This window comes from Protopterus annectens, chromosome 8.part0 (assembly GCF_019279795.1).
Source record: "Protopterus annectens isolate FY-2018-M chromosome 8.part0, PAN1.0, whole genome shotgun sequence".
Classification (NCBI taxonomy): domain Eukaryota; kingdom Metazoa; phylum Chordata; order Ceratodontiformes; family Protopteridae; genus Protopterus; species Protopterus annectens.
In genome coordinates this window covers 1,564,935,729-1,565,007,817 of record NC_056741.1, presented here as the reverse complement: position 1 = coordinate 1,565,007,817, position 72,089 = coordinate 1,564,935,729, and the positions used below count along the sequence as shown (strand labels likewise).

The following is a 72,089-nucleotide window of genomic DNA, read 5'->3' as shown; positions in this document are numbered from 1 at the left end:
GATGCAAAGAAATGCCTTGTGAAATAACAGAATGCATATATGCTCTGCAGGCATGGTATGGACATCCTGTTGCCATTTTAAGAATTACTCAAGTATCATTTTAGGTATGGAGTAAGCTGACATTTTTTTAAGGGAACTTATCTTTCGAACACTGCTACAGCATTAGCTGACTGTCTATCCTTGAAAAACTGCAAAAGGAGTACTTTATGGTAGCTGGAAAGCTCTGAACAGCTTTGCACCCAAACCTGGCTTTCTAGTCACCTCACCTCAAGCTAACTAAAGGTTTGGGTGCAAGGTGCCCTGAAAGCTTTGGAAGCTGTCTATCTGTTATATTTTTAGCAGGATATAACTCATGTAGCTAAGGCTACTACAGCAGCAATCAAATGATACTTTTTTTTTTTTAAATGATGAACATCTTATGGTTAATGTGACCTATGACACAGGTGGAATTATTGGTATGTATAGGTAAGATGACAAAAAAATGACCAAGCATTTGATGTTGATGATATAACTGATGATAAAACTTGTAAGGGTAATACGACCACTTGTCACAGCAAATGGCATGATATAATAAAATTAAGTACACAATAACCTTCCACACAGCCTGATGTTTGCTGTTGTACGGGTCTGAAGGTACTGACCCCTACTCTGAGTACACTACCTCAGATGATTTCTGTATCACCCTCATCTACACCAAAGTCAGCATTCTGATAGGGAGAAGGTATAGGAAATCATATTCTGCCTAGCTTTTTATCCTGGTACATCCCACCACATCACTGGCTCTTTTTTTCTGTACTATTCTAGGGTGGGACTCCTTCCTTCTACATCATTAATGTCAGATACTACTTTATTCTATGCCTTCTCTGCCTTGGCCCCTTTTTCCCGACATTTTCTGTGTATAGTCAGAACATCCCTAAGGATGTGATTCTCCTCAGAAATGAAGCTGTCGTTCCTGCATCTTTTCCTTGTTGTTGCATCATGTTATAACCTGCAATCACATATTGTGACAAAACTGACAAAATCACACCTGTCATCCTTGTATGATATTTTCAAAAACATGGACCATGCATGCCACTACATTATACAAATGCATATAAATGGTGATAGCCACTTGCACCATGATCACTGACTTGTGGTCTTCATTTTTGTTTCATACTGCCTGCCTTTCCTACAGGTCTATGTTCAGTCACTGAATGGACTAAACATCAAATGGCTGAACATTGAACCCAATTCAGCAAACGTCCATTCAGCGAACATTCAGTTCATCAAACCTGTGAGATGGGGAAAGTAACTAGTTGTCCAACACTTCCCCATCTCACACATGGCAGTGTTTCAAACCCCATTTCTCCACTGTAGTGTGGTCTCTGAGTTGGTATATATAGTAAGAGGGTGGGGGTGAAGCCTCCCACCTGGATGGGTTTGAAATACTGCTGTGTGAGACAGGGAAGTGTTGTACAACTAGTTAGTTTCCCTGCCTTACAGGTTTGATGTAGTGAACATTCACTGAATGGACATTTGCTGAATTGGGTTCAATGTTCAGCGGTCCGAGGTTTAGTTCAGTCAATGGCTGAACACAGACCCTTTCCTACAACTCTACTGCAAAAGCAATATGTATGTCTGTATGCATTAGCTGTGAGGGTGTGCTAATCAGTACATTATGTACTGTGTCATACATTTAATAAATTAATTAAATCAGCTGTCCTTTAGTATGTACCTCTCCTTTACTCTTTGAGAGAGACCACTGGCAGCAGTAAAATACTTGACATATTTAGACAACTCTGAAAGTGGCACCTTATACAGTCTCAAACATGCTACTTATAATCCATTAAAATGTGATGTCTTACCAGTAAAATATAGGCTTCTGAAGAGATCACAGTGAATTGTACTGGTAAGTGCCTTTCTTAGTCTGCATAAGTCACAGCCAATTTAAGAAGGTCATATGCAAATTAAACTCAGACATACTGAGTTCTATGAATTACATAATAGCTATGAATCACACAATAGCGCACATATGTATACCCTCTTCTAGGCATAAGCTCAAAAATGCTCATGACTGCCAAATATACTTCAGTCACACTTAAGCTTGCTATACTTTGTGCAATTTATGTATATATATTTCTAACATTGGTAAACCCAGATTTAACTCTGTCTGACTGTTGCTACTCGTCCTTCACAGTCCGTACCACAGGGTGCAAACAATATGATTTACTTAAAATAGGGTAAAAAAAAAAATCTCACAAAATATCACATTACAGTGTTTCTTGATATATTTTTTCAGAACTGGTTGCATTACCCCCTCCCCCCTTAAAAGTGCTACAGGAATCAAATTCTCAATGAATGGTACCCGTGAATGGTAAATGTTTGAAATCTTGGCACCCAGAACATTAAGTGTCAAAATATGAAGACCATATGGCCAAAAATCCAGACTTAAATATACAAAGTCAGACACTGCCATTTTTCGGAATATTCCTTTTTCTTACAGGTATGGCTGTCTTGAAATTATGCACAAGTTAAGGGAAGTGAGAGTTGGTTCCCCTGCAGTAAAAGAAGTTTGAAGGAAAACATCAATGTTCAATATTTGCTCATTTTCTTTGGTTTTTGGTCTTTTTTTTTATATTTCAGCACGTAATGTTTCGGGTGATGGTATTTCAACAGGAAGCCCCTTGATCACATATAAAACACAACTGTGATATCACATTCAAAGAATATTACTATTTCCTTAAAAAAAAAAAAAGAAGAAATTAAAACCTGCATGTGACAAACCTTTGTCCTGATATTACATTCCAGCAAGGATTCCATTTGTTTGTCAAGAGACTACATGTCCTATTAGTACACCAAACCCTTCCATATTATTTCAATACTCAGAAGCCCTATATGATTACATGGGTTGTGCATCATGATGTACCCCTCAGAGGTTGTGGTTCACATTCTAGTATCTCCTGCATCAGACTTCTACGTTTCATTCTTGTAAGAGCACTTCAGAAGAATAGAGCCTGTTAAAGTCTTGATCCCCAAGATGGTATGTCAAGGAGATCAAAATCCTACTCTACACACATCAGGAATCACACCTACAAAGTTGTAGCAGACCAACAGCAGCTCCGAACGAAAAAAAAAAGATATCTTGCAGGATATAGGGGGATCACATGTCATCCCTAACAGGGATGTCCCACGCTGGAAAGCAGGTGTGACGCAGGTACGACAACCTGCAGAGGTGGAAGAGGGATCAGCTGGTCAGGCTGGGTAGGGTTTCAGTGGTCCAAGAAAGAAGGCCAGAGTTCTACAGTAAATAGTGTGTGAGTGTGTGTGTGTGTGTGTGTGTGTGTGTGTGTGTGTGTGTGTGTGTGTGTGTGTGTGTGTGTGTGTGTGTGTGTGTGTGTATGCGCGTGTGCATGTGCGTGTGTCTGGTGTGTTTATGCCAGTACAATAATATATCTTTCGATGTATTTGAAATGAAATCACCTATTGTTGACTGGCATAATGTCAATGTCAAAACATCAAAAATGCCAACATCGACATGCCAGTACATATGTACTGAGAAACAGCTTCAGTACATATAAACTTTTTCTTTTAAAAAAAAAAATTATTTTTTTCCGGGGGGGTGCAAACCACTCAAAGACCCTCACAGCCCCTGCTTATTTTATATACTAACTCCAAGATTGTACAAACATAGGGTAAGAACAAATTTCCCAAACCCTGAAATTGTGCAATCATGCACATCAGTCGATCAGCAGCTTTTGACCTAACAAACAATCACCTATTTCAATAACTCCCACATATATACAGGTACACTGAATTAAACTGAAGCACCCAAATGTCAACAATCACAATATCACCCACAAAACGTCAACAACTCTTATGTTGATATGCTGAGCACTAAGCAACATCCTCAGCATGTGCAAAACTTAACTTTAAACAAAAACATTTTTTTTTTTTTTTTGTAAGGAGCTGCACCTTGCCGTCCCCTATTAATTATATAAGTATGTATATTAACACTGAGATCATACATTACCTGGGAAAGGAAAGGGCAAATTCCCTTACCCTGAGGACTGTCAATCTCACACACCGGTCAACCATCTATTCTGTAGAACAAAGTGTAGTGACATAAACAGATGTCAACATTTGGAGAGTTTTGATCATTATATCTGATATGTATGTATGTATATATGTATATATATATATATATATATATATATATATATATATATATATATATATATATATTTTTATATATATATTTGGATTCACTTCAGAAGCTCGAATTTACAAAATCTCGAACTGCAAATAACCGAAACCAAAAGATCGAGTTTCGTAAACTCGAACTTCTGCAGCGAAACCAAAAAAAAAAGAATGCGGAAGCGCAAGACGGGAGATTTCTCATTTCCTGTCAACACCACAAAAGAAATAAAACATTACGTACACACAGAGAGTACAAGAATCCTTGCCTCAGTGTGCACGCAATGTATTGAGGTAAGTAAACTCTTATTTTTAAACACTACACATATTTGATTTACTGAAATTTCGATCATATGGTCTCGACTATATGAAATTCGAGATTTCAGTAATTCGATTATGTGAAGTGTTCCCATATATTTATGTATACATATATCAATTTATATATATCTTACTAGATGTAAACTATCACACACACACACACACACACACACACACACAAAAACACACAGAGCATTGCATATCTCTTTATTTATGTTTATGTATGCAGGTATGTATATGTATACATACACAAATATGCACAAAGACCCACAGAAGTATTATATACATTATATACCTTTGTACGTATGTGTACATTTCTCTGTAATATGTATATCTGCATATCAGAAATACATTTTAATGCATTATTTTGGCAATGTTTCATGTCTGATGTAGAAAAGGTATTGTTGCCATGTCAGAATCATGCCTGAAATATTTCTTATGAAATGTTGTTTGGTGTGTTTCTTAATGATTGCAGTTCAGTCATATCATGATAGTAATTACTGTGTATTAACTGCTTCATAAATTTTACTGCTCGGTTCTTAGTAAGCTTATGGCCAAAAGAGTTGATCAAGAAGTTCAGCCACATAGAGTTTTGCCACATATTCCTGGTAAAAATTTGTGATCTCCCAATCCAGTCATGCAGACTGGTTTTTAAGTTGCTAAGAAAGTACTTTGCTTGACAGGTAAGGGCACCCTTTTCCAGAAATGGGATACATGTTGGGTTAAGTATCTGTCACTCTATCTGGTCGTGTTGATGTGACAGTGAAGGTCTCTAAAAAGCTTTACCACTTATTCTATTTAAGTGAAAAAGTTCAAGAGTGTTGCATCTTTCATATCAACTAAAGCTAAACACAGATTACCCCTCAGGAATCTGTACAAGAGTGAGTAGAGTGATAGAGTTTTTAGCCTGTCAGAGTACTGAGACCTGAGAACATTTTGGTGAGGAAACCTACAGGTCTCTCAAACTAGTTTAGGTGCATGGCAAAGGACATGCCAAAGGGTGCCTTAATCCTTATATTCAATGTTGGGCCTAATAAGGGATGAATAAAGCAGGAGTATAACTTCCTTGGACCTTGAGGAGATGCCATGAAAAATAAGCTGTGCAAGACAGAAAGATTTTCTAACAAACACACAGACAAGGTAGTCAGAGAAGAGCCTTTTATTAATATATGTACCCAAGTCCCTGATGACTGTGTCAAGTCTAAGTGGAATGTTATCTACATGATAAGCAGTAGCAATGCCATATTTCTCAAAAGAAACTATGCAACATTTCTTGGTATTAAGGGTAAGCCCATGATTAAAACAAAAAACACTGTTTGGTCCAGTCCTTGCTGGAGAATTTGAGTATGAAATGTGATTTTATTTGCAATCAGCAAACATAGTTAGCCAAAGTGCCTTGATATTGACTTTTATGTTACAGAAATAAATACTAAAGAGTAGGGAACCCAGGACACAATCTTGTTGAGACACCATTAGTGACATTCTTCTATCTAGAGAAAATACCCATGACTTTAGCAGTATGAGTTCTACCAGACAGTCAATTACTATTCCAGAGAACTATTTAAGGGTTAATATTGACTTTGGAGAGTTTGCCAATAATCCCACCATGGGGGATAGCATCAAAGGCCTTGGGAAGGTCTAGATAAGCAGTGTGGACTGTATGCCCTTTATCCATAACATCATTAACCCTTTCAAAGAACTCAACCAGGCTGAGAAGGCACCATCTGTCTTTTATAATGCTGAAATAATGTGTAGACCGTCATAGGAAAAGTTCAACCTGTATTGTAAAAAGTATTACAATTATATTTTAATACCATCTAAACACATATTGGTAATTTTTGGGGGGATTTCCAGATGTTTCCTCCACTTCAGAAATGGCTGAACAGACCAAGATACCTCACCCAGCCTGATTGAGGTGGTATAGAAATTGGATGTACTACATAATAATGAGTATGATTCCATTATTGCAAACTGCAAAACTTTAGGCCATCCAGAATAATATAAAAACATTAATTAATGAATTATTACACCATTGAACTAATGGCAAGAATCTCACACACACACACACACACACACACACACACACACACACACACACACCTAAATACTGTTGTGAATATTTTGCAGCTTAGACTGGACACTGGAAATTGTTAAGTTAGCGAACTCTGCAGAAATGGAGACTTCCTTCTTGAAACTATCTGCAGCTGTTGCTATGGCAACAGAAGTTTCTGAAGCAGATCAATACATCCAAGTTTTTTTTGTGATAGTACTCTCCGGTACAACTTACTGGCACCTCTGCCATGGTAGTGGTGTCTTCTCCTTTAAGGAGAGCCATGCATGCATTCCACTCCAACGAGGATGTAAATACGCACAGAATTTAAGCTTGCTGCTCCAAAAAGGTGAGTGTGTGTGTGTGTGTGTGTGTGTGTGTGTATGTGTGTGTGTGTGTGTAATTCAAACTAGTGATTCTGTTTGCTTCTGTATGAGAGAGAAAGTGTGTGCATGCATGTGTATGTATGTAAGTTAAACTAGATGCTCAATTTGTATGGGAGAGTGTGTGTGTGTGTGTGTGTGTGTTGCTGTATGAGACAGAAGGTGTGTTTGTGTTGCTGTGTGACAGAGAAGATGTGTGTATGCATATATAATTTAAACTAGCGGTTCCACTTGTTGCAGTGTGACAGTGAAAGTGTGTGTATGCAATTTAAAATAGCTGTTCTGTTTGTATGTGAGATAAAGTGTGTGTGTGTGTGTGTGTGTGTGTGTGTGTGTGTGTGTGTGTGTGTGTGTGTGTGTGTGTGTGTGTGTGTGTGTGTGTGTGTGTGTGTGTTGCTGTATGACAGAGAAGGTGTATGTGTGTGTGTGTGTGTGCGTGTGTGTGTGTGTGTGTGTGTGTGTGTGTTGCTGTGTGAGAGATTAGGGTATTTGTGCATACCTTTCAACCTCTTAAGTGCAAGAAATCTTTTCAAAGACTGACATAATGGGGGGACAAAAATAGGGACAGATTTTAAATATTGCTCATAAACATAGAGAGTTGTTAGAATAATAGCATTTGTGTTAAGATGCATTTTCTGAAGGATATGAAGTTTGAAACTCAAATGTATGTTTCAGATCTTCCCAGTGATTTGCCAGAAAAACATAACTTTGAAGAATAGTCCAGAAATATGAGACTAAAATCTGTACATTCTGAATAGATTACTTTTTGATATCTAAAGCACTAACGAATTTAGAACCAGTGGTGGTTATACATGCTCGTCATCTATCAGATCACTCAAAAATTTCGTTAAAATTTTCTAAAGATTTAAAAGACACAAGAAGGCATAGGGGTTATAATTGGTCACTCAACCCAAATCTTTTAAGTAAAAAAAAGATAGCAGATGGAATTATAAAATATTTGAAAGAATTTACAGATAGCTTGAAGCTCCAAAAACATACTCCTAACATTGAATGGGCGACAGCTAAAGCTCAAATTAGAGGATTTCTTATACAAAAAGCCTCATATTATAAGAAAATTCATAATAGTGATATTCAAAACTAGAAATAAGAATAAAACAACTTGATAATGAGCTGATTCAGAATTTTAACGCTCAAACTGAGGAGGAAATGTTGAAGCTTCAAAGGGATCTCTTTGCTTCATAATAATAAATTAACACTTCAAGAACATAGGTGTTTAGTGAAGTATGCTAATAATGTTCAAATACCATCAAAAGCACTGGCTATAAATCAATCAAAACAACTGGATATATTTAATTCAGTATAACGACACAATATATTCTAAAACTGAGCATATTGTTGATGTTTTTGGAAACATCTATACTAAGGTGTATCAGGGGCAAACTGGTAGGTCTCTACATAACCAGAATAAAAGTTTTCTGCAAAAAACTTTCCAGAATTAGAAGAGAGTCTGCAAAGTGACCTGATTAAACCTATTTCTAAAGAAGAAATAGTATATACAATTCAACATATGAAAGCACATAAGTCGCCAGGGCCTGATGGTATTACAGCTGAATTTTACAAAGAGTTTGCTGATAGTTTGGGAAAAGAATTGTCTCATGTATTTAATTATATAACTAAAAATAAAATTAGTGACCCCCACCTCAATCGTCAAAACAATTTTCATACATAAAACCAATTCAGATAGATAATTACAGACCAATAGCACTAATGAATGTGGATATGAAAATTTTAACATCAATTATAGCATCGAGACTAAAGAAGGTTTTGATATATCTAATTTCTAAGGAACAAGCTGGATTTATGGCAACTAGACAAACTAGCGATAACACACTTACACTGCATAATATGATGAAGTATGCTAAACAAAACAACTTTAATATCTATGCTTTTATAATAGATGCCCAGAAAGCATTTGATAGAGTAGACATAAATTTGTGTTACCCTATTTTAACTTGCCCCAAGAATTCATTCAGATACTACAAATATTATATAGTAATCCATACACTACGCTATACATCAATAGGACTTATTCTAACAGAATACAGATTAAAAATGGTAGGTTGTCCCATGTCCCCCTTATTGTTTAACCTATATCTAGAACCCCTATTTTTATATATCAAGCAAAATTTGTATCATAATGCACCAATAATTTATAGGAATAAAATATTAATGTCAGCATTATGATCTTATTATTTATTGTACAACCCCAATTTCGACAGTGAAAAGATATTAAAGCTCATAAACGAATTTTGTTTCTAATTATAAAATTAACTTACAGAAAACTAATATCTTCCCGTTAAGAACCCCAAACCTTTTTCATTAATGGCCCTGATGGGGAAGTTAATATGTAAAGAAAATATTAAATATTTGGGTATCAACTTCTCTGGACTTTTATAACAATAATGTTGTATGGGAACACATAATAGCTGATTGTGACAGATGGAAGAATTTAAAACAAAGTATCAATAGTGAAAATGAATATACTACTAATGTTATACATATTTAGGTCTGCCCAATTATCAATTTCAAAAACAGTTTTTAAACAAATGCATAAAGATCTAGCTAAATTTATCTGGAACCCAAAAAGAACTAGAATATCTTATGAGAAATTAATGACCCCTAAAACAAGAGGGGGACTTGAGCTACCAAACTTTGAAGCATATTATTTATTTGCTAATAAAATTTTAAGAATTGCTAATTATGATGTAATGAATACAAAATGGATGCCAACTTGGGTGGTCTTGAATCATAAGCATATTTTGGATAGGAAAATAAATCCTAAAGCATTGCCCTTTATGGACAAAATTAGTCTGATAAAATATGGGGTCATGGACCACATAATAACCTGTGTCTCATCTTTGCAAACTTTATTTCAGTCAGTAGATTTATTGCAATATATGATGGTTCTTCAACCTTTCCACAGGAATCCTAATTTTAAACTAAATAATCAGCTGATCGATCTCAGCAAATTTCCATTAATACTTAATCTGACTCTATTTGATGTTTTTAATAAACTTGACTTATCGGCTTTACAAATTAGACAGGAATGAATCTACCTAGAAGTTACATTGTTATAATGAGACAAGTTAAAGAACTTGCCTTGAGCTACTTTAGGAACTTTAAACCTGCAGCCAGATTTGTGGATAAGTGCTCTGAATTGTAGCTATCCAACAAGACACTAAATTTATAGCAACTGCATACAAATTAATTAAGGATTTGAAATTTCAGGACAAAATTTTGCTTTCAGAGTATTGGGTAAACAAAGTAACAGTAACAGACAATCATATATTAAAAGCAATTGATATAACTATCAGTTTCAAAACTGATGTACACGAATTGATGATTTGGAACAATGCATATTACACACATCTTAGATTACATAAATTTAACCCTAGGAATTCTCCAATTTGTCCATACTGTGCAGATCAAACAGCGGATCTTCTTCATATGTTCTGGAGTTGTAAATGCGATATAAACTTTGGAACTCTCTTAAAGTACAACTGCAAAAGATGGGTTATCAAAGTTCTACACTGTCATGGGAATTTATGATTCTACACATTCCTCCAAGAGAGCTTTCCAGATCGCAAACTATTATTTGTATGAATATTTTTTGCTGATGAAACTCTATATAGCCACAAATTGGCTAGAACCATAAGACATCATGGAATAATTTTTGGCTATAAAACATATACTAGCACATAAATTACTTCTGAAACAAACTAACAAAATATTAATAACCGAAAATATGGGAAAAGGTCTTCAATATTATATTAGCATGATACTGATTTTAGGAATATATTAAATATAGGAAGCATTTCATGTAGATATTGTATAAATGGTTTGTAGTAGTTATAGTGTATTATGTGTGTGATGTTTATTGTATTTTTGTAATGTTTTTGGAAAATATATTTCAATAAAAATGTATTATGGAAAAAAATAAAATCTGTACATTCTGCAAAAACATGGACAGCTGAGAGGTATGTGCGTGTGTGTGTGTGTGTGTGTGTGTGTGTGTGTGTGTGTGTGTGTGCATACTTCTCAACCTCTAAGTGCAAGAAATCTGGACAAAGCCTGACATAATGGGGGGACAGATTTCAAATATTGCTCTTACAAACTTAAAAAGTTGCTAGAATAATAGCATTTGTGTTACTATGCATTTTCTGAAGAATATGAAGTTTGAAACTCTAGTGCATGTCATTATTTAGTGACTGCAGTCCTCAGATCTTCCCAGTGATTTGCAGGAAAACCACAAATGTTATGATGAAAGTCCAAAAATATGAGGGAAAAGTGTGTGTGTGTGTGTGTGTGTGTGTGTGTGTGTGTGTGTGTGTGTGTGTATGTGTTTGTGTGTGTGTGTTTGTGTCGCTGTGTGATTGAGTAGAGGTTTGTGTGTTGCTGTGTGACAGGCATGGTAAGTAATGTTCTAGTTAGGGGGTGGGGCAGGTTAGTCAATTAACTTGATCAGGTTTGACCTTGCAACTTGGGTACAGGAGACAACAGCCTGAATCCTCTATACCAACTACCAGACTGCTTAAGGAATTGTGAGCTTCAGTGTAGACAAGAGTCTGAATCTTCTATATCAACTACTAGACTGCTGACAGAATTGCAAGTTTGAGTTTCAGCGCATTTTTCAAGAGATTGAGTTGCAGCCCATTTTCATGGAATTGTGAATTTCAAGGGAAGAGAAATTTACTGTTGCTCATGCTAAATCTGTTTTCAATGTTTAAGTAACTGTTTTGTTCAGCAAACTGCAGTCACTGTGATGAAGAAATTGAAGGCAGTGCTAGTAGCATGATTACTTGTTGGCTTGTCACTCATTCTCTTGCAATATTACCAGCTTATTAATTTTTTTAATGTAACAAAATATAGGTAATTAATTCTTCAAGGGCAACAGGCACTATATTTTGAGATGAAACACTGGAATGTAAAGTTGTTTGCTAGCAGCAACCTCTTCGTTTGTTACAGATCTCTAGTGTGGAATTATTTGGATGACTTACTTCTGTGGAGACTGTGCTTATTGAATGATATTGGTGGACTGCAATAACAGAAGTTTGAGTGGCCTTTTTTGGTTGAAATTTTCTGAAACTGGTAGTTTTGTCATTATTGGGTCATACATTTTATTTCATTGCTTACTGGAAAAAATGTTGAAAACTACAACTTTAAAACACATTCTACCAAGTGATGCTGTATTATACAAGGAATATAATTTAACACAATTAGGAAGATGAAATCAAAGAATACATGTATGTATGCATGGCCCTAAAAATGTGTGCAATGAGCCTATAGTTTGGGAACATCCCAACAGTAAACCTAATCCTCCAAGGTGGCCAGATGCATTTTCTTTGAATGTGGGTATTAATGCTATTTCAATGAATGTGATTTTCAATGGCAGAGAAGTTTACTGATCATGCTAAGTCTGTTTTCTTTCTGAGACTGTATTGCTTAGCAAATGGTCATCAGTGTTTGTGTTATTTTATTTCAATATCTGTAATCATTGTAGAAGTAAATAAGAAAGCAGTACGCACACTGATAGGTTTGAACTGTGTTTATGGTAACTGGAAATAAATAGCCAAGTAATGGAATACTAGAATGGCTGGATGGGGGGGGGGTGCGGGATATTATATCGTTTTTACTTCTTAGCCTAATTAACCTCTTATACCACTGATTACTCATAGTATATTTGCAAGGTTTGTACCTAAACATGGAGACTCTAAAATGGCCTTCACCTCAAAACCCTGTCAATCTTCCTACCTTTCACTTCCTAAGTTACTTCATTATTATTTCTATCTGTATTGTATGCATATGCAGAATGTCATAAATGGAGCATCTCTTGTGATTTATGACCAACGATTTCACAAACTACAAAAATTATGGAACTTTTATTCACTTTGTAAATTAGTTAATTACTCTGTGTGTAATCAAAGAGGGAAAGGAGAGAGGGCATGAGCACATCTCTTCATAACGAGCGCAAATGAACAATTATATTAACTCAAGGATAATGCAGGTAAATTTTAAGATTATTATCCACTACTGACTTTAATAATTTGCTATGAGGAGTGACTTCAATTGTTGTCTTATTACAAGAGAAAATTTTATTTATTTTTTCCGTGAAAGAGGATTTGGAGAAAAAGAATTATTTGGGGGGGGAGGTTGACCCAAACACAACGTATGTGTACTGCCACCTTTTTTTTTAAAAGCACTGAATACATCAATACCCAAACCCCAGCCTCCTCCACAAACACTGTGATGCCTATTAAAGTAAAGGCTTAGGAATGTTCAGCATTTATTAAAGTTACACACCAAAGTCTTCAGGAAGAGCATGTGTACACCATAACAGCTTTTCAAAGAAAGATACCATCTCAACTTTGCAACAATTTTGCAAAAAAAATGTCACCAAGTCCCAGTCACACATTTACATGGTAAATGAAAGTTATACACTTACCATAATGACAGATTTGTGTTGTCTGATTTTAATCCAGTTCAATTACAGGTTGTCAAATCCAAACTCAGCACCAATTCTGTAGCTCTTCGGTTACAGGGCTCTGACTCCTCCACTACCTATAATTCCTTGAGCTCCACCTCAATAACTCAGATCAAGTTTGCCCCTCTCATTATAAAGTATATCCATATCTAGACGAATACATGTGTATATCGATCATATAAACACTGTTCAAAACTAACCCTAGAATTTAGGAAAGAAAACATTGTAGGGTTATGGGAAACAGGTAGTAAGAACTGCTCACAGACAGGGTATGCTACAGACAACCCAGTCATCAGAAATCTTTGTGTGATAAATTTGATGGGGGCAAGTGGGAGGGTGATTGAACCAGATGAAAATCAGACATGGATCTGTCTTTATGGTAAATATATAACTTTTGTATTCAGTGTTGTCTGTTTTCATCCGATTCAACTATGTGACAGATTCACAAGCATATAAACTCAGGTTGTATCAAGGAAGGACATTCTTGAGGATGGTGGAACCAATGGAGGTACATGATATACACTGCATCCAGTTTATAATGAGATACAAAAGTATGAACTGTTGACCAAGAAGCTACTGCATAGGTATCATCAATAGATACTCTACTGGCAAAGGCTGTTTTAGTAGTCCCTGTCCTTGGGGAATGATCCTTAGGTTTAGATTGTAAAGACAATCCCTTTTTATAGTAAACAAAGGGAATGCATTCAGATAATCATCTAGACAAAGTCACTTTAGCCATGCGTTGCCCAGTTTAGGTAATGAGAACACCACAAACAACTGATCTGATTTTCCTGAATGGAATGGTCTCATGAAGACAAACTCTCAGCTGAAGATGAATGTCCAGCATATGAAGCATGCATTCACCCTTGTTTAAAAACATCAGAAAAAAGACTGGTAGGTTTATTGACTGATTTAGATTAGTTCTGGATGCCACCCTACGAAGAAAAGATGCATTAGTCCTTAAGGAAACTGTCTTTGTGAAAGACCAAATAGAGAGGTCTGCAAGGAAAGTGCTTGCATCTCTGAAATCCATTTGGCTGAAGTAACTGCCACCAGAAAAATTGTTTTCCAAGATAGGAATTTTAAATCAGCTGATGTTGCTGGCTCTTACAGAGGTAGAGTCGATGCTTGTACCATGATGGTAATATCCATGGAGGTACCAGGTCTCTGATAGGAGGCCATAGGAGAAAAGTTCCTTTCAAGAAGGCTTTATAGATTCTGAAGGAAGCTACAGAATTGTAATTCTGACATATGTGAAAACTTGAGATAGCCTCCATTTGTACTATGATAGTTGAATAACTAGAGCTGCTGTGGAAAAGTTCTGAAAGGAATTCTAAAATGGATGGAATGGGTGCAGACAAGTGGTCTAAACCCCTGGACATAGCCCAAATGGAGAATATCTTCCATTTGCTATGGTATATTTTTGTAGTGGTCCACTTTTGGATGCTGAAATGATATGAACAACCAAACTGGGAAGCCTGGCAATTCTGGCTGAGGTTAGAACTGGAGGAACCAAGTGGTTAAATTCATGGCTTTCTGGCCTGGAGGAGGTAGTCCACACAGATCCATGAGAAGACCTGAATAATGGGAAGACGCTACAGGAAGGGAAACCATGACTGCTGAGGCCAGAAGGGGGCAATGAGGATCACCTTGGGTTTGCACATTCTTGGTTTCTGTATGAACTTTTTTAATTTACGCAATGGTGGAAAGGCATAAATGAGGCTTGGTGAGACATGGCGGCTGACTGTGGACTATAACATCCCTCAGTCTCTGTCCCTGTGGTGGGATCAGGGCAAAGTAATTGCTGTATTAACTGTTTAGGCAGGATGCAAACAGGTTTCAGCAAGGTTGGCCCCAGTGACTATCACTGATGGATGACAGACCATTCATTAGGCATCAATATAGATCTATTGAACTTGTCTGGCAGTACGCTGGATGAGCCTTGGATATGCATTGCAATTAGGAAGCATAGAGAAGACATCACCCACTGCCAGACTCTCAGGCTTCTTGATACTAGGGATAGGAGCAGGTTCCTCTCTGTTTGTTGATGCACAAAACCACCAACACACTGCCTGTCTGTCTGTACTGATGCACTTGCTGTTGGAGGACTTCTCAAAAGGCATGCAATGCTAGAAAGACTGCTCTCATCTCCAGGACATTGATGTGAAGATTGACCTCTCTGTCTGATCATGACGGTCATCCATTTCAAATGCCCCCCACCCTAGAAGTGATGTGTTCATTTACTACTTCCACAGGGGGGGTTCGTAAGGAATGGACACCCTCTTATCACCGAATGAAACATTATCCACCAGGATATGTGATGTTTGCAAATTTGAGTGAGTCAAATCTTTTCATGAAATGGATAGTAAAATAGGGACCACTGTACCACTAAGGTCCTCTAAAGCACCTTCATGTAAAATATGGCAATGGAATCTTGAGGATTATGGAAGCCACTAGACCCAGTAGATGCATAATTAGTCCCGCTGGTAGGCAGGGGTAATGGAGAGCTTGAGTGGCAGTGAGACGTACAGAAAATACCCTGTATTTGGGAAGCTGGGTGAATTGCAAGCTTATGTCCAAGTGGCATCCAATAAATTCTATTTGTTGAGTAATTGTAAGATGAGTTCAGGTTGGATTAACCATGATTCCTAGGTCTTGCAACAGATGGAGAAACGGGTCCCAATTGTTCGCTAATATGTTGCTGGAAGTAGCAGTCAGGAGTCAATTATCGAGGTACAAGACAACATGGATCCCTAGCAGGTGAAGATGCACTGCTACTGCTGCCATCACTTTGGTGAACACCATGGGCGATGTGGTGAGACCGAATGGCAGGGCTCTGAATTATTTGAGGTTAGGGCTCTGAATTAAACATGATTGGCTCATGACCAGAAATGGAGAAATCTCCTTGAATGCTTTGCCATCTTCACATGATAGTGCAAGTCTTTGAGATCTATGGAGCACATCCAATCATCTGAGATCTATGGAGCACATCCAATGCTTCTATATCAGAACAGCGAACACTAAAAATAGCGAAAACTATTCTGTCTCACTATAAAGTTTGAAAGCCAAAAATTAAGAAGTTAAGGATCAGCGAATTTTTTCCAAAGGAAAAAATTTGCTGATCCAAAAAAAAAAAAATATATATATATATATATATATATATATATATATATATATATATATATATATATATATATATATATATATATATATATATATATATATATATATATATATATACAAACAAAACAAAGTGGGGGGGTTGCCCTCCCATATCCTCCCAACTTATATATACCAACTCCAAGATCGCACCACAGTGGAGAAAACAGCGAAGTCATAAGAACGGCTCCGTGATTTTATTCCCTGGGAAAAAAATCGCTGTTCCATGACTTAAATATTCTCAGCTTGCAAACTTTACAGTTCGACAGAAGAGTGTTCGCTATTTTCAGCGTTCACTCTTCTGATAGGGAACCCATCCAATTGTCCTTCCTCAGCACATGCAAATGGACTGGTGTGTGACCATCCATAATTTTGTCTGTTTAACATACTGATATAAATGGCTGAGAACCAGAATGAGTCTGAGGTCCCCTGTTTTCTTGGGTACTAAAAAGAACCTTGGGTAGACTCTAGATTATAGAATGGCTTCAGGACTGGTTGGATGACTCTTTTTTTGTAGCAGCTTGGAGATCTCTGCTGCTGATACTTCCCATTGACTAGTTGGAACATCAGGAATTTTATTCTTCTTGACAGGAGGAAAGGAAAATAGTATGCAGCAGCCTCTGGCAATCATGTTTAGCACCCAGGCTTGTGGGTGTAGAGCAAGTGCTGCTGACTGCCTCCACAGTGCAAAAGCCAGGCATCCCTTTAGGGACACTGAAAGAGCTTTTGTTGTTAGCTCTTCCTCTGCCACAAGGAAGTCAATTGCCAAGAATGTCTTGGTAAGTGCTCTGTGTTTCTTGGAACCACGTCTACTTCCCAGCCCACCGATTACTAGAATAGGATCTCTTGGGAGTGAAGAAGCAGAATCCCACTCCAGAGAGAATATTGCCACCCTGTTGACTTCTAGTCAGTGTCTCTTTCACTTTGTGTCCAAATAAGGTGGACCCATCAAAGGAAGAATTAATGAAATATGTCTTAAAGCTTTTTGCAAAGTCACACAGACACATCTAGGCATGCTGATGAATGGTAATGCTGGTGCCTGCTTCTCCCACTATGCCATCAGGCGTGTCAAAAAGCAGATGCATAGCTATGTTGGAAGTAGACTGGAGGGAAGAAAGCTGGGAGCCCACCATCTTCTGAACATATGCAGGCAGGATATCATAGACAGACTGGAAATCTCCTTCGTTAGGTCTCTCTGAAATCTGGTGACATGGACTAAATAATTCAGTGCTGTAAGGGCAAAGTTCACTGAAGCATATTTCCAGTTCCCAAAATGATCCATGACCTAGACATTTTGTTATGGAGATGGACCAAGGAAGTTTCTTCAGACAGTACCTTCCTTGTGGTTACAGCTACTGCTACTATCATCATGTTGGGAGGTTGGGAGGGTGTCCTAATGGTTAAGGTGTTTGCCTTACAAACACAAGGTGCAGGGTTTGAGTCTCACAAGGGATAATTGGCTAGGCTTAAAATGGCTCACAAGGGCAGTTAGCCTAGTATGAACCTATGTCTACCGCTGGACCTTTGCTCCAGTGCTTCCAGTCTGCTTGTGCTGCTAGAATCATATTGAGTTTCTTAGGTATGGGTTCCACCACATCAGGGACTTTCCCTGCCCATTGAGCCATTAAATCAATGAGTGGGTCAACAGGTGGTACTACCCAGAACATCGATGAGCCAGAATCAAAGGCTTCCAGGAGCATGGACTCATTTGGAGATCAGTTATCAGACAATGCCCCCCCCCCCGCTTCATCAGTTCAAGGATCTCACCAAAGGTGATGTCTTCAGAGGAGTATCTAAGTAAGCCTTCACCTTCATGCAAGTCTGTATCTTCTGTGATGGACTCTGGGGAAGAGTCTAAGTGCTTCCACTTGCACCTCTGTTTCTTGTGAACCAGTTCTGGGGAGGGGGTGGGTGGAAGGTTCAGAATTAGACTGGGAGCTATGTAGCAAGTAGAATGGAAAGCCTCCGGCTATCCCTGTCTAATATAAAGATGAGAAATAGAACTGATTTTAGCTGGGGTTCAGATGTAACCGAACTGGGAAGAATCCATCTTTTCTCTCAGCACTAAAAGGACCTGCTCAAAATGCTCGAATGCTGAGGACATTACTGTCTATGGTGGAAAACTCCTGACTTCTGCATCGAGCTGTCAAGAGTCAAGTTGCCGAGGGTAAGAGACAGCTCTGACAACTTCGGTGTCAACCTGTCCCCCTGGAACCACAGTGTAAAAGCTTTGCCTCCGAGTCTCTTATTGATCCAAACATATCAGAATCAAGGTCACTTGCACTACTGGCTCCAGCAAAAGCTCTCCAGGACAAATCAGATCTGAGAAAGCTGGCTCCAAGGGATGGCCCGAGACTGAATAAGAAAGAGGAGGAGGGTTAGATGGCGAAGCACTTGGTACATTCCCAGAAGATGGTACAGAGAGAACACTGAGCTGAACCTGTAATCTGAAGAACTTCATCATCATCATGTGATATCTTGTTTGGTCTGACTTTTTGATGACTGGGTCAACTACCCACCAAAGTTAGTCTTCCTTCTTGAAAGATCGGTGAGTGCAATCTGGGACTCACTGTGTCAGGAGAAAATTGCTACCAAGGAGGTCATAAACATACTTGAGGAACTGTCGGCTCCAAATGTTACAGTATCGCAGGATCCAAACCAGACAAGATAGTCAGATATAGTGACCACTTATGGGAATTCTCAGAGTCTGATTTCTCCTTTTCCTTTGACTTCTCTTTGTCTTCTCTCTCTTGACTTCTTTTTCTTTTTCCATCTCTGCCTGTTCTTGGAATTCTTAGCTTTGCATGCAGCAGAGGAGGGCACCCAAGAAGTGGATGACAAAGCAAACCCTGTCTGAAAGGAAAGGAGGCCTTTGACAATCAGTTTCTCCCTCCTGATTTGAAGAGCCCAGGAGCTATCCTGGGGAGAGAGTTTGTACCCACACTACATACATTTTTTAAAATCTTGTCCATCAGCCATGACTAGGACACTGTCAGGCTAGAACGCAAACACAGACAAAAAAACAAAACTTTTATCACAGCAATCCCACACTGCAGGATGTAGATATATAACTGTAAACAGCTGTCTACTATATATATATATATATATATATATATATATATATATATATATATATATATATATTTACATTTGTTAACGAATGGATGTAGGTCCATTTTCAGCGGAGGCCCGGTGAGAAAAGCTCCACAGTTAAAATAAACAGACAGTGGTTACATTGGATTACATAGTGATTAACAATTTAACATAGCAATTACTTACAACCTATTTACAGATGAAGAACACAGTACATCAGTAGACAACTAGAATCTTTATCTGTGAAGTACATAACAGACGTTAACAAATGTTACAATAAGAAGTTCCTGCTGTATAATAAGTACTAGGCTTATGAGCATCTGAGCTTGCTAGAATCAAGGTAGTTAGTGGAGTGGAAAGAAATGTAGTGGTTGGATGGGGTGGGTGATATTAGAGTGGGAGTTGCAAGGGCATAGCCAGCATGTTTTTAGGTGTGCTTTTAGTATAGTTTTGAAGTGGGTGCATGATGGTATGGAGGTGATTGTGGGTGGGAGGGAGTTCCATAATTTGGCTATGGTGCAAGAGAATAGTGCTTCACCAGTATAGAGTTATTGGCTTTAGTGATCTGCAAGTGATTTTTGCTGCTGGATCTTAGTGGTCTGGTGGTGCGATAGGGTTGGAGTAGATTCTGAAGGGATGGGACATTTAGAGGATGGTTTACTAGCTTGTGGGCGAGTGAGATTTGATACCATCGAAGGAGGTGAGGGAGTTCAAGCCAGCCCAGTTCAGCAAGTGAGAGACATTGGTGACTATGGTAGGATGCCCCTGTGGCGAATTTGGCGATTTTGTTGTAGCAGGTCTCTAGCTTGTTTAGATCACATTGCCTTAGGTTGGTATATATTGGAAAGGCATAAAGTAGGGTTGAGATAAGGTGGGAATTTGCTGTTGAAATCTTTGCTACTTTGGTGAGAAGTTGCTTATTTCTGTATAACGCTCCTAGTTTTTTGTGGACTTTTTTATGGTCATTTATATGTGAATGTCAGATTTTAGTTTATTGTCTATTTCCACTCCTAGTAATTTGGTGTGTTCAGTTGGGTATATAGTGGTGTTGCCTTTTGCTGTGATGTTAAAGTGAGAATTGTTATGAGTATGTTTGGTGGGTTGGAAGATGAGTAGTTTAGTTTTCTTTGGGTTAAGTATTAATTGGGCATCGGATAACCAAGTTTCAACAGAGGAAAAGGCTTCCTGTGTGACTTTTTGCAGGTTGGGTAGGGACTGGGCTGAGCAGATGATAGTTGAGTTATCTGCGTATTGTATGAGTGTGCCATGTTTGGTGGCAGAGGCTAGATTATTGGTGAAAAAAGAGAAGAGTAGGGGTCCAAGGATGGATCTTTGGGGAACCCCTATGGAGACAGGTAGTTGGGGAGATATGTAATTCTGCCATACAACGGATTGTTGGCGGTCAGACAGGTAACTCTGAAACCAGTTGGTGACTGACTGAGAGAAGGATAGGTTATTGAGGACAGATATAAGTTGTTTGTGTGGGACCATGTCAAATGCTTTAGATAGGTCTAGGAAAGTAGCAGAGGAGAGATAGCCATTGTTTTTATGCTGAAGGATAGTGTTAGTAAAGGAGAGTAAGGCAGTGGTGGGGCTATGGTTTGGTTGGAAACCATGCTGAGTATTGGAAAGGAGGTTGTTAGTAAGGAGGTGGTCTGAGACCTGAGAGTGTATGCATCTCTCTAGTATTTTGGAGAGTGGAGAGAGAATAGCTACGGGGCGGTAAATGGTTAGTTCTGTGGAGGGTCCGCCTTTGTGGAGGGGAATTATATGTGATACTTTCCACAGTGTGGGAATGTAACTTTCTGACAGAGATTGGTTAATCAAGATGGATACTGGGTAGGCCAGAGTATCAGCTGCGATTTGTAGGTATTCACTTGGGAGGTTGTCTGCTGCTAATTTGGTGGGCTTAAGTTTAGTTAAGAGTTTTTTTTTTATGTTGGAGGTAGGTACAGGAGAAAAAGAGAAGGCAGTGGGGAAATTACTATTTGAAGGTGTGGGTTTGGAGGGGAGGGGGGGTTGTGTTGTTTAGCTAGTGATAGTATGGTTTGTGTGAAGTGTGTGTTGAATGAGGTAGCAATATTTTCTGAGGAGTGAGGGATGTTAGGAGGACGGGTACTGACTTTACCTGGGTGAAGGATGGAGTTTATGGAGGACCAGAATTGTTTGGGGCTGTGTTGGGAGGAGTCTAGGGCAGACTGGTAGTATTGGAATTTGTCCTGTTTTATTAGCTTTTTGACTCTATTGCGTAGTTCTAGGAATTTCTGTCTAGTTGAGGGGGTTTTGGTTTTGCGCCAGTGCTCCAAGGCTTTATCCCTGTTTTTCATTTCTGACTTAGTGGTTTTCTGTAGCCACTGGGAGGGTTGTGCTTTGGTTCTGGAAAGTTTTATGCGGGCATGGTAATTAAGGATGCTCAGGAAGGTATTATTAAAAAATTCAACTGCGTCATCAAGACTGAGGTACTTTAGAGGATGCCAGTTACATTCTTTGAGGGATGAGATGAATGTGAGTGGGTTAAAGTATATTTTTTTACGTACTTGATGGTAGATGACAGGTTTAGCTTGGTATAGGTATTTTTTAAGTAGGAATGTTGGGGAGTGATCACTGAGGCTATCTGATATACAACATGTTATATATGACTGGGGGCTCTTACTGACTAGTATCCAATCCAGGATATATATATATATATATATATATATATATATATATATATATATATATATATATATATATATATATATATATATATATATATATATATATATATATGTGTGTGTGTGTGTGTGTGTATATATATATATATATATATATATATATATATATATATATATATATATATATATATATATATACACACACACACACACACACACGCACACATACCATGTGTGGTGTAACTATCTATCCAAGTGAAAAACACAGCACACTCTATAAAACTATCCTACTCTAACTTATCTAACACTAAACATACAATCCTAGGAACTCTAATAATGAAAAACCACAGCTCTAATAAATGCTAAGATGCTATAGAAAGAAAATGTTTCTCTCAATAAAGGAGAAGAAAGGGTAACAGTAAAATTATGTAGGAATTTGCTAAAAAGGATACTGATTTTGGAGCCCTCAATGATGCATCCAAATACTTCAAGTGGCAAATGAGATCTGAGGTACTATGGTGGAATTCAAGGAGTTATGGGTAAGGGAGGAGTCAGAGCAGAGCTCTTAGAATGAAAGAGCTTCAGAATTGGTGAAGAAGACAACCCATAGTTGAATCGCACAAAAAAACAGACAACATTGGATCATTTTGTTATCTCCTCAGGAAAAGACAGTGGACTGCTACAGAACATGAAGCATGTGTCGTGTGGAAATATTTCGACTTCACTTATAACAGAGTATAAGTAAACAGAAAGGAAGGAGATTGTTAAATGAAAAAAAAAAGCTATGTTTTTAGTTGAGTCTAGAACAGAACTTGCTGTTAAAAAAAGGATAATTAGTATAGCATATAAAATACTGCATGATAACTAGTACAAATCATTTAGATGAGATTAGAAAAGATAAGGAAGAGAGAATGAAAAGTTAATATACAAAGGAACAATGGGAAGACATCTGTACAGCTTCCAAGTCCAGAAGGTTAAAGATTTTTGCTTTGAAGTGTTTGCACAGGTAGTTTTATACCCTAATCAGACTTCAGAGAAGTTTTCTTCATCTAGACAGTAAATGCTAGTGGTGTGATGGGAAAGAGAGAGGCAGTTAGGAACCTTTTCTATTTTTTTATTTTTTGAATGAAACGGGGTTTTAAAAATTCAGTACAGAATACTTTGTCAGAAATATTGGTTGGGCAAATGGTTGTAACTAAGGAAATTATTCTTTTGAGCTGGGATATAGGATATGAATTGTCCAGATATAGTCAGGCCTTATTAAGTTTAATGCTGTTGCTTGCAAAACAAAACAACAGCTAGAGAATGGAATTCAAAATCTAAACCAGCTGTAACTGAAGTACTGAATATTTTAAATTAAACAGATGTACGGGGAGGGAAGTAAGATCTTCAGAAAAGGGAAGGAGCAAATTTAATAGAAATAAATGGAATTTGTGTGAACAATACCAGCAGAATATTTTTTGGAGGATACGTGAAAATTAAGAGGAGGCAGAAACTGAGCAATTTATATAACAGTGGGATGAATGCAAATTGATAAGTATACTACATGAACATAATAAATGTGGGCCATCTACAGATCCTGGAAACTATAGACCCATAAGTCCCACTAGTCTCATATGCAAAGCCAAGGAAAGAATTATCATGGAAATGATCAATAACGACATAGGAAAATTCCAGACACTGGACCCAATCTAATATGTTTTCATCAAGGGCAGATCGTGTCTACTCAGCCTGGTAGACTTCCTTGAGAAGGTTACCAAATCAATGGATGAGGGCAAAATGGCTCACACTGCCTACTTTGACCTGGCCAAGGCATACACAATACTCCACTCAGGCAATGTTGACAAAGGGAAGAGGTTAGGTACCCTTATGTCATCCTGTGGATAGCTAGTTGATGCACAGACAGGACCCAGGAAGTTAGAACTGGGGAATCCATCTCTACAAAGAGGCCAGTCACAAGTGGAGTCCTTTAGGGATTGGTCCTGGGACTGCCCCTTTTTTGGCATTTCCTGCAAGGCCAATGTCAGTGGCTTCTGGCTGACTAAATTTGCAGATAAATGCAAATTAGGAGCTGTCACTGTATCCCCCACAAACACAAATGTTCGCCAGGAAGGGCTGACATACACATATAACTGCCGTCAGTGCTATGGACTAAAACTAAATGCCAAGAAATGCATAACAGTATCCTTTGGAAAGTCCTCCACTCCTGGTAACTACTATATTGACAACACACCGCTAAGAGTTGACCTAGCAGTCAAGGATATGGGGACAGACAGACAGCAATCCAGCCTTTGACCATCACATGTCTACAGTAGTGAAGAAATCTCTCTATGTTGTGCAACTTATAAACAAAGATATGTCATCTAGGTCCAAGAACGTCATTGTTACACTGTATCCGGCATTCATCAGACCTATCCTTAAGTACAGTGCCCCCTTTGGAATGTACCTAACCAGGAATATCCAACAACTGGAACATCCACAGAGGTTCATCATTAAATGAATACAGAGCATAAGTAACATGTCCTATGTAGATCACCTCAAGGCCCTATCCCTGTATTCTGTCTCTTGTTGAAGGGAGATCAATGCCTGGCATACAAAGCATTGTAAGACCCCAATTTGATGGACCTCTTGCATATGTACAAAACATACAGCACCAACAGCACCAGAATTAATTACCCATTCTAAAGACTTAAACCTTGCCTGAGATATAAGTAGGATTGGCTGGACAGACAGGTATATATCCCAGAGACTATCCTTTCTCTGGAACAGGCTTCCCATCCATGAGAAGAAGAGTTCCTCCCTAACCCAATACAACTGTAATCCGGACAACTGGATGAGGAACAGAAATTTCCTCCCTGGTTTGGCACCTACTTCTGTAATGGACACAAGCAGCCTGCAAACGGTTCATTTCCCAGGCCCCTTCTTGTAAAAGTTTCATCTCCCAAGCCCCTGCTTACACTTATCAAGGGTACAGGAACTTTTCAGACATGCAGGATGCATAATTAGGCTTAAAAAGCCTCTTGTTTTCATTAGCCTATTAAACACCTATGAACCTATCAAATGTTAGTATGGTTTATTTTCTATTATTGTTTATATACCTATGGCAACCTTTAAAAAATTTCACCTTTAATAAAGACATTTAGAATGAAAAAGAAGCACGCCTCTTAGGTTCATAGGGTGTACTAGGCTAATGCCCCTGGAGCCTTTACAAGCCCAGCCCATAGAAGTGCCCTGGCATCGTGCCGTCCGACGTTAGTTCCCAGTGCCTCTATCAAGTAGAGCCGCTAGAGTGATCCCCGGGGGTCTACTTTCTGTTTCCCATCTACTCATCAAGATTTCTCTTGAAGAGGGCCAGTAAGGTGTTCTGCGAGACATGTATAGGAAGTCTGTTCCAGAGCATGGGCAGTCTCTGGTATATGAAACTGTCCCTCCAGCATGTTCTGTTGATTGTGGTAATGAGGTAGAGGTCTCTGAAGCGTGTGGTGCGGAGGGATTGGGATTTCTTTAGATGTAGCATTTCTAATAGAGCTGGGTCAGACATGGCTTTGTAAGTCAAGCAGAGATCACCTCTTAGCAGACGATATGAGACAGTGAATAGATGGAGTTTTTTGAGTCTGTCCATATAGGACATGTGTTTAAGACCTATGATCACCTTTGTGAGGTACTTTTGTGGCCTTTCCAGCTGGTGCATGTGTCTAGTGAGGTACATGTCAAATAGGGCATTATACTCAATGACTGGTCTAATGAAGGAAGAGTAGAGAGAGATGATGAACTCTTTCTTACTGGATGTAAAACCCTTGGTAATGAAATGTGCCACACAGAAGGACTTTCTGACCACAATGGCAATGTGGTGGTCGAAGGAGAAGTTGATGTCAGCCTGTGTCCCCAGATCTCTTATAATGCCTTCAGTGTTCAGTGGGCTCCCATCGATGTGGTAATTAGTGGGAACTGAATTTTTCTCAAAGTGGATGACGACGCATTTTTTGGCATTAAGCTTAAGGCCATGGTTTTGATAACAGTCACTGGTCTCAGTCAGGCCTTTTTGTAGGAAGTCTATATCACTTGGGGAGTTAATAATGGCTGCCAGCTTGCAGTCGTCTCCGAACTTGGCCAGCCAGAGTCCCTCCGTGTTGGACTGGACTTCTGAGAAGTAGATGCCAAAGAGGAGAGGACACAGGACCAACCCCTGTGGGACTCCACTCATGACTAGTTGGCAGTCTGACTTGGAGTCCACTACTTTCACACTGTGGGTTCTACCTGTGCACCAATTTACAACCCACCTGGTGATATACGGGTTGATGCCTAGTTTGGTGAGTTTATCAATAATTCCTGAGTGGGGGAATGGTATCAAAGGCCTTGGCCAGACTGAGGTAGACTGTATGAACTGCCTTGGCCTCATTCACAGCACTGGTGACTGACTCAAAGAAGTCAACCAGATTGAGCAAGCATGATCTACCTTTCACAAAACCAAACTGCGTGGGATCTAGAGTTTGGATATTCCCTATATCCTTGTTAATTATGTCCATGATGATGCACTGTATAGCCCTACATATCAGACTTGTCAGGTTAATGGGGCGATAATTACCAGGGTCTGTAGTCGCTCCCCCTTTATGGAGAGGAATGACTGTAGCAGTGTGCCATTCGGTAGGGACAAAGCCTGTGGTGAGGCTGTGACTGAACAGGGCACACAGATGTGGTGCCAGTTCGCTTTGTAGTTCAAGTAGAACACATTCAAGAATAATGCAGGGTCCCATGGAAGCTGTATTCTTGGCCTTGGACAATGCAGCTTTAACCTGTGCTGCAGTAATGCTGGCTGTCTGACATTCCTCCAGTATTGTGATTGGTCCTTTATGGGGGGGGGGAGAGGGGTAAAGTTGGCACTGAATCTGTCAGCCAGTATTGTTGGCAATATCTGTTGGCTCAATATAGGAGGTACCATTGTGCATTAACTCAGAACAAACCTGGTTATTGCAGTGGAGATTCATGATATAACTATAGAAGGCTTTGGAGTTGTTTTTAGTGTCTGCCGCAATTCTGCCTTCATAGCTGGATTTAGAAGTTTTGATGAGGGATCTCAACACTTTGTTAAAGCTAATAAGGGAGTTTTTCCAGTCCTGGGATTTCACCTTTTTCTGCAATAGTTTCTTCCTTCTGTTGTAGAGTTTATTAATGGCAGGGGACCACCAGATTGGCTTTCCTTTTTTAGAGGAGTACATCTTGTTTCTGTTGGGTAAGGCTAGTTCCATGCATTTATGTACGTGTTCGTACAGTGCACTGGTGTATGATTTGGCAATGATGCATCTATTTTCCATTGACATGGGTGCATTGAAGTTAGCTACTTCTGTTTTTAGGAGCCCAAAGTCAGCTTTGGGGAAGTTTTTCATGGTGGTTACCTTTGTGGTGGTGTGGGTGAGATGTGAATTTCCATGGTGATTAGTCTGTGGTCAGATCTAAACAGGGAGGAATTGACTATTGGTGTAGAGCAACAGTTGCCCATGTTAGTAATAACCAGGTCAAGGATGTTGCTTTCTGTAGTGGGGGTAAGAATGAACTGGTCCAGGGCACTAGAATCGATGAATTCCAGAAAGCGTTGGGCCAGTGTATTGGTGCATGAGTAGTTTTCCCAGTTGATGGAAAGGTAGTTCAAGTCACCTAGTTTGAGAGTGTTGGGTTGGACCCTAATAGTTTCCAGGGTGCTTAAGAACATGGAATAAGAGTCTTGGGACATGGTCGGGGACCTATAGCAGGCTATGACCTGAATTGTCGTCTTACTCAATGTTAGTTGTACCTGAAGTATCTCAGATGTGTTATTCTGGGCTATTAGTCTGCAGATGTGCATATCCTTTAAGAATATGGAGACACAACCACCTTTGTAGATTCGGTCCATGTTCTGGGGGCCGAAAGGTGTGGAATGAGTTATAGCCTGGTAGTGCACGGGTGCTTTCTGCTGCTTTAAACCAGGTCTCCATTACAGCACAAATGTCAATTTTCTCCATTATGCTTTGAGTGCTTCGAGCAAGTGCATCTTGAGATTTAGACTTGTAACGTTGAGCAGCATGACCCTCAGACTGCATTTATTTATAGCTGTTATGGTGGTAATTTGGTCTTTGGATCATTGCCTAAAAAAGGCACTACAGGAGTGGCAAGAGCCTTAGCCAGTATCTGGAAACCCAGGGGTGGCAGATGCAGGCCATCTCTGGCAAAGCATTAAAGTCAGTCGATCATGTCATCACAAGCAGACAGATACTGGATCCCCTTAGAATGACACCAGAAACTTAGCCAGTTGTTGAAATCAGTCATTTTCTGCTTGTACTGTGGTATCATTCTGGGCAACGGAAGGATGCTGCGCAGGGCTAGGGTCAAACCTGCCTGGGCCACATAATCCGAGAGCTCCTCCATGTCTCTTTTCATATAGTCCAGGGAGGTGCATCTCAGGTTATTCACACCCACAAGGACAGTGACAAAGTCATACTTGTACTTGTTGTGGAGTGACCTGAGTGTGTGTGTGTTGTGTCAGATTCTGGCACCTGATAGACAGCTGACTGTTACCTTCTCCTTATTCAACCTAGTGAGTGGACATCAGTGTGCCTCACTATCGAGTCACCTATGATTAGGGTATTGGTCAACCTGTCTTGCCTTAGGGGCTTAGGTTGAGGAGCACACTGTGTAGTTGAGCTATGTGTCTTGTGGTTTGTGCTATGTTGTAGTGGTCGAGTGCGTTTCTGGCTTGTAGGTCTCTGCTGTTTGGGTAGATTTCTACTGAGAGCCTCAGCGACAGTGGGTGTGTGGTTTGTGTTTTTATCTGACAGCTGTGATGGTGGGTGTTCTGGAGGGCTCAGCAACCATTTCTGATTCAGAGAGCCCTATCATGGTGCTGCAACACAAAGATGTGCAACACCATAGTGGCTGTCCATGCAGATATGCTAAATGCTAATTTAAGCCATTTACCCAATAGAGCAATTAACGTGGCCACTCACATTAACAAATATGGATAGAAGATAATGTTCATCCATTGCAAGAGAGTGAAGGACAAGGGAGTTTAGCGGGCAGGTAGTGTTGGGGATTGTGTGCCTGTTTGGGGCAACATGTATGACAATGTATATATGTGAGTGTATATTCCTAGAAGGTTGCAGTGAGGGGCTATGTTAGGAGATAGGATAGGTGTGTGTGTGTGTGTGTGTGTGTGTGTGTGTGTGTGTGTGTGTGTGTGTGTGTGTGTGTGTGTGTGTGTGTGTGTGTGTGTGTGTGTGTGTGTGTGTGTGTGTGTGTGTGTGTGTGTCTGTGTGCCTGGGGAGAAAAGAAAAGAGAAACTGGCCAGGAGATAATGTTCTCTGAAAGCATTCAGGAGTTTTTCCAGCTGGGGGAGCTATAAAGATAAGAGAAAAAAAAACAGCACTTAGTAGAAACACAGGCTGCACCATGCATAATAGCATGGTTAACCGTTCTTTTAGGTTAACTCAAGTCTGTATGTGTGGCTGTCAGTTTGGGATATTTGTTCCTATTAGGATGGTAAAACTTCAATATTTGAAGATGTACACAGTTTTGTGTGTTAGTATTAAATTAATAGGCTTTAGGGGGTATTCGGGATTTATTTTTTGTTTGAACGCTTTCAATAAAATAAAACATTGTAAGATGTTACATAGGCTCAAAAGGATATGACAACAAAGAACTACACAAAAGCTCAACCTGCCAAACACTGCATGAATGTAACACAAAAGCTGGAAATAGACATTTAACAAAAGCAATATGATACATAAAAGGTTGGAATATTATTTTTTTAATACAATGGTGCTTTCTATAATTTCTTTTAATGTCAATGGTCTCACAGATAAATACAAAAAATAAAGAATAGTGAACTATATTAAAAATGTAGAGTGCAAATAGTTGTTACGAGAGACACACTTGGAAAGAACTGAACATCTGAATTTGATAAAGAAAGGTTTTCAGGATGGTTATTCAGTGGAATATCTGGGCCAAAGGAAAACAGTAGTACTTATATTAATTGCAAGAAGAGCTCCAACAGTGATAGAAGAGGATAAAAAAGATAATGGTAGATTTGTAGTGCTAAGGGGCTATTGGCAAGGCAGGAGGATTACACTGGCATGTATTTGTATTCCACCTAAAACTGCTATAATGGAGCTTAAGAAAATTCTGGGAGAAATTGTAAGGCTGCCAGCCCAGCTATCTGGAATTTTGTAAATAATCATATGTCATTTGTGAATATTAATATGATCCATAGGCTTGTCTTACAAATGTAAGATAACTATATGTTATGTGGATATTAAATTACTTGTGCAGAAGTGTGTGTTGAACTATATGTTATGTACTGAGCTTCAAGAATGTAACCACAGTGTACCCTACTGGAAAAGAACACAAATGTATATAAACTATATTAAAAGTAGAAGTTGGAATATACAGAGTTAACTTGCAAAACTTCAAGAAAATAAGTTAAAACTGTTTTACGATGTGCTATAAATTTAGTTTCAAGGCAGCAAGGAGACATGTCTACAGCCAGAGGTTTCTTTCTATTGTCTTGAAACAGAAATAATTACTAGGTTTAAAATGTAAAAGTGTTTAACTGTTTTACAACTTCTAGTTCTAGGCAAACGTCTGAGAGATATGTACTTCTCACACAGAGATGCTAAAAATTCTGTTGGTATTTCCTAGCCTGGGAATTGAAGGCAGGTGGCAAATAGTGATGTCATCCACCTGACCCAGCAGTCATTTTTATATTAATTTGGGAACTCTCTCAGAGACTGTGTATTTGTCTTTGGACCTGGAAACATCCACCTTCAGCATTTCTGCCTTGTTAATAGTAATAGTAAGTAACTAGGGTAAAGTATCTTTTATATATAGACATGAATATAGTAAAAATTAGTTTAGATGTTTTCTGTGTTTATTTGAGACTGTCCTGCAATGTTATTTTAAAATATTGCCTATGATTCTGAACTCTGAAGTGACTGTGTCTGTTATCGAGTGCTGTCTTTTCTTTTATTATTTATTATTAAATATATTTAAACCTTTTAACTGCGGCTGGTTTGTTTAGAGATATTTAATCTCTTAGTATACTTGCATATGTATTTGGTGACACTGTATATGCCACTCCTAAATAGCCTTGAAAGTCTTGGTCACACTTACCATTTGGATAATAGTAACAATACACAGTAGAACTGGTCACCCTTTGGGAAAGGCCTTATAGTAGCTGATAAGTAGTGGTTGGTGGCAGCTGGTACTACCTTATAGTCTGGGCAGAAGGGGGTATAGCTAGTGAACCTGTGCCAGCCTTCCCCATTAGTGTCTATGTGTTTGTATATAAATCAGATCTCAAAGTGTGTGTGTGTGTGTGTGTGTGTGTGTGTGTGTGTGTGTGTGTGTGTGTGTGTGTGTGTGTGTGTGTGTGTGTGCATGCCTGTGTCAGCTACTTGGGCAGGGACACGAAGCACTGGTTGGACAGAGAGGGTGCTGGAGTTTTCGGCTTGACCACTCGACTGAGATCTTAACCCTATAGCTGTGCCAGTGGGGAGCCTTATTGGGGATCTGGAGAAAGAGGGAGAAACCAGCCCCAGACTGACTGTTATCTCTGTGTGCTCTTAAAGGAAACTGTACTTTACTGTGTGTGTACTTGTTATCCTCCCAATGTGCACATCCCTCACTGGTGCTAGTGGTGAGGCTCCTTGATTACTGGGCCAGTGCAGGAGCGTCAGAGAAATAATCAGTTTTCAGCAAGGAATAGTACTTATAAGTGGGGAATAGAATTTGATTTGGAGCAGTGAAGATGTGTCAGGCGCAGAAGGGAAAGTATACCAAAGCAGGGTCGATTTTTGAAGAAATTTGTGAAAATATTTGACATGCAAGATATGAATTCAGTAATAGGAGTCCAGAGTGAATTCACACATTATTCCCCAAGATATAAAAATGGGCTAGGCTAGACAGAATTTGCATTTCACAGGAACATGTGCATTTAATTGAAGGTCATGGCCAATAACTACTTCAAATCATGTGCTAATAATAACTAAAATAAAAACACAGGGAAGTGAAATAAAAATGAGACATTGGTACTTTCCCACCTATCTACTGAAAAGAGAGGAATTTAAGGAATGAGTGATGAAGATTATTCAGGAGCTATTCAAGAGGATATAAATTACTTCTGAAAATATAGCTAAGGAGTGGCATAAAATTAAGGTGGAGTTTAAAAATAGGGTGGAAAAAAAAGAAAGGGAGCTATAGTTAAGAAGCAACAATAATTATTCAGAAGACTGAGAAATGTTATAGTACTGCAGAACAGGGGGAATCTCACAGAACAAGAAGAGAATCAAGTGCAGATTGCTCAGCAGACAATAAGGGATCACCTCAATAATATGCATGAGTTTAGAAAGACTGCTGTTAAGCAACTGTTTTTTGATACTAACAACAGAGCACAAAAACTTTTAGCACAATGACTGAGGCAACAGAAAGTAGAGACAGCTGTCACAAAGCTTAGGGAGCCTATAACAAGGAAGGTAACAGAGATCCTGTAGAGATATTAGAAATATTTTGTAAATTCTATGAAAGTCTATATAAAGCACAGAAATATGGAAATCAAGAAAAGATACAAATGGAAATGTTTATGGGAGAATTAAATATGCCAAGATTAGAGGTAGATGAGGCTCAATTGCTAACGGTTATGATAGGAGGAGATGAGATAAAAATTCTGATGTATAACCAACCAACGGGAAAGTCACCAGGAACATATAGTATTCCTGTGGAAGATTGGAAAAGCTAGGAGGTAAAATATGATAAAGATCTGGAGGTTTTCCTTAACAATATTTTAAGAGGAGGAGAAGTAACAACATCCTGGAAGAAAGCAGTGGTAGCTGTAATACCTAAAGAGGGTAAACAGCCATCAGATCCAGCTTCATACAGGCCAACTTCAACACTAAACCATGATTATAAAGTAAAAACAAACAAAAAATACTTCCAACAACCAGGTACCTGTGTCCAAGTACACACAAAGTCCAAGTAGCAAGAATAAGCAGACAGACCCAAGTAACTCTCTTCTCTCCAGTCTAAAATTAGTTTATTCACACTACAAACTGTACAAGCGCTTTCACAAACAGCTTCATCAGGTGGTTAAAATGACATAAAAAATACCCCCTGCTTTTATACACCTATTTACAAATCACATGACTCATTATTCATCACATGATACTGACATTACATCTAACAATTCCAACACAATAAAACATTTTATTAAAAAATAAAATAAAAATATAAAAACACTTTAAATTACCTAAACAAAGGTCTTGATTTAAGTTTAGGTTTAGGGGGACATCGTCATTCAGACCATGTCCTGCATCCCCCCTTAATCTAACTATCCAAGTTGCTTCTAACTCCTCAGTGTGATTATGTGGGTCCCCTTCACTACACCGACATGCCACAAAGCCGACACCCAAAACACTGAGACCAAAAGACCAAAAACACACAATACCGACAACTCACAAAACCTAACACCATAACACCGACACCCAAAACACCGACACACAAAACGTAAACTACACATTACACACAACTGTATATGCACTAACCTTAACCCAAACCCTAACCCTATGGTCCGACACTACCGCACACTTACCCCCCCGCACCTAACCTACAACCTCCCCACACCCCCTAAACCTAAAGTCTGTCACTTACGCATTACCTACCTGCACCCTAACTCACTTAACCCACCCTTAAACATAAAGTCCATCACTATCGCACACTTACCCTACCCGCACCCTAACCCTAACTCACTTGACCCGCCCCTAAAACTACAGTTAGTCACTATCACACATTTACCTTACCCGCAACCTAACCCTAAGTCAGACACTACCGCACACTCAGCTTTCCCGCACCCTAACCCTAAATCCCTCACTATCGCACACTTACCTGTATGCTCCCTAACCCTAAATCCCTCACTATCTGTTACACTTACCCAGTCAAGCTCACCACTGCTGCTCATGTCGGTGTTTCAGCTGTCGATTTCACCTTGTCGATCATCTTTTGGTCTCTGTGTTTTGGGTGTCGGCTTTGTGGCGTGTCGGTGTAGTGAAGGGGGCCCGATTATGTATATCACCTGCTCTTACACTTGGGTAAATCCTGCCTATAGCCATAAACTTAAAAACATGTGATGGATCTGTACTGATAACATGTTTGGCTAGGGCACTAACTTTGTTCCTTTTATTAATATATGTGTTCACGAATCCTGTCTTTAAAACACCTGTCAGTCTTCCCAATATAAAATTTCCTACAGCTTAAACAATGAGCAAGATAAACTATATGTTTAGTTTCACATGTGACACTAACTTTAAACTTGTACCTCTTCTTTTGATCAGGATGGTCAAGCTCTGAACTATTATCTATCTCACTACAAAAGGAGCATTTACCACAAGGTAAAGTCCCTGTAGACTCATGTTCATAATGCCTGCCCTTAGGGTAACACAATCTCCTTTTCAAGGATTTCTTGTTCCTAAATGGAACTTAGGTGTATTTTCTAACACTGTAGCTATTTCTTTGTCAGTAGTCAGAATATTCCAGTGTCTTCGAATAATATCCATATATTTATTAACATCAATGGTATAGCTTAAAGGTACCTTCAACTTATTCCTACCCTGCTTCATTCCATCCTTAGACGTCTGTCTTTCTCCATTTGAATAATAGGGTTTAGCTCTAGTGTCCCTCATGTTCACAACATCTACTACATTAGTTTGAATCATTCCTTCATTATAGCCCCTTTCTCTCAGTTCTTCAGTCACTGTCTCTACTTGTTGTAGAAAGTCAACTTCCCTAGCATTTAACCTTGAGGCTCTGAAAACTTGGTTACGTACTACATTTCTAAACGTGTAAGACGGATGCATACTATCTTTCTGTAACAGACGATTCACATGACAGCTCTTCCTATATAGTGTAGTATAACATTTCCCATTTACATTTTTCTTAACTGTAACATCCAAAAAATTAACTTCTAAATCAGAGCATTTTGACATAAATTTCAAGAAATCTGTACTTTCATTGAGGTACTTTTCAAAGTGAGAAAAGCCAACATCTCCCTTATGCCATGCTATAAAAAGATCATCTACAAATCTCCTGAAAAACAGGACCTGTGTACCATAAGGTCCATCAAGGAGGTGTTCCATTTCCCATGCCACCATAACAGCATTGGCGTAGCTATTGGCACATGATGTGCCCATAGCTATGCCACTGCGTTGTCTAAATGCTGTTTCACCATACAAGAAAACATTATGCTCAAGCACAATATCCAAAAGTCTACATGCTAAAGAGACCTTATCATTTGAGTATCCAGAAAGTATTTTCAAAAAATATTTAGTATTCACTATCCCTTGGCTGTTAGGGATAACAGTAAACAAAGAAACTACATCCATTTTTACAAATAGGATGTCATCAGTATTATTAATCTTTGTAGTAAAGTCATATAAATCCTTTAGGAAATGCTCAGTCTCTCTCGAAATGTGACTAACCGTACTCAAAACTGGTCTCTATATATATATATATATATATATATATATATATATATATATATATATATATATATATATATATATATAAATTGGTTCTGCACACCAGTTCCTACCTGAAACGATAGGTCTCATTGTTGGATTAATGGGGTCCTTATGTAGCTTAGGCCAGCCCTTGTATTATTGGTATGGTGGGACTATGTACCAAAAAAAATTTCAGTAGCTCATTGTCAATTAACTGCTCAAGAAACAATCCTTGCAACTTAACTTTCATTCCATTTATTAACTTACTAACATCCCTACTATTGACTTTCACATAAAAATCAGTATTTTTCAGAATATCTAGCATTGTATCATCATACTACTTCCTATCCAATACTGCAATTGGTCCCCCTTTATCGGCAGGTCTTACTATAATACTTGTATTCCTTTCTACGTCTTTTAATGCCTTTACTTCATCCTTACTTAATTTATATCTCTTCTTTTTAGTACACAGACTATCATTAGATAAATTTAACTTATATATGTCTTCAATACATAGTTTTTTAAATGCATTTATCAAGGGAGTCATAACAGGAATAAACACTCTCTGCTTTCTACAATTAAAACTATCTGTACAAGCAGGTGTATCAGTTGTATCATTAAACATTAACTTCAGAGTTAAATTGCGAGTAAACATTTTTACATCAAACACCACATCTGTAAAACCTGCAGTACCTGTAGGTATAAATGACAGTCCTTTCCTTAATATATTATACTCATGAACAGTTAATTTGTGTGAAGATAAGTTCCATACTAGACCTTCTTCACATTGAAGAAGGCCCTCTTTATATTGTAGGGACTGGTTACAGTACCTTCATGCTTGCGCTTGTCTCTGCTCTGGCTCCCTCCCCTCTGCTGTGCCTTAGTCCTCTGCTCTCTTACTGACAGAGAAAAAAATAGACTCTGCTGTTCTAAAGGGGCTTTAGAACTAGCTCGCAGTTCATTTTATTTTCTCTGGTTTTTTTTTCCCAAAACCTTGAGACCTGTGCGTGCACCCTGTACTGTGCTGTCATCTGCTCCTCTCCTCTTCACCTGGCTCAACGTCAGCAGCTGGCTCAGGTATAACGGCCTCGTCTCGTCTAGCCAAACATGTTGTAGTACAAGATCCAGATCATTTTTGTTTTTAGTTTATGGATTTTACCCAAGTGTAAGAGTAATATGTATATAATCACACACTCAGGAGTTAACTTGGATAGTTAGATTTGGATTGGATAGGATGCATAATGGACCCTATTGACCCCCACTTAAACTAAACTTAAAATTTAACTTGGTTTTTTTTATTTTAAAGTAAATTTTTATTTTTATTCATGATTATAAAGTGTTTGATGTCATGTCTATAATGTGCTAAAAGAATGGCAAAGAAATGTGATTTGTAAATAGGTGTATAAAAAGAGGGGGTTTTTTTACATTGACAGACATGGATCAATGTGAGTTTGTGGATGGGAGGCAAACATTTGACAACATTAACCTGGGTCAATCTGCTTATTCATGATTATAAAGTGTTCATGTCTATAATGGCTAAAAGAATGGCAAAAGAAATGTGAACATTGACAGACATGGATCAATGTGAGTTTGTGGATGGGAGGCAAATATTTGACAACATTAACGGAATGCTGATTGTCCAGAGGGAAGCAGAATATAAGAAAATACCATTGTTGTTGTTGGGTCTTGATGCAGAGAAAGCATTTGACAGGGTAAGCTCAGACTTTCTTGAGCAGGGCAATGGAAGCATTTAATTTCCTGAAAAAATTATATGGTCGATTAGAAGGATATATGAGGGATTGGAGGCGAAAATTAAAGTGGGTGGGGTCCTCTCTGATAATTTCTGCTTGAGCATAGGAACCGGGCAGGGATGCCCTCTTTCCCTTTGCTATTTGCATTATATTTATAACCAGTGGCAAAGAAAATAAGGGACTCCAGAAATTCAAGGATATCATTGGTATGGTAGCCAAAAACAGCTGGATCTATTTGCAGATGACATTATTTTATACCTGACAAAACCAGAAAGAGACATTACAGTGTTGTGGAACATTCTGAGACAGTTTCATATCTTTTCGGGATATAAAATTAATAAAGCTAAAACAAAGGCAATAGCGGTAAATTATGTACCCACATATGAATTGGTTCAGCAATATCCATATTTATGGGAACATGACAAAACGAAGTATTTAGGAGTATGGATTAAAAATGATGCTGGTGTGGCAGATAAGAATATCTGGGAATAGACTAAACAAAAGATAATACAAAAACTGAGAAAATGGAAGCTTTGTTATATGGATATGGATAGTTAAGATACAAGCAGTTAAAATGTTTTTAGTCCTATTAATCTTATACACAGATCAAACATATTTTTATCAACCAGAGAAGTTGTGGATAGCAACTAATAAAGAGCTGAAGGACTTTATCTAGGAGGGGAAGACTACAACCGTCAAATGGGATAAACTGATTCTTCCAGCAGAACAAGGCAAATTGGGATTACCTAATTTGCAGGGTTATTTCAGAGTTACACAGTTAAAGCTCCTGTACATAGTACAAGTATAAAACTATAATTTGAAGTGGAAAAGGATGATGACGAAACAGGGGGAAGCTCAAGAAACAAGGAGAGACTGGGATTTTGGATGCAGACTTTTAAGGTGAATAACAGTAATTAGACAGAATATTATATTTATAAAGTATCAGAAAGTATCCTAAGAACAAAACCAACACGGGAATGGAGAAAGGAGATTCCGCCGATAGGGATGACTGCAATTAGGGATAGAGATAGGGATGACTGCAATTTGAGATACAGACAATAGGCCTGTCGGTTCAATTCTCAGCTAGAGCGTCTACTGGCGTGAGACATGCGTGAATGGAGTGTACCTTTTTTGAAGGTGGTGTGTCAGAGCTGGTAACTTCGGGCATAAAATCAACTACCAATCATTAGCGGACTGGAGTTCTGCTGTGGCGATGCCTAACCAGGAAAAGCCGAAAGACACAACAACAACAATAGGCAAGAGTGGGTGGAATTTATTGCAGAAAACTGGCAAAGGAACCAGGGTAATGAGAGCAAATAACTAGAAAGGGAAAGATTATAGCATGGGAAGACGCCAAGTATTTATTCGGACTGCAGGTTAGATACTGCCTTCCCTATCAAGGACTGATATCAGAGTATAGGCAAAGAGAAAGAACTAGGGGGGTCCTAAATGAAAGACCAGCAGTGGTAGAGTTTTAGTAGAACCTAGAATATAAGCTGCTATTAAAAAAGGAATAAGTAGTAGAGCATATAAAATATTGCATGATAACTATAAGAATCAATCAGAGGAGGTTAGAAAGGATTAGGAAGAGAGACTGGATAAGCAATTCACAAAGAAACAACGGGAGCATATAAATATATCTCCCAAATACACAACAAAACCTAGAAGATTTAGGATTTTTGCTTGGAAATATTTAAATAGATATTTTTATGCCCCAAGTAGATTCCAGAGAATTTTTCCTCAGGGTGACAGCAAATGCTGGAGGTGTGACGGTGAAGAAATAGCTAAATGGGAACATATTTTCTGGGAGTGCAATGAGTTTGTGGACTTGAAGGATTCCCTGCAGGATGCACTGTCGGACATGCTGGGTAGGCAGATTGGTGTGATGAGGGAGATGATTTTTCTGAGCTATGATACAGAATCAGAAAAGAATTGCCTAGACATGTTAAGGTCTTGCTGTGTCTAATTATGGTGGCTACCAAAAAAGCAATTACTGGAAAATGGAAGTCAAAATCTAACCAAGCTATTCTAGAAGGAGTGAATAGAGTAACAGAGATAAAACAACTGGAATTGGGATCTTTAGAAAAGGGTAGGAGCAAAGTACATAGGAAAAAATGGGAATTGTGGAAACAATACATACTGGGGAGGAATGAGGTTTAAAAGAAGGAGGACTTAGTGAGCTTTGTAATGTCTGACTGAAAATGATTGGGTAGATTATAAGTGATGTATATTGTTTGCAACTGGGAGTATCCTGGTATGGTTTGTGATGTAAAATTCTTGCAACTAGGATTGTGTCTGTATGGTTTATTTTAATTTATATAAATGTATGCTTGCCTATGTTGTAAGTAATGGTTTAATAAAGGTGTTTCTTGTTTAAAAAAAGAATGGCAGGAATTAAATAATTTATGTAATGTTGCTTAGGTTATACGATATAAAGCAATATATCTGAAGTATAATGTTTGTAAACATGAACTTGTCAATATAGGTTGATTACTTTTATATAAATGTAAATTTGCCTGTGTCACAAGTGATAATTCAATAAAGGTATTTAAAAAAAAGATCTTAAAAAAGTAAAAAAGCAACCACTTGTAAAAAAGAAAAAGAAAGCGTTGATAAAGCGGACTGACAACATTTATTAAATCCACAGACTGGCGCTTTTCACCCTTTACATGGGTTTCATCAGAGTTACATTAAAATCAGAGCAGCTACTTTATATAAAAACTGAAGACCAATCATGTGACTTTTCCAATAAATCATTAAAGAAAATCAATTAATCAAATATTCAATTACAAAAACTGAGTGTAATTGAATATGTAACAATTTGAATATGTACACAAAAGATATCTACAAAATACTGGTTATATAAAAAATATATGTATATATTAGTAAACTTCTTCATTCTAGATCCACCTAATACAATAAATAAATAAATAAATAGTTCTAACTTTAACTAACAATTAATATGTAATCATGTGTTCCTGTTTTTGTTTAGGAGTCCAAACTTCTCTGCCTAGAACATTCTTGCAACTCACTTGATAAATTTATATCCCCCTTACTATTACAATTAATGTAACTCTGATGAAACCCATGTAGTAAGTGGGTGAAAGCGCTCAGTCTGTGGATTTAATAAATGTTGTCAGTCCGTTTTACTTTTTCTTATTTAAAAAAAGAGCCTGAACTAAACCTTCAGGCCCTTTCTGCCTTTTTTTTAATTGGGATCTCAACAGATGCAGAGCAGCTCCTATCAGGGACATCACCCCTGGGAACAGGCATCCCAGACCGGCTAGGCAGAAAAGCATTCCCTGCTTCTTCCTCCAAGGTGGACAAGAGTGGTTCTCCTATACTTGATAAGGACACTCAAACAGCTGCAGAAACTTTGTGTAAACCTCGGACCATGCTGGCTGAAGGGGCTACCTCAGAGGAAACCAAGGAAAATGATGAGTAGTCTAAGGAACCATAAATGGCCACAGCAGACTCACCCATCTGTGGCTTAAGCAATTTGGTAGTTTGCTGAAGGGGCAAAGGCTGTCTCTGGAAGTTCCCTTCTTTTTCTGGTAGGAGGAAGGAAGAACCATGGAACCAGTAATTTGTCCCACAGTAAAGCCAACTACTGACAGTTAATAGCTAGGAAAAGTTAAGTATGAAAAATATATTGTTTTCACAATAACAGCACTATAAGAAGCACAATACACCTTTATCCCAGACACTAAACACATTTTAATAAAAGTTTTCTCACAAAAAAACTAGATTAAATGTTACTTTAAGCAAGTTTTATGCTAAAGAAAAACTAGACACAAACTTCTAACTGAAAGAAAAGTCAAGTGACAATCCAAGTAAAATAAAATTCCTAGCAAAGTATAACAATTTCACATAAAAGTTCTGTTTCAGTCATAAAATAATCTATTTAAGTTTTCCCCTAAAGAGAACTTATTTGCTGAGTAATGGCGGCACACTAGACGACCATCGATACTCAAAAGCCCACAAAAGGAGAGCTCTTTGGTGGCAGAAATACTCTTAAGGACTAGGTGCCCAGACTGCTGATTTTCTATAGTTCTTCACAAGCTGTTAATGGTCTGCACATATGTTAGATGCCTGAAGCGTTGGAAATTGGCCGGCTATTAAATCCTATGCAGGATATAGCCCATGTAGCTAAGGTTACTGCAGCAGTGATCAAATGATGAACATCTCTTTCATCTTGTGCCTTAATTGCATTTAGGGGTCAGGGAAAGCACTAGCCACCAGGAAGAACACTTTACTATCATTGCTTAATGGCACTTAGGGTTAGGGTACACTATATTGTTGCCTTAACTGCTCTTAGGGTCAGGGGGAACACTAGCTACAAGGGTGAACACTTTACTATCATTTCCATAGTGGCACTTAAGGTAAGGGGAAACACAAGTAAACAGTGATAACTCTTTAATGAAGTGGCTAAAGGGCACTTAGGAGGGGAAAAGAAAGGTAATATGTGTTGAGAGGAACCACTTCACTCTAGGAATACTATAAATACAGTACCCTTGCATCCTCCCACTGGGGATAGTAGTGCCCTGCACAAACACTAGGAACCAGGGATAAAAGGAGAATAAAAGCTCAAACGAAGACAAAAAAATTACAAAGGAGGGGGGAAAAGACTTTGAACCCTATACCATAACACAGGAAACAGCAGCATTTACTTGCTGTGTTAACTGATAGGTTTGTGCAGCAATCTTTTCTTGCCATATAATGAGGATCTTGGTTATTACTTAAGGCCTGTAACAGTTCATGATTTACAAGGGAGAGGGGACAGGGCACATCACAGGGCACATCACAGGAACAGGGAACATCAAAGCATACCCATCAAGACAAAGCCAAAATTAATGGTGGACAAAGACACACATTCAGGGAAGGACTTTGGCTATAACAGCAGCTTTTGCATTAACATGCATTTACTGAAGGATACAAAGTCTGAAATTCTAATGTCTGGCATTAATATGAGGGTAATCATCCATGATTTACAAGGTCATAAAAACTAAAGAGGAGACTTTGGGGATGTTCTATCAACTTAGGGACAAGTAAAGGGTATGTAGAGACTGTGTTTGCTTGTGTGTGTTTTTCTGTGTGTATGTGTGTGGGAAAATTAAAGGGGAGGGGCTGGGCCAACAGCGTTAATCACATTAAAGTGCTGATCTGCCCTCACAATAGTTCTGGCAAATCACAGACATGCAAATTAGCCTACAATGAGGCTGCTTGTCACAGAGGCTAATGTCTCAGTCTCAAAATACTGCACTGTTGAAACAGCTCCTTTTTTACCACAGCTCTTACCACAAGTAGTGGGGCTGTTTCTAAATCCACAGGACAATATCTAGATAATAACCAATTATGAAGAAAAGATAATCAATCTGACAGATGTAAATAATATGATGTTATATATGAAACAATAAGTTATGATGAACACAAAATGGAATGACTAAATGACTAATAATTTTTCTTCAACTCATATAACATAGCGAGATATCTTAAAAAAAAGCAATGGAGATCTTCCTTTGTCTGTTGAAAGGAAGATCTCCATTGCTTTTTTTTTAAGATATCTCGCTATGTTATATGAGTTCTTCAACTTGTATAACATAGCAAGATATCTTTAAAAAAGCAACGGAGATCTTCCTTTCTCAATTGCTACCTCTGCAGCGCAAAAAAAAGTAAAAAAAAAATCAAGAGATACACTAACAGAAAAAGTCCGGGTGACTGGACCTCGTTCCATTAGTATATTCTCGGATTTTCAATGGGCACACTGGTTGGATTGGCCAATCTGCGTGCTTGTTTTTGAATATTAATGGCCAGTCATTGTATAATAAAGCAATTAGTAATTCATGATATAACAAACATTCATAACAAGTGCCATCAATAAGTATTTCTCAAAATGTAGTCATTCAAGTACAAAGTGTTTAACTTCTGAAAAAAAATGAATAAATACCTAATTTCATTTCATTAAATTAACTGCAATGATTTCAAAACATGTCATTTCTGATCTCCATTCTCCCTCTTTTTTTTTCCTCCCTCACTTTTATACTACTTTTTCGACAAGTCAAGTGGGCCAACTGGTAGTTCAGCCACATGACTCCCAGGTGAGGGTATCTCACCACCTCCTCCTGTCTGTCTGGGTATGGCTTCACAGGGTGGGGGCTGTGGCACCACCCCCATGCCCCCAATGCACAGCAGCCTGGTAAGCTATGAACACCATGAGCTTCAGGGCCTGGTTGTGACAGCAGTGGAGAGACACCTGCAATCCCTACAATCTCTTCCAGTAGGTGCAAGACTTTCTGACTAGTCTGCTCCAGCCATTGAGCCACAGGAGGCCTCCACCCTCACACCATTGGGTTCCCCCCTTGCAGGTCCATCAGACAGGGGGGATAATTGGAGTCTTCTTCACCATGGTGGTAGCTGCTTGTCACAATTTCTCCCCTTTCCTTTTGTGTCTGTCTCCCATCTGTATCTCTTGTCACCCTCAACATCAACCCACCATCATGTTCTTGTCTATCTTATCTTTCATTTGTGTTCATATGGTCCTTTTCTTGTCCCTAACCCTCTCCTACACTCTCTACCATTATTCCTTCTCCATCTCCCCCCTTAAACAAATGAAAGATGGGGGTCTATCCCCCACAAAACCATACTGCACCTCCTCACCCACCTCTTCATGCATAGTCTTCTTAATTTCTTCTTTCTGTGTCCCTTGCCCCCATTTCCACCACTCCTATGTTCTCTCCTTTTCTAACTTTATAAAACTCCAAACAGGATGTCCATAAGGACACCCTTTAAAATAAATAAAAGAACCATGAAGCAGTACAGATAAGATGATGGCCAGCAGCTTATAGCATGGCTCAGCACAGATTCTCATTTAAGTTCCTGACAGATCCATACAGGATAGCACCCACAACTGCCCTGTGAATATGAAAGAAAGCATCCATGCCTTTACATACAAGCAGCTTCTTCTAAACACACCTACTGTACTTTTTAATTTATGCCAGTAAAGATATATGAATCTGCTGTGCATGCATCATTGCAGGACTGAGATTTTATGAAAACAGTGATGTTTGTTTGCTTTTGGCTTATCTGAATACAGGAGCAGTTCTGCTATTTGCTGATTACCATTATATATATATATATATATATATATATATATATATATATATATATACATATATATATATATATGTATATATATATATATATATATATATATATATATATATATGTATGTATATATCTGTTTATATAGGTTCATACTAGGCTATTTGCCCTAGGGCATTTATAAGCCTAGCCAGAGTTGTGTGGTTGAAGAATACTATACCCATTAGTTTGCCGTGCCTCTGTCCAGCAGTGATACAGAGATGATCCCCTGGGTAAACCTATGATCTCCCATCCACTGGTCAAGATTCCTCTTGAACAGAGCCAGCGAGGTGCTCTGTCTCACATGGACCGGGATTCTGTTCCACAGCATAGGGAGTCTCTGGGTGATGAATCTGTCTCTCCAGCACGTCCTATTTATATCCGTGTTGAGGTTTAAGTCTCTTGCTCTTGTGGCTCTGGTGGATTTGGATTTTTTGAGGTGGAGCTTGTCCATTAATTCCGGGTTGGACATGGCCTTTTATGTCAGGCACAGGTCACCTCTGAGCAGACGGTATACGACTAAATAGAGCTGGAGTTTCTTCAGTCGGGCAGCATATGGCATATTTTTGTGCCCCTTTATCCTTTTGGTGAGGAACTTTTGGGGTCTTTCCAATTGCTGCAGGTGTCGGGTAAGATACATTCCGAATGGGGCATTGTACTCAATCATTGGTCAGATAAGTGAAGAGTACAGGGGAACAATGACCTCCCTTGATCTGGATGTGAATCCCTTCATAATCAGGTGGGCAATGTAGAAGGTCCTCCTAACCACTTTGGCAATGTGAGTGTCAAAAGAAAGGTTACTGTCAACTTGGGTCCCCAGGTCCCTGATAACCTCTTCTGTGCTTAATGGATTGCCACCTATGTGGTAACTTGGGGTTACCTTGTTTTTACCAAAGGGTATGACTATACATTTTTGGCATTTAGCTTAAGGCCATGGCTCTGGCACCAGTTATCCATTTCTATGAGACCTCTCTGAAGGATATCTGTGTCTGATGGATTTTCAACTATGGTGCCCAGTTTGCAGTCATCTGCAAACTTTGTCAGCCACAATCCTCCTATGTTTGCCTGCACTTCTGAAAAGTAGATGCCGAACAAGAGGGGGCCCAGGACTGAGCCCTGTGGGACACCGCTTGTGACCGGCTTGGAGTCTGACATGGCACCAGCAACTCTAACCCTGTGGGTTCTGTCCTTGAGCCAGTTTGCAACCCATCTTGTGACATATGGGTTTACATTTGAGCTGGTGAGCTTTTCTGTGATACCCGAGTGGGGTATTGTGTCGAAAGCTTTTGCAAGGTCAAGGTAGGCTGTGTGAACTGCCTTACCCTCATCAATGGCCTTGGTGACTGTTTCAAAAAAGTCGACCAAGTTCAAGAGGCATGATCTGCCCTTGACAAAGCCAAATTGGGTAGGATCCAATGTCTGTAGGTCCCCTATGTCTTTATTTATGAGTTCCATTATGATCCTCTCCATAGCTTTGCAGACAAGGCTTGTTAAGCTTATGGGGTGATAATTACCAGGGTCCATGAAGCACCGCCTTTGTGGAGTGGGACCACAGTTGCCGTCGCCACTCTTTGATGCGTATCCTGTGGTAAGGCTAAGATTAAATAGCAGCCTTATGTGTGGGTTTAGTTCCTCATTGAGTTCGTGTAGCACACAGCCGGGGACACCATCCGGTCCCATTGATGCTGTGTTTTTAGCTTTAGAGAGAGCAGCTCTCACCTAGGAATTTGAGATGATTGGGAGGCTACACTCTGCTGGGATAGATATTTCTCCTTTTGGGGGGGATGGAGGGGAGAAATTTTCACTGAACCTGTCTGCCAGTATGTTTGCAATGTCTGTGGGTTCAGTGACTTTTGTATCATTTTGGACTAATTCTGAGCATATCTGGGAGTTTCCACCCAGATTTCTAACATAGCTAAAGAAGGCCTTATGATTGTCTTTTGAGTCCTTGGCGATTTTTCTCTCAAAGTTGGCCTTGGATGATTTTATGAGTGATCGTAGTTTTTTACTAGTATTGATCAGAGATGTCTTCCCTTTTAGGGATTTTGCTCTATCTTGTAGTAGCTTTCTCCTCTTGTTGTAAAGTTTGTTTATGGCTGGGGTCCACCAGATCGGGCGCTTGCCTTTTGTGGAAAGGGTCTTGATTTTATTTGGGATTGCTTGATCCATGCAATCCTGGAGGTGCAAGTAGAAAGCATTTGTAAGGGATTCAGCAGCGTGGGTTGTGGTTTCCAATGGCTCAGGGGCCTTGAAGGATACCACACCAGTCTTAAGTGTGAAGTTGGCTTTTGAGAAGTTCTTCACTGTGGTCTTTTTTGTTGGGGGCGGGATGTGGATCTCCAGTGAGATTAGTTTATGGTCTGATCTCACCAATGAGGGATATACTTCCAGTGTGGAGCATTTTGTCCCCATGTTTGTGATGATCAGGTCTAGTATATTTTCACCTCTTGTGGGAATGGTGACAAGTTGTTCCATAGCATTTGAGTTTATGAACTCCAGGAACCTTTGGGCTAGGGTATTGGGGCTTGAGTAATGTTCCCAGTCTATGTTTGGGTAGTTGAAGTCACCCAATATGATGGTGTTTGGAGAGACATTTATACTCTCCAGTGTCTTCAGGAAGGCTGTGTGGGGTTCCTGAGTTTGAGAGGGTGGCCTGTAACATGCTACAAACTGTAGAGCAGTTTTGCCTATGGTTAATTGCACCTGAATGGTCTCTGATGCTTCGTGAGTTGCCACCAGCCTGAAGGTGTGGGTATCCTTGATGAATATGGATACACCCCCTCCTTTTTTGGTACGGTCCGGGTTTTGGGGCCGGAACGCATGATATGAGGTAAAACCTGATAGTGCGGGGTGCTCTCAGGAGCCTTGAACCAGGTTTCAGTCACAGCACAGACATCGATGTTCTCCATACTGAGGAGGGCTTCGAGGGCATGCATCTTGAGATTTAGACTTCTGGCATTGAGCAGCATTACCCTTAGTTTTTTCCATTATTGTTTTCTAGGGCGGTGGGTTTAGAATTTGAGCCTTGTCTAAAAAGGCACTATGGGGTGGCAAGAGCCTTTGCCAATATCCGGAAACCCAGGGTGACAGGTGCAAGCCGTCCCTTAAGCAGCGTGGCTTGTCAAGCATGTCATTCCAGGCAGACAGACATTGGATCCCCTTAGAATGACACCAGAAATTAAGCCAATTATTAAAACTGATCATTTTGTCTCTGTATTGTGGCATCATTCTTGGTGAAGTTAGGATACTGCTCAGGGTCAGGGTCACACCAGCCTGGGCTACATAATCTGAGAGCTCCTTTATGTCTCTTTTCATGTAGTCCAGGGAGGTACGTCTCAGGTCATTCACACCGGCATAGACAATGACTGAGTCATACTTGTACTTGCTGTGGAGTGACCTGAGTGCTTGTGTTATGTGGCGGATTCTAGCGCCCGACAGGCAGCTTACTGTGACCCTCTCCTTGTTCAGTCTGGTGAGTGGGACGTCAGTGTGTCTGACTATGGAGTCACCTATGACAAGTGTGTCTGGCATTGTGTTTGGCCTTAAGGGCTGTGACTGATTTGCACACTGACTTTGTGATCTATGTGTTGCTTGTGTTATGTCATGAGGTGGCAGTTGCTTGGGTGTCTGATTTGGAGGCCTCTGCTGTTTTGGTAGATTTTTGATCAGTGCCTCCGAATATGTCTTTGTGTGTTTATGTGTTTGATTTGTAGTTGTGATTGTTCTATGTGAGACTGGGTTTATGGTGTGTGTGGTTACCTTCTCCTCCTGTCTGGTTTTGCCAGTCCTGAGTTGAGAGAGCTCAGCCTCCAGTTTGGCTATATAGTTGCATATAACGTATGTATTTTTGTTTTGTGGGAGGAAGAGAGGGTTGACTGTGTAAATGAGGCAATTGTAACATTGCCTCAATATTCTAGATTCACCAGCTGAGCAGGAGAGGACGCTAGCAACTGACTCTTTGACATGCTAGAAGAAATGAAAAAGTTTGCTGTGTAACTGAGTCAGAAAGGACCTATAGGGAAGTGGGTACTCAAGGGGGTTTTAAGCTAGTGAAGTACTTTTATAATATAGAAGTGCTTTACCTGACTAAAAAATGCTTTAGGAACAAGTGCTGAGCTTTACAGATAGAGAATAGACTGTTTAGATTACAAGTAGAGCAGTTCTAAGAGCCAGAAATAGTTTAACCTTGTTTAACCGGCGCTGCCCGATGGTGCTCTAGTGGCAACTCCGCGCTAAATGCAGAAAAGGCAATAAGTCAGTAGTATAGGCTAGCACACTTTAGTGGGCAGCCAAACAATTAAATTAAACAGAAAACAAACACTTTTCGACTTGAATTAGACTAATTTCGACTAAAATGTACTTTTAAGTGCAGATAATAAAAAATGGAGTAAATAACTATGAAAACAGTTAAAGCTTGCTCTAGGTAAGCAGTAGAAAGTAAAACAAATATAAAAAACAGCAGGATACTTAATCAGGAAAGCAGTCGCTTTTTTTCAGTTCTCTGTAGCCAGGAAGACTCAACAGGACCACGTGGAGCTGTGTCTGAGCAATATGGCTTCAAAAAAATGCCAGAGGCAGATTTTAACCAGGGAACTTCAAAAGAGCTAGAAATGGTCCAAAATGACCATATATATACACACACACACACACACACATATATCATGGGATTATAAATACCACCCATATTTTTATCTGATTTCAGATCTACTGGAAATGAAGCTATAGATCAGCAAAGACGAGTCTATATTACTTGACCAAAATATGTATTCGTCGAATACATATTCAGTGAAGGCTCAACAAAGAAATGCAGTTCAGAGAAGGACAGACTTTTACCCACTGTTAGGAACCAGTCACCTAATGGCACTCTGGAACATACCGCAGTAAATGAACCCCCCCACCCACCCATACCCCCAACTATATATATATATATATATATATATATATATATATATATATATACCAACTCCGAGATCACACTACGTTGGGGAAAAGGGCAAAGATGAGGTGTTGGCCAAGTGGTTCCTAACCATGATAAAAGTTCCGTCCTTTGCTGAACTGAATTTTGATGTTTAGCCTTCGCTGAATACGTATTCAACAAACACACATCTCAATAAAGTAATACAGACCCCCAAAGAGGTACGCTAAATAACATAAAGTTGATGGAATTCCTGATTCTTAAATTTGTTCTTGAGTCATAATTCCTTACCTGTAACAAAGCCAACTTCACAGTATTTGCCCCTTGGACAGATGTTTCCAGTGATACCATCTTCTGGATTTGGCACTTGAGCAGCATGAATGCAGCTGTAACCAGGAAGACAGGGGCCAGATGGTTCACTCAAGCCTTCAGAATCACAGAAGTAGCCAGCAGGGCATGGTATACATTGCTCTGAAAAAGAAAGAAAAAAAAAAAGTATATCATCTCTGTAAACAACTGTTCTGAGAGTTATTTACAATCTAACACAAGCAAAAGGAAGAAGTATTATTCCCAGATTCTGCATGCCAAAAACCATCACAAAATTGCTACAATTTATTCAAGGGAAAAAAGTCTAACCTTCGTGCTTCCAATTACCTTAATCTATTGCAGCATAGATATTTACACATAGGATATTTTTAAAGAATCTTTTTTTTTGCTATTTTTGACTGCTTCATAATAACAGAGACAGATATTCTAAGGTGTCAAGGCAATCACAAAAGCTGCTGTTTTACTAATAAAAATAAGCCAAACTACACTGAAGTACTAATTTTCAGCGGCAATTGTTTAATCAGATGCTTTATTTGTATTAAGATGAGTGCTTAAGTAGTAAAACTCAGCCCATATTGCATAAAGTAGAGATACCAGCACTTCCATAACACCTGTCACAGATCTCCATAGAGATAAGGCAGCATGTTAAACATTCACATCTGAGAGACCACCAGTGTATGTACACCACATTGTATACACAGATGTAATGAAATTTATTCTTATTTATTTATTTATTTTACATTTGTTAATTGGGGGTGTCTGACTAAGCAGAAAAGGCCCTTTTTCAGCAGAGACCCGAGGAGAAAAGCTCTACAAAGAAAAATTACAGACACATTTAGTTATTTAGACATGATCAGTATACACACAAATTACAAGAGACATGTTTTTACAGTGGTATGCGGCACATAAACAGTTACAGTGGAGAGAACAAAAAAAAAATATTAATTTTAAAAATAAAGGTAATTAAGCCTGCGATGGTGGTGCTGGCGTTGGCCGCCACCACAGTAAAGGCAGCTGACCAGTTCTCGATTCTCAGCTAGAGGGTCTTCTGCGGAGCGAATGGGCGTTCCTTCATTTCATTGAAGGTTGTCAGGGAGGGCTGGTAACTCAGCAAATAAAAATCACTACCAATCATTAGCAGGAGTTCCGTTCCTGTGACTGACCCGGGGAAAAAAAAGAAAAACACACAATAGATTTGTGGTGTACAGCTGAAATTTGGAACATAGGCAGAATACATACATAGTACACAGGTACAGTACATACATTGTAGATTAGCCAGTGTTTGTGAGTAAGATTGAAAACTATTATCAAGTGCTCTAGATTTAGTATGTATGTGTTATCCGCTTTCACTAGCCTGGGGAGCAATCATGGCACTGCCAACTGCCAACTTTGCTTGAGATGTTGCCTGATGAGGTCTTTAAAGGAGGCTTTGGATGATGTGTTTTGAATACTAGTAGGGACAGAGTTCCATTTTTTAGCCAATGGACTACTATATAGTGCATCTCCAAAACTATTGTAGCTGTTGGTGACTTTTAGTAGTAGTTTACTTAATGAGCTAAGATGCCTTTTGGCTGTGATGTTGTACTAGGTTTTTGAGGGCAGAACACTTATTGGGGAGGTAATAGAATGACAGAGGCAGAGCTGATTGTAGGTTAGGAGGTTGGGCAGTTCAAGCCAGTGGAGTTGTCTCAAAGCAGTACAGTGATGAGTTCTATATGAGCAATTTGCAGCAAAGTGGGCAATTCTGTTATAGTAGGCTTCCATTTTGCTTAGTTCAGTTTTGTTGAGATTAGTCACAATGGGAGATGCATAGAGTAGGGTGGATAGAAGTTGGGAGCGAGCAACGGCTGATCTTGTGTTGTTGGTAAGAAATGGTATGATACGGTAGAGTGAACCCAGTTTGGCATGTACTTTTTTAATAGTTAAGTTGAGATGACTATAAAATTTTAGGTGGGAGTCTATGGTTATTCCCAGTAGCTTAGCCTGTACCACTGGAGCAACTGGAGTAGCATTTGGGGAGTAGATAGTGAACTGACTGTTAGTATTTTTGTTAGAACTGGTTATAATCATAAGCTGAGTTTTCTTTAGTTTGAGGATAAGTTGGACTTTGGTAAGGTAGTTTTCAATGTCAGAGAATGCTAGTTGAGTTGTTTGCAGGAGGGTGGGAATGTTTTGTGCAGCACAGATTAAGGTAGTGTCATCTGCATACTGAATTATAGATGCATTCTGTGTGGAGGTATGGAGGTCATTTGTGAAGACTGTGAATAGTAGTGGTCCTAAGATAGAACCCTGTGAGACTCCTATAGTTATGGGCAGCTGAGGAGAGAGAATTTTCCCATTTCACAGCTTGGTACCTGTCAGTTAAGTAGCTTTGGAACTAGGTAAGAGTGGAATTTGATAGATGATATTGTTTTAGTTTGTTTAGCAGGATTTGGTATGAGACTGTGTCAAATGCTTTGGACATATCCAAAAAAAGAGTTGACACTTGTAGGCCTTCATTTTTGAGACGGTTTACTGTGTCTGTGAAGCAGAGGAGGGCTGTAGTGGTACTATGGGCAGGTCTGAAACCATGCTGAGTAGTTGACAGGATGTTGCTGTCTAGGAGATAGTTTACCATCAGGGTATGGATGCATTCTTCTAGGATTTTGGCCAGGGGGGAGAGTAAAGCAATGGGTCTGTAGTTATTAAGTTCAGTGGAGGTCCTGCCTTTATGTATGGGTGTAACATAGGATATTTTCCAGAGTTTGGGCACATAGTTTTCAACAATTGATCTGTTTATGAGAGTGGAGACTGGGATAGCAATAGCATCTGCTGTGAGTTTCAAGAAATAGCTGGGGAGTAGGTCAGCTGCTGTTGATGAGGTTTTTAGTTTGGAGAGCATGCTTTTGATTGAAGTGGTGGAAACTGTTTTGAGGGTAAAGCTTGTATTAGTGTTATTTGTGTTGGGGGGGGATAGTGAGGAAGGAACTGTCCTGTGATACTAAGGATAGAATTGAGTTCACAAAGTAGGAGATGAATTGTGTTTCGATGGGAACTTTAGTGTCAAGGGTGGTTGGTTTGGTGGTAGCCTTTTGGGTGGATTTTAGTAGCTGGTTTACATTTTTCCAAAATTTTTGCTGGTTGTGTTCATAGGTTCATACTAGGCTATCTGCCCAAGGGCATTTATAAGCCTAGCCCATAGTTATGTGGCTTTCGCCACCCCTTTAGTTTGAATAAAAACTATGCCTATCATTTTTCTGTGCCTCTGTGTTGGTATTTAGTTTGTAATGTTGTGTAGCAGGATTTTTTGTCCAACCTAATGCATTGTTTTGCATGGTTGTGCAGTTCTTGGTACTTAGTTAGGCTTTGTGTTTCTTTGTTTTTTTGATAGTAAAGCCAGGCAGTGTCTCTGGATTTGAGGATTTGTTTGGTTTCTTTACTGAGCCAGGGGTTTGTAGGGGTTCCAGCCTTAATTTTGCGCAATGGAGAGACAGTGTCTAGGTGTTGTAGAAATGTTTTGTTGAAATATGCTACAGCCTGGTCAAGTGGGAGGGTTTTTAGGGGGGTCCAGTCACAGTTACAGAGTAAAGTGTTGAGGACCTCGGGAGATAATTTTTTTGTGTTTCTAGTGGATATATAGTTAGTGGTTTTGCATATGCTTGTTCTACTACGTATAAAGTATATTATGTTGTGGTCACTTAAGGTGTCTGGGAGACTGCCTGTGTGAGGGTACAATGTGGGGTTGTTAGTTAGGACCCAGTCAAGGATGGATTCCCTTTTAGATTTTTTATCACATCTAGATGGAATTTGGACTAGCTGCTGGTAGCCATGGAGATTTATTAGATTATTTGGTGGTTCTGATATACAGGTGAACCAATCTAGGTTGAAGTCCCCCAGAATAAGGGTTTCTTGTGAGTATGTGGAAGAACACCAGGATAAGAAGTCTTCAAGGCTAGCTGGTGTATTACCAGGTGGAATATAGATCACAATTGTGGTGATGACCTTTTTAGGGTGAAGTTGAAGTTGTGAGATAAGTATGTCCCAATTATTGGGGTAGGGGTAGGAGTTTGGTAACTGATGGATAGTTAAGTAGGACTTGTACAGTAAGGCAGTTCTACCCCCTTTACAAAGTGGTCTGTCTTGTCTAATGATATTGTAGCCAGTAGGGAGAACTTCTGAGTTAGCTATGTTTTTATTTAGCCAGGTTTCTGTTAAAGGATCTATGTCTAGGGAGTAGTGTAATATTGTGGCCTGGAGTTCAGGTATTTTATTTTTGATACTTCTAATATTAATATTTAGCATTAAAAGATGGTTGGTTTTGCTGCTGTTGTGTATTAAGTTTGCCCTATTTTCATATCTGGAATCTTAATTTGCACCCTTTTCTTTGCCTTGACCCACCAAAGATCCATGGCCTTTACGATGCCTGTTAAGGTAACCTATTCTACTTATCTACTACTATTTCCATAAAAATGCATTTTTCTAATATTTACAAAGAAATGAATAGTCTAACCTGGTATTCCACTTCCTTCCTTTCTTCTCTATTTTTCGTCTGGTGGGGGTGTCATCACACTGTGCCTTAAGTGAATTGTATTACCCATACTACATCTCCCCTTTCTCACCTCTCCTCATGTGGGAAGAGATTAATTGCCTGTAGCCTCTTCTTATATCCTGTTTTCCTCTATTTCCTTTATTGTTTGTATCTTATCAACTAGCTTGATTCTCTTATCCCTGTAAGGGCCCAAAATTAATAAAGTACTCCAGATAAGTCCTGGCCAGGGATCTAATAGATGTGAAGTATAATCTGTCTAATGTCTGGGGTCTATACTCCACATATATAGCCCACCAGGTTGCTGGCATTGGGTACATCTTTTTCAGTTTACAGCTAATAGATCATTTCTGCTTCTACTGCCACAAGAAGGTATCTTCTTGATCTCTATTATTTAGGGCCAGTTACTGGAACTGGAATACCATTCAGGGATTACTAAAGGCCAGGTAAAGTACTTTACAGTTCAGTGAATTAAACCGTAGCTGTCACTTCCCATCTCATGCTGTCAGTGTCCTTTGGGCCATATGAAGCCTTGCTGTTCAATCCACCACTGTCCCTTTGTTTCTTCTGCATTGGTGTTATCCATTGATAGGCTAATCCAGTCTCTTTGACAATTGGCACAATTTTAATGTCTGAAACAAGCTGTCAACTAGCACTGCTCACAGGACCCAGGATTATTTTTCATTTATTTTACTTTCCCTTCAGATGATCCCCTAATTCTTGACTTCTTGCCTGCAGCCAACTTTATACTTTAAGTTCCTCCGGTTGGCTAATCAGTGCTATTCGAGGGACTATTTTAAAGGCTTTCTTAAGTTAAGGTGTATAATACCAGCAGGATTTCATTTGTCAAGAAAATTCACCAAACATCTGACTCTTTATCTTTGGCTTACACAACCATTCCCTAGAAACAACCTCCACCTTCAAATACCTAGGATTATGGATTGGTCATAAACATTGTGAGAGCCAGAGCTAAATCTCTCCTCTTCTGGGTCAAAAAGATCTCCCCTGTTCTATCCCAACCAGACACAGCAGCAATCATCTCACTGTCAATAATTATATATTACCACTAGTGTAATAACTGGGATCATACCACAGTTAATTTGAGGGACTTGTACATAGAATAAAGCATTTAGGAGCTGCCTCTGTCCAGCAGTAGTAGTACAGGGGGACAGTCCTGAGGTAAATTTTCTGTTTCCCATCCATAGATCCAAGTTCTACTTTAAATATGGACATTGATGAGCTTTGTTTTATGTGGATGGGGAGTATGTTACAGATCAGCAGTATCTTCTGCAAGATAAACCTGTTCCTCCAAACTGTTAGGTTGATGTTGTGGAAGATGTTTAAACCCTAGAATGAGGATTTTTGATGCCATTTGACTTGCAGATATGCAGTAAATCCATCAGTAGTGAGTCAGAGGATGCCTCATATGCCAGACATCGGTCATCACTTAGCAGTCTGTAGGATACTGAGTATAGTGACAAGGTAGGGATATTGGGTTACACCAAGGTATTCTTGGTAGGGACATCTGCCTGAACATAGCATGGAGGATCAGAGCCCTGACATACCTTTAAGTGAGAACTGGGTGTTTCCTCTTTAAAATTTGTGGAATCCTCACCTGTCCCTCAGAAGTAACAAAAGGGTTCACCCTTATAATCTGAAACAGTTGCTGTATCAGCCCCAGTGGATGTGTGAACATACTGTCCCATATCAGCCTCTAACAAGGTCATGACAGCTGAGGCCGTCATATGCACTGGATGGTCCAAGGTCTCTTCAACAGACACAGCAGAAACAACCATATTGGGCTACACATCTGAAGCCTCGAGTTTTGACTTCTTATGTTTTTTCTTTGGTATTGACTGGACAATGAAGTGGGAAGACTCAGACAACAACAAAATTCTAGCAAGATCTTTAAGCCTTTGATTCTCCAAACATATTTTGAGGGAGAGACAGATGGCTGCAGAGAGACATAGGAGTAAAAAACTGACAAATCCCACACTCTTTAAAGTTATGTTTGGTACCAAGACAAACACTTTTCATGGTGGATCTTGTGTGGAATTTGCATCTCACAGTCACATTTGCCTCCCGTCAAATTTTAAGAAATGGAAAAAAGAAATGTAAGGTTTCCCAGTGGCATAATTACCTGCTAAATGGCTAAGTAGATGTGATATTCATATGTCTGACAGATGAAATATGAAGCAAAATTCTGCTTTTGGGCTGGTGGCAAAGTAGTTCTTAAGTAATTCAGGGTTATACATCCTTTATCTACCTCTCACCCTCATGCTTAGGTCACACTTCAGATATGAGGCACAAGGAAAGCACCTAGGCTTTGGTATTCTAACCAGTCATATATGGCTATCCTTGGAAGGCTATCCCATCTGTTTGTAATACTACAAGAGTGATCTTGGAAGGACATTATCCTTGTAAGATAAGAAGATTTCTCTTAAAGTCATCAGTTGCATGGTGACTCTGGAGGTAAAATACATTGTTTAATACACTGCTCTGCATGTTTGTATACAGGCTGATTTGTGTTAGCAACTTACCTAGCATGATTCATCAGCTAAACTATTGTATCAAGAATGGTTTAGAGCCATCTGCTGATGCATCATGTGTTACATTTTTGGCAGGTTCATTTACCCACCCTCATATTAATATCTGCAAAGTTTTATGCACCTTGAACCCAAAAGCAGCTGTAAATATTAGCAGTAGTATAAATGTATCTTAGTGATGGTCTAAATGGATTACATTTCTCTAAACAAAAAGTATTACAAATTCACAAAAATCCATAATTTCAAGTAAAAAAGCCTCATATTAATATCTGCCTTGAACCCAAAAGCAGCTGTAAATATTAGCAGTAGTATAAATGTATCTTAGTGATGGTCTAAATGGATTACATTTCTCTAAACAAAAGTATTACAAATTCACAAAAATCCATAATTTCAAGTAAAAAAAGTACAATTCACACACAAGCACAAACACACACATGCATATATAATTACAAGTGATAGGTGTGTGAATTTGATTTTCTTTTTTTTATGTCTAGGTGTTCTTTCAAGCATCTTCTCCTACCTTTGGTGGTCAGTCCCTCGATTATGCTGAATGTACCTTTGGGACATTTATACTCATTGGGATATGCTGTTCCCTCAGGGCAGAAGTGGCCAGACGGACATGTCTGGGGAAAGGTAACACCTCTTGATTCAGGACAGAAGCAGTAGAACCCAGCAGGACATGGATCACAAATTGACTGGCGTTCATGTGCCTGATACAGTCCTGGAATGAAATAAGCATTACAAAACAATCAGAATAAACACAATGTTTGTACGAGAAGAACATTTCTAAGAATATGCATGTTTCATAATTTACTTAACCCCAGCTCAGGGAATGCCATCTTAATACCTCCTTCTTTATATTATCTTCATACCAAAGAATTTGTTTGATGGTAGGAGGGAGCCTTCCATCCCTCCTTTCAAGGACATTTAACATTGCACCTCCCATCCATCCTTCTTTCCCGTCTCACTTCCTAGTTCCAACCTGTCCCATGTCCTCAAGAATATTTCCAATTTTAATCTGTCTATGGCCCATTTGGGTGTTCCATTCTATTTACTGATGACAATCCTGTCTTTGACTAACTACTTTTGCAGATCCAGTAAGTAAGCAGTCCCACAGCTGCTGCCTCTGTCACATCTGTCATGTTTAGGATGAGAACTTCACATCTACCTGAAAAGATCCTGTGCACTAATATAATGTCACCCTCCCTATATGATTTCTGCTGTCTAGCTAGATCTTTTCCCTCCTGTAACTGCTGTCTCTCATCTTCCCGTATGGCCTCCAGAACTACAGAAAGCACATTATTTGAGGACTGAACAGGGCCTAGCAGAGCATGCACACTGTGTATTCACTTTAGAAATACTTCATACTATGGATACTTCCCAACATCATGTCTATTTCTACAGCTATCACCTTACTCTGCTCTTTGTCATCCAGTGCTGGAGTGTTTAAAACCCTTAGACCCTTTTCGGCTCCTGTACAGCATGATGCATGTGACTTGAATTCAGCTAATGATTTGGGTGCTAGGCAGTGGTAATGGAAGGATGAGTGTATCTGCATGGGATAGAAGGAGGCAGAGATGAAGCAGAGATACAAACTGCCACAATGCAGGTGGGGAGGCACTGCAAACAGTGTCTCTGCAAGCAAGCTTTTGGCTCAGCAAGCATTTATTAACAGCAGGATATAAGCATGCACTCAAAAATGGAAGATATAATAGGTCCCCAGTTGTGATGCGCATTTATTGCCCTGGGATGAGCTTATGACAGAACAAAATATATCCTCAGTTGCTTGAATGCCAGAGATGGCATAAGCAACCCCTCAAGGCTGCCTGCACTATAACTTCCCTAGTCAGCTCTCACCATGTACAGAATTGAGCCATAATGTCTCTTAAGAAGGAATAAATAGGTTGAATCTGATTGGGGATGATTTGACAGCAGCATTGGGTCAAAAAATGACTGAGGCAAAAAACACCCTTAGATTTTTTTTCCAGGCTTTGTTGTTAATGGTTTCACTCCATCTCTCTGTTGATAATTCACACCATGTTTGATCTGGAAAAGTGCAATACTGTGTACTTTTCTTTACTGAGTCAAGTGCCTACTCTGTCAGCCTTTGCAATTCCATCCTCAGAGACATCCCCATTCCTAAAGTGTTGACATTAACAGTTTGACATGAGTAAAGAGCTTCATCACGTTACTTATTCACACAGATATATTCCGAGACAGACCCAGTAAACAGTACTGTACCCCATACAGAGGGCTGTGATGCGGTAACCCAGTTGTCCATTACAAATTCCTAACACTGCCCTCATCTCAGCCTTTTGTGTTCTACCTCCAAAGCATGCCACAAACCATTTATCTCAGTAGTGGTGTCACTGTTTTTTGCAGTCTGTCTGGCAGTTTTCTGAGGGAAATTCAAAGGTCTTAGTAAAGTCTAGGCTGACCTTGCTGGTCACTGTTCACATGCTGGATTTTGCTGGAAACAAGTGATAAAACTAAATTTGATTAAACTGAAAGTGCCTTCTGAGAATTAATTTATTGTGATTGTCATCCAGAAACTCGTGTTCGGCAGGACTGTAGTCAGTGTTTCCTTTAAGACATTTCCATTACATCACTTATTCCTGTTGCTAAGACTAAAAGTCCTCTAATTCTCCAGATTTTAATTGTTCTCCACTTATACTACTCTTGACATCTTCCTGTACTCTGGCAAATCTCTGGTGGCCACTGTTCTACTGAAGGACTCCATTTGGGATCTGCCAGCACAGGGGTCAGATCCCTAAATATATTGGGAAGCTGTCTGTTGGAACCTATGCTGTATCCTTCTTAGGTCAGGCAGTTTTTTCTCTATATAACTCCACTCTTTCCATTGACAAGACAGGCAAAGTATTCTTTCAGTAACAATCATTGCACCCTTCCGTCTGCTATTTCCTTCTCATCTTTATCCAGTCTTCCCTGATCTATGCCTTCTTTTAACTTTTGCAATATACATTAAAAAATCTCTGCTTATTGACCTCCTTCTGCCATCTTTTTTATTACTTGTAAAATTCTCTGCTTACTAACCTCCTTCTGCCATCTTTTTTCTTACTTGTAACTTTGCTGCCCTCATCTCATTTGTCACCATACTGCTTGCTATTTCCCCACCTTGCTTACGTCCACCTTTTGCACACTAGCAATTTTGACCTAGCTGTTATATCCTCACATTCATGTAGCCATATTAACTTTATTACCCTCCTCAAATCCTTTCCACAATCTCAAGTACTGTATCCATGACAACTGCTTGACTTGCTTCCATTTCCCCAACTTATGAATCCCTCACTTAAATTAAAATAAACCCTTCCACTTAAGTCACATACAGCCATCTTTTTATCTTTAGTTTCTTAAATAATAATAATAATAATAATTTATCAGGGGCGACCTGGGAGCAATATCTGGCTAAGTGACTTGCAAAAGGTCACACAGTAGGCAAACAAGAGTTGAGGGAATCAAGCCCTCTAACACAGGAATTACAGCTTGCAACCTTAAGCTCTGTGACAACTGCCTGTCTTTCCCCTTCTCATACTCTAAACTACACAGTGGTGAGATTACTGTTGGCTAATGGCGGTCTTAGTTGGACATCCTTAATATCTTTATCCTAAGTAGCATCATCATCAAGAATGTTATCCTTTCTTTTCTAACTATAAAATTAACTTTATTAGAATGAAAAAACAAGTTCAGACTTAACAAGATGTTTTCTCTAAGAAACATAACAGGTGGTATATATATCCATCACAAACAGAAAATATATATAGTCTTGTCCTGAAGCAGATTCATGCACAGTCAAAGTAGTTATAAGCAGTTTCTCCCAATCATATAAGAAAGAGCTACGGTATTTTTTGCTCCTCGTTGTATTTAATTTGTCCCTCTGTAACTCTTACTGTCGCAATAAACTTGTACTTCTGCAATGATATCCATAGATAATTGCTTCTAGAATCTGAACAGCAAAGCAGAAATAGTGATGGTTTCCTTAACAAATGCGGCACTTTTTTGTCCAATCTATCAGTGGTTTATAGGTTCCTAAAGTTCTTACTCAATAATATTAAGAAATGCAAAGTTTATTGGTTTCAAATTTCTCATATTGAAACAGGTTAACCAATTATTTGGAGATTGTGAGACTTTGCTTGAACTGAAAGAATTGCAATGGCAGTTATTACTTAATGCTGAGACCCCTCCTTGACTCAATGAAAACCTGAATATTAAATGTGCATTGAGATGGGGAGTCTGACCACGCCCACTTTGTACAGATGTTTGTTAATGTATATACAGTTGTACAAAGTGCCTTCTTTGAAGGTTGGGAGTCAGGCTGGCAACTCGGCACTGTAAAATCCACTGCCAATCATTAGCAACCCCTAACCGGGAAAAGCCGAAAGACATGGATGGAGAGTGAAAATAGTATTACCGCAGGGAACATGTCTGGAAAGAAATGAGCATGTAAATTTGACAAAGAAAGGATTTCAAAATGAATATTCAGCGGAATATCAGGGACAAAGGAAAACAGGAGTATTGATACTAACTGCTAGAGGGTCTCTTATAGCGACAGAACAGGAAAAGAGCCAATAATCACAGACTTGTGATAGTAAGAGGTTGTTGGCAAGATATGAGTATTACACTGACATGTATTTATATTCCAGCAAAAACTGCTATTACAGAACTTAAGAACTTGGGTGGGGGGAATAATCAGCTTTTAGCAGAGAATATTACAGGTAGGAACTGGAACTTGATTTGTAATAGTAAGGATGTACCACGGGGACCTACAAATGAAAATACAACAAAAGAGAACACTTCTAAAGAAATTTCTTGACATATTTGGTATGGAAGACATGAATTCAGTAGCAGGAACTCAAATTTATTCCCCAAGGTACAATAACTGGGCTAGTCTGGATAAAAATCATAATTCATAGCAATAAGTGCATTTGATTGAAAGCTTCAACACCCATTCAATAACTGTTTCAGATCAAGCACCAATAAAACTAAGATAAAAATGCAGAGTAAAGAAGTAAAAAAGAGACATTGGCATCTTCCTACCTACTTGTTAAAAAGAGAAGAATTTAAGGAAAGGGTAGTGGAAATTATTTGAGAGTTATTAGAGAAGATAAAAATTTCTTCAGAGGTGATAGTGAGTGGGATAAAATGAAAATGGAAGTGAAAAATAGAGATGAAATAACAGAGAAAGACATGTGGTTAAGAAGTAATAGGGATTATTTAAAGGGGCTGACAAATGTTAAAGTAATGCAAGCTAACAAGGAAAGAACCAACTGCAGAGTGCTAAACAGAAAATCAGAAAGTATTTGGATAATATGCATTAGTTTAGAAAGATTGCTATTAAGCAACCATTTTTGAATAGAACTCCAGAGCACAAAAACTTTTAGCACAATGATATAAGCAACAAAAAGTAGAAAGGGTTGTCAACAAACTCAGGGAGCCTATAACAATAAAAATAACCAGAGATCGTATAGCAATATTAGAGATATTTCTGAAATTTTATGAAATTTTGTATAAAGCAGTGTAATGTGGATATCAAGAAAGAGAAAAATGGAAATATTTATGGAAGACTTAATTATGCCAATGTTGGAGACAGATAAGGCTCAACAACTTATAGTTAATACAGCAGAAGATGACATAAAAATGGTGACGTAATCAATCTGCAAGAAAGCCACCAGGAAGAGATGGTATTACTATGAAATTTTGGAAGTTAGGAAGAAAGAAAGTGATAAAGATCTGGAAGATTTTGATTAACAGTATTTTAAAAGGAGGGGAAGCACAAGCATCTTTCCCACCTAATTTCCCACCTAAACAATTCATGGACATGCAACTGCCTACCACCTGGCTGACATATTTTAACACCTTTCCCCTACCCACTATCCAACCTCTTTAAAACTCCCACAGATGCACTATATTTATTATCACACGTTACATACCAACTCACTGACACTTATTCCCCACTGACCCATCTATACCCACTAACTCTTCCCTAGACTAAGTTAAATAGCTTTCCCTTAAAATGTTAATTTTTAGTTTTTTTTTTTCTTCTCTTATCTTTATTACATCTTCAGGATTATCTCTACTAAACATACTGTATGAACAACAATCATATGTTACTACCTGCTATAATTGTATGTCTAAACCACTATGTTCATGTAAATATCTTATATATAGTATGTTAGTAATTGTTTCTGAAGCTTTTCTCCCCGGGCCTCTGCTGAAAATAGACATATCTGTCCAGTCGGACCTCCCCGGTAAACAAATGTAAAATAAAATACATAAATAAATAAATCATGGAAGAAAGCTGTGGTGGCTGTATTACCTAAAGATGAGAAAAAAATCAGACCTGGCTTTATATGGACACATTTCAATTTTAAGCCATGATTATAAAGTGTTTATGTCTATACTAAACATGTGATGGGTAACGCAGGAAATTCCAACCATATCATTCTCGGCAGAGGAGCCTTTGCCCCATCCCAGATGTTTCCACAGAGACAACCAGGTCCCTTTATGCTTCACCACTGGCTGCATCATGTCTAATCCAAAAGAAAAAAGAAAATACAATGGAGAAAACACAAAAAAGATAAAAGAAAAAAGGGCAAAACAAGGTACAAATACAACTAATTAACTGTATATTGTATAGTTTATTTAAATATTACATCACTGCAAGCAATACACTACATTTACCCCACTACCTGGACAGTCTGTCTTGCCTATTCTGGTAGGCAATCATACTTTTTGTAATTTTCTGTGTTGAGAAAAAACATAAAAGGAACAATACATACAGCATATCCCTATCGGAAAAAGGGAATTGCAGCTACAGATGCTAGGCCTAGTATATAGTGCCAATCCAAGAAAAGAATGTTTATAATAAAATGGTGGCTATTCTTCCCACTGACTTGAGAAAGGACTAAGGTCTGCCCCCTCAGGACACTACTTACCAGAGTGGGTAATACCAGTAGCATCACTCACTGCCCTGGAAAGCTGGTGCTAAGCATCTAATTTATAAAGGAGACCCTCACAGTGCTAAAGCAGGGGCTCATGATGATCTCTGTGCAGCAGGTAAAGAAAGATTTTACACTTCCTGCACCAGATGGGAGCCCTTTCAGCGTCTATGTCTATTAAGGCCAGGTCCACTCTTTATGTCTAATATAGGAGAAAGTGGCAGTCAAGTGCACATGACCACTCAAAGCAGGCCCCATATGATGTGCACTGATGGGTAGCATGACATCACAATGTCCATTAAAAATAGCCTGTTGCACATAGTCAATAGCAAAAGGCAAAATAATGGTAGTCCAGCCTTGCTTTGCATACATGCACAGATTAAATGATCACCCAATAGTGGATCAAGAATTAGCCCAGTAGCAAAAATTAGGGATGATAATACATATTATGTGATTCAGAGAAAAACTGCTTTATATTGCTTCACTAGCATAAATAACACACTATACACTACTTTGGTATAATAACATTTTGGCCATTTTGTGGAGACCATGTTACACTGAGCAAGGTAGAGAACATGAATGTAGTAGATATCAGAATGTAGAGCTATAGAGGCACACTAATCACAGACTGGATACCCGATAATGCACCTCATGAATGCAGTGATCACAAAAGGGTTCATGAAAGCAAATGACACCATCACAAAACAGTGGAATATGTGGGGTAACACTGCACGAGTCATGAAAGGGGCTGACAGCTTGTGGGGATTTCAATGACATAGTGCAGGATACAGGTAAAGACAGGGTGTAGTTCTGCTGTTCAGTTCATGGCCTAACCTCACTAGGCAAAAAAGACAGGCAACAGAGACTTGCTGGTGGAGCTTAATCTAACAGGAAACAAGGAACACAGCGTAACACAGTTAGGCTTGGTCAATGTCCTGCTGGTTAGGTGTTACAGCACTGTGTTACATGTGCATGGGCATCATGATGTATTACAGGTGCTACTGGGATGCCAATAAATCAGGCACACACTGTGATATCCTCACATATCTGAAAGAAAAAAAGCATGGCTAAACATGCCAATGGCGGCCACACTATGGTACAGTGTCAAAGGTTCCAGTATATCAGCATACAAGACCATAGTCACTGTAAGGGTGCTAGGGACATTAAGGACTCAACTGATAGAATGGACTGTCATGAGTAAAAAGACTGATCCACATGTATAACTCGTAGGAGTGTATGTCCATGTGAATGACTGAAGGAATTTCAATAGCTGGAAAAGTTCACCACACAGGTGATGAAGGTGCAATTACAAGCTCTATGCACAGATGGCTTTAATAAGAGAAAGCAGACAAGGCCTTTTTGGTCCAGGTTAGGCATGCATGGAATGGTGCAAGACATTAATACAATGAGCAGTCATACTAAAACAACAGTATCAATGCATTGCAGAATCACCAGTATGTTACTGCATACAGGGAATAAGACACAGGAAATCACCAGAGACTGGCTGACACTGTAGGTGGACCACTAACACAGAATCATCTCAAAGAGATGGTGGAATTCCCAGTATTCCTCAATTAGGAAATTGAGAGAACCCTCATATCTAGTGGCAGCTTGAATGTGACAGCAGAGTTGATAACAACTGTCTAAGTCTCTTTAGGGGATGCATCAGGTAAGTAATAACACATACCATGCTCGTAGGGCAGGGTCTTGCACCTGTAAATGGTTTACTTAGACAAAAACATAGGCATTTATGTCACCAGGGGACATTGAGACTGCAAGAACAACAGCCTGCACCACAAGGTATATATGCACCCATATGCTATGTATATATCTGGCATGCAGCAGCCTGTGTATCACATAGTGGTAGGTGTCACAGATATGATCCAGAATTGCTACAATATGTTGTTTGTGTGCATTCACACATTACACAGGCAAATGATCCACCACTACAGATGAAAATATGCCTGATTTCAGAGGGTTATTGGTGGCTGACCAGGATGGCACAGTGCAATGGCATGATGGCACTTGGAGCAATGTACTGTGTTACTGCAATCACACAATGGTATTATCAGGAAAGCTAGCAGAAGACGGCACACTCAAATTACTTACAACTGAGGTGATGATGGATGGGCAAGATAAAGATGAACTTCTGACATCACCTGTGTTAAGCAAAGGACATCCTGTCCATGCCACCACTACAGATAGCATCAGGGGGCCACACTGCCTCCAAAAGTGGGTGCATGCAGCATAGCAGAGTGGCCTGTAGATGGCCATGACCACCCCAACATGCCTCCATGATTTTCCTAAACTTGGGTGTTGGCCTTACCATCAGTAATGACTGAGATGTGCAGATAAGAAACCCAGGCTCAGATGCCATCTATTCACATTGTACAGGAGATACTGAATTTGCTGTGTGGCCTTTGTGATGAACTGCAAGCAATGCAGGGACTGCGGGACATCCTGCAATGTATGTAAAGTAGCATAGCATAGAGGCACCTGCAGAAGACACACCTGTTGAGGGCAATGGTGGTAACTGGCCTCCATGGTCGTGTTAGGAGATAGATGAGTACTACATGATCCATGCCAGGCTTAAGCGGATCTCACATACAGTTCTCAAAATAACCATGGCTACCTCTGTTTTTTGGCATGTACACTCCCAAAGACATGTACAACAGACTTCCAACTCCACTGTGAGCACCCCCCCTACAAGGACAATCAGGGTCACAATTTCAGCACCATGATGCTCTCTTGTAGCCTTACTGTAACACCTAGCCATGAACACTCTCGGAGAATACTGTAATATCCCAGTGGGAGCTATGGTGTTCTTCTTGTGCAAGTTGTTAATCCATCTCTTGAGCTGGATGCTCCAGTCATGACACTGTGAGGTCATATAGTACACCCAGCCAGCTTTCCATCCATGGAAGCTCCAAGGCCTCAGTGGAGAATGTGATCCCTGATTCTCCACCAAGAACTTAGCCATATGAGTGGCTACCACATCCACTACCCCTTATCCTTCCATCTATGCTAGTGTTGCTGTCCTGTGACACTGTGCTCTTCTCTTTCTGTGCAAATGATGATGTCTACACCATGCCTACCCTCTGTCTTGAATCAGTGTGGTAATGTCTGCTACATGGCATGCCCAAACAATGAACTGGATTGGACAGCCTGTGTGTGTTATTCCACATACCAGTTTTATTCTGTATTTATCCTGTCATAGCCTACCACCTCTTGTCAGTACTGGAATGTATTCTGCTCCGCTTTGCCTTGCATGGGGTTTCACCTCAGGTGGCTCCTCACTCTGCTCTTCCTTCACTTCTTTTACAATTATGTGAAGAAATACTACCATGTTCCCATGTTCTAACAGCTTACGTAGCTCCATGTTATATAGCATGGTGCAGACCACATGTACTTTGTTGTAAGTCACTGCAGCAGACTGCAGTACACCACCAGATGTATCCAAGCAGAACAGATGGGATTTCAGCAGCCTGAAGACATACTCAATGACATTACATGTTTAGTCATCAGCTACATTTCCAAAGCATATGCTGCATCACCTACATCAGACAACACTGGATACCAAAAATAACACCAGGTTTATTAAAACCTCCAACACCTCGGCAATACTGCTTTCAAAGAAAGCAGTACTGATAAGGTACTAGAGGTTTTAATAAACTTGGTGTTATTTTTGTATTCTAAACGTTTTGTTGTATAGGGATTGAGAAAGTCTTATACTCGAAAGCTTGGCAGTGTTTGCAGTGTTGCAGTTTATCGAATAAACGTATTACTTTGTGAGACGGTTGGTCTTGTTGGTTTATTGTTTTTCTGTTTTGCTGTATATATTTATCTATGCTTCTTTGGTTGTTTGTAACAATGTACACTATTTTAAATGGCCTGCTAGTTGCTTTTATGGGACCAAATTATAAGAATTGCTTTGCATGGCAGTGCATTTAGCTACCAACTAAAGATTTCAAATGAAAGTCAGAACACATGAAACACCATTACAGGTCACATGTGTGCCAGATGTGTGAATCATGAAAACTGGCAGGATGGTACACAGACATACTGTATATAACACCTTGTGCAATGCATAGCTCCTTACAGTTGGAGTGAAATAAAATGGAAAACAACATTAAATCATGAAACCCAAAACTAATCTTTGATGAAAGCAACCAATGGCTTTATCTCTTCTCCTCTCAGCAGTTTCCTTAAGAGGACTGATTATGTCAATGGCTGAAAAAGTATTCTAGAAAATTGCAGACAGAAAAAAAAACTGAGTCCAGTCCAGTACAAATATATCCACCAACTGTTTAATTCTCAACATTTCTTTTATTCTTGAAACAGTTCAGTATAAAAATTGCATTAGAATGTTGTTGCTGCTTAGAATTAGAGGTGGCCATGACAAACTGTGGTATTATTTTTACATTTGTTGGGTTTGAAGGTGATACATCAAGTAAACTCTCCACAAATGTATAGAGCGTCCTGTCTTCCATACCACTGGGCACATTAAATATTATTTAGTTTGAGATGAAGTAGTGCTTCCACGGCCACCAACTTTTCTCCCCATTGATCTATAAAGTCTAGTCTCTGACTACTGCAGAAGTATAAATATTGTTTAATCTACTTGTCTTGTAATACTCTATCAGACAAGAAAACCTTTACACTATTGCCTGCAAAAGCATTGATTAATATGTTCATTTTGTAAACAATTTCTTCCAAAATTCTGTACTCCAAGTAACAGTGAATTTATATCAATCATACTGAAGGCAAAGATATTCTCCTTCCATTTTATAAAGACATAATATTGATGCAAAAGAAAACCAATGCAGGCATAGATGCTCAATTTACAAAATATATGTGATAGTTTTCAAAAATGCAGGACATAGTACTCTGAACACCTAAAACGCAGTAGGTTAATAGGCCAAAAGCTTAATTACAATTTGTATTTAATTTATTGAATAGCATTATTCTCCATATGATCAGTACAACAGTGATTTTCCCTTTTCCTTGAAGTGCAACAACTGTTAAGGTTAATAGCATGAGTAAAAGACCACTATCCCTGCAAGGAAGGAGGTCTTTCTGGGATGGGGGAAAGGAGTTAAAATTGTCTGGAAAATGCAGTTTTTTAAACAAAACTGCATTCACACAGCTGGACTTAATCTATTTATCCGAGATCCTATAAAATATGCTTTTTATAATTACTGTTATCATGTTTAAGCACAAGTCACCTAGGAAAACACATAACTAAGCAGTCACACCTCACATTAGCCAAATGTTCTTACTGTATATAATGAACAGTATATTTTGCAAGCTGAATGTTCGCTAACATGGTAGAAGAGCATCTCACCTATAAAGTAAAAAGAAATTAAAATATTTCCTTAAAAGCACTAAATATTTGTGGATAAGTTATTTTTCTTCAAATCTGGTGATGCAATATTTAAACAGAATTTAAAAGGTCATAATTGTATTTATATCAAAATATAGCGTTAAGTTTTTTTAATTACCAGGAATGCATGGCTCAGTACTCTTTGACCTACCATTGGCACAAGGATGAGGAGAAATGGAACCTGAAGGACAATAATGGCCTGCTGGACAAGGACCACCACTGACTCCATCCACTGGCAAGTCTGTGACTGCCCCAGAAAAGCAGTAAAATCCAGAAGCACAATCTCCTAAGTATGAAAATAAATAAATAAATAAACAAACAAACAAATAAATGAATAAATAAATAAAAAGTATGCACCGTTTAACAACACACAAGCATCATAAGTGAGAATGTCTTTAAACTCTAAAACATCCACAGAGTAAACAGGGATCCTCATTATTTTTGATTTGTGTGTTTTTAAGCTTCTTAACAATAAGATCAGCATTTTCAATGACTACAAGCCTCTGATATTAAACAAACATGAAAGCATCATAAACAATAAATTTCAATATAAAAGATCAAGCTTTAGACATATTAGAAAAATGTTCTACCCAACATAAGTAATTCATCAGAATGATGCTCCATTACAACATACGTAATTCTAAAAAAGGCACAGATTTTTTATAACCATTTTATGGTATTATGAAAAGGTAAGTGACAACTACACCACAATAACTTTGGTAAATAACGCAAACTAAAACACGTGGAATAGTTTGATAAGTAGTTTCACATTCAGTAATGAGCAATATGAAGTCAGTAAGTACAGCATGATGCACAATAAGCAGTTTTCCTCAGAACTGTAGTGAGTCTTGGGAGACTTCCAAGACGACTGTGCAACATCTTCATTTCAGTTTTTCCAGTGTGAAAAGAGAACCTCACATGAGACAGCCATTAAACTCATATTTTGGGTAAATTTTGGTAATTGGCTAGTAAGTGCATTGCCTGGATGCCAGCAAAAAAGAAATTCAGAGAACCTGAAAGAAAATCAATCACAAAAGGTGAGGAAAAAACACTAACTGGGAATACTTCTGCAGCTGTTCAGCAAAAAGCAGTGCAAGTTCCTGCTTTGATACAAGACATGAGCTCCAGTAACCTAGAGGGAAAAAATAAGTCAAATGTACTCAGAGCTGATTAAAATAAATGAAACAATGAAGTATGTCAATTCAAATAACAAAAGGCAAATGGAAAATGGAAGAAGCGTTAAACAGATATTCAGATGAGGTTATAAAACTGCCAAAATCAGAGGTTGAAATGAAGAAAAGGATGGCTAAATATAAGACTGCTGAAGAAGAGATGTTTCAAAATAACAGAATTAGAGGACAGAGCACATAGGGAAAACCTGAAATTTTCTGCTGTATCACAGAAGCTGGAAGGACCAGACCTGTAGTGATTCTTTCTATAGTAATCAGTGGAGATAGAGAATGCTAGTAATTTATAGACAATTACAAAAATTTAATTTAAGTAAGTGATAGAAATTATCAATGATTTGGCTATGATTAACCTAATTTCTAAGGAAAATAGTCTGGCCAAGTGTCACAAAACTGTGTGCGTAAATCTATTTTATAACATGCTCAGCATGACCTTGAAGTAAAATATAACTGTTTGGTACAAATCTATTGCTTAAAATAAAATATTGAGTCCATGTTATTACCATGAACATCCCTTAACATAATAGTGAAGCAACAAAAATAAATAAAATGTTAAGACTTACTACAGCTAATTAAAAATTTACATCCAGTAACCAAGTATGGGAATATAGTAAACATTTTTGTAGCTATGTGCACAACAATTCCTACATCATAATTACCTTTATACAAAGTGATATCAGCATAACTAATAAAATTAGTAAATATGATATTATTAAAACTATAAAAGAGTACAGAAAATAATAAAATCCCCATTTCGACATTCAGGAATTCATATAGAAAAGCAAATTAATTTGAAGACTAAACATTTCCAATTCTAGTAAATCAATTCTGATCAGCTAGATAAGAAGCAATTCACACCAAACCCTTTAACAATTCATCCCTATTTGAAGGCAAATAAGACTTCACAGGGGCCAAAAGACTGAATGGCTTTTCATAAATATTAATATAGTTATTAGTAACCTACCATCTGGTCTAATTCCATTAACACTATAGTTATCATGGTTTCAATACTGTGTTCTTGATGAAAGCAATAAGAGGACTTAAAAATAGATAACAGACAACTCAGAAGTATCAATACCTGTTCACTAATTACTTGGTCAAAAGTTGGGATTCTTCCTGAAATTGTCAGGACTACTACAATTATGACTTTTGGAATAGTGAGACTGACAATATGAAGAACATAAAGGTATGTTCATGTACTGTAAACAGCCAAAATCATGCTATTACTGTGGCCTTTGATGTGTGCAATGGAGTGATAATGGACAAACTATTGTGGACTGAAGTTTTTGGAGGAAAAGCACTTTTGGGTGGATCTTAACATGGACGAAGGGACACAGCAAGAAACAGGGATACAGAAAATGATAAACTGATGAAAATATAGGATGTCCAAGATGGCTGCACATTGATCAACAGGTTGATTACAGCTTTCTTAGTGTAAAAACTGAAAATCACATAAAAGCCAGTAAATACATTGACTGGATACCCACCATGTTGGAATTTGAAGTAAGAGAAA

The 72,089-nt window shown here is 38.8% G+C and overlaps 1 long non-coding RNA gene across 1 annotated transcript; it reads right to left on the bottom strand.

The window, feature by feature from the left end:
• Positions 1-49,953: 49,953 nt before the first annotated feature.
• On the bottom strand, positions 49,954-69,663 carry LOC122808110. Its single transcript, XR_006365790.1, has 3 exons — positions 69,541-69,663; positions 57,571-57,771; positions 49,954-50,123 (listed from the first exon to the last, which is right to left on the bottom strand). It is a non-coding gene; the product is annotated as an uncharacterized LOC122808110 (long non-coding RNA).
• Positions 69,664-72,089: the final 2,426 nt, after the last annotated feature.